At 57.9% G+C, this 69568-nt stretch overlaps 2 protein-coding genes across 2 annotated transcripts; one reads left to right on the top strand and one right to left on the bottom strand.

Moving 5' to 3' along the window:
• Window positions 1–10324: 10324 nt before the first annotated feature.
• On the bottom strand, window positions 10325–60889 carry LOC125341818 (cytoplasmic FMR1-interacting protein 2-like). Its single transcript, XM_048333900.1, is given in 32 exon segments — window positions 10325–10462; window positions 11434–11581; window positions 11817–12053; window positions 14805–14900; window positions 15552–15624; window positions 20659–20789; window positions 21116–21206; window positions 22384–22527; window positions 31414–31501; window positions 31767–31966; window positions 32860–32979; window positions 33541–33649; window positions 35089–35165; window positions 37480–37576; window positions 38113–38269; window positions 38910–39063; window positions 40065–40139; window positions 41989–42136; window positions 42766–42932; window positions 45066–45191; window positions 45759–45878; window positions 47833–47950; window positions 49433–49524; window positions 51131–51235; window positions 52105–52233; window positions 52980–53045; window positions 53047–53077; window positions 54358–54539; window positions 54892–54993; window positions 56356–56433; window positions 59736–59825; window positions 60750–60889. Coding segments are annotated over 32 exon segments (3675 nt in total). The 5' UTR covers window positions 60867–60889; the 3' UTR covers window positions 10325–10455.
• Window positions 29128–30019, top strand: Fndc9 (fibronectin type III domain containing 9). Its single transcript, XM_048333856.1, has one exon. The coding sequence runs from the start codon at window positions 29405–29407 to the stop codon at window positions 30017–30019; it is 615 nt and encodes a 204-aa protein (XP_048189813.1). The 5' UTR covers window positions 29128–29404.
• Window positions 60890–69568: the final 8679 nt, after the last annotated feature.

Genomic DNA, 69568 nt, shown 5'->3' with positions numbered 1-69568 from the left:
CTCCCGGGAGCCGGGCCTCCTGTCTCGGGGTGCAGGGGAGCGTTGGTGAGGTTTTCCTTTAAAAGCCACTTCTGGCTTTCCTTTTGGCTGGTGAATTGCAGAGAGGAGTCTCCCAGAATTCCTCGCCGGGGCTGACTCGAGGTGATCCCCTCCATCTTCGCCCACACCACGCCTGGCTAGTGTGTGACCGAATCAGCGCCCGGGCACCGAGTTCAAGGTCTAGACCGTGCCCAGGCCCCGAGTGCAAGCCCCGGAGCCGGTGTGCCCCGCCCCCCTCCTTTCACACACTAGTCTCGCAGAACTCAAGAGCTCGCAGGAGACCCAGGTCAGGGGCTGTGTAAAAAGCCAGGAGCCGGCCCCCCGGGGCTCACGCCTGTAATCCTGCATACTTAGAAGGCTGAGATCTGAGGGTTGGGGGTTCAAAGCCAGCTCAGGCAGAAAAGACCCATCCGTCTCTGGTCGCCAATGAGCCCCCAGGAAACCGGAAGTGGCGCTGTGGCTCAAGTGGTAGAGTACTGGCCTTTAGCAGAAGAGCTCAGGGACAGCGCCCTGGCCCCGAGTTCAAGCCCCATAGCTGACCCTCCCCCACCCCCCACCCCCCCCAAAGAAGTCAGGGTTCTAGTCTCCATTCTTTCTTATTCTAAGATACTGGAACCTGAGGACAGTCCTCCCATCCGGTCTCAGTTTCCACATACGTGCAATGACACTGGAGGACTACAAAAAAAAAAAAAAATTGTGTGGAAAGACAATCTACACATTCCTTGGCAAAACGTCTTTTGCCCGGTGCCGGAAGTTTATGCCTGTGATCCTGGCTACTCAAGGAGGCTGAGATCTGAGGATGGCAATTTGAAGCCAGCTGGGGAAGAGCAGTCTGTGAGACTCAGGTTCCAATCAGCCAGCGAAAAGCTGGAACCGGAGGCATGGCCCAAGTGGGAGAGCACCGGCCTCTTTCATCGTTTAGGGAGGGATTCAAGGAACCTCGCTCCTGGGTGTCCATCCTATCTCCCTGCCACAGGGGAAGATCTCTGCTTGGAAGGGTCCTGGGTTGAGGGGCCTGTATGGTCTCCTAGGCATAGACGGTCTACAGTGGCCATGGCTCTTAGGAGACGCTCCCTTAGAGCTGGGTTAGGGTTCAGGAGGCTGGCCAGAGGCCTCCCCACCTGTAGAGAACGAGGGGAGAATACGGTTAGAAGCTCTCCGTTTTCCCAGATCCATTTGTCCAGCGTGGCTCTGAACCCCTGCATGGGTGGGGTGGTCCTCACGTCAGTTCCCACAGGTTCCTGACCGCGTTTAGGCCGTGAGCCTCCGAACGCGAGTTTTCTCCTTCACTTTATTCCTAGGGAAAAGCCGCGTGGTATGATTGCTTGGCCCGCGACTACATCTAAAGCAAGTAGAACGGTAATGATCAGAAGAGAAAAGAACAGAAGGGGAGCGGGAGGACCCCGGGCCGGGCTGCACCCGAGATTGGATGGGGCCGGGGTGGGGGGGTGGGGGGCGGAGGTTCGGTTCCCGGATGCTGTCTCCCCATCCTTCCATCCCAACCTGCTTCCTTCCAGCCTGGCGCGCTGCTCACCAACTCTCTGCCAACAGGGTCACACCGGAAATTCTGGTTTGCAAGCCTGACGTGGGTGAGAGACCCGAGCGTGGGGGAAGGTTTGCCAACCCCTCGTCAGGAGAGCCCCCCCCGCCCCCCCCAAGCCCAGCCCGCTGGGATCTGCACACCGCCCATCGAGGCACTGGGCCAAGAGGGAGCCTCGCCCCGTCCATTTCTTTTTTTTTTAAGTGGCACTAAAGATCAACGGGCGATAATTACTTGCATTTCTTTTCCCTCCCCCAAATAAAAACAAGTCCACGATTTGGCAACTGCCCCGGCGGCATCTGAGCCTCTGCGTCCGCTGACTCTCAGTCCCCGAAGCTTTATGGGAAGAGCAGCACGTGTAACACTATTAGGAAGCATACAATGACACAAACACAACGCAGAGAGGGGCGATGTGTGAAAGAAACTCAGTGGGCCTCGACTTATTCTTATTGGTTTATTTTTGTGCAGGTACCAAGGCTGGAACTCAAGGCCCCACCGCTATCCCTTAGCTTTTCTTACTCAAGGCTAGCACTTTACCACTCGAGCCACAACTCTACTTCTAGCTTTTTGCCTGAGCTGGCTTTGAACCGGGATTCTGAGCTCTGAGCCGCCTGAATAGCTAAGATGACAGGGGTGAGCGCCCAGCACCTGTCCTTGAACTAGATTTTGAATAGAGGACGTTGGTTAGGGACAGACTGACTGCAGTTTCTCTCGGATAAAGTAGAACCCCAGCTTTGGGTAGGGACAGGTGTTGGAGACTTGAAGACTTGCGGGGTGGGGCATTTGGTAGACCGCAGGTGTGTGCCCAGAGCAAGGGGGAGCCCCGCCAGGGTGTCTCAGAGCGTCCCCCTTCCCGGTGGTTCGGCAGCTCCCGAAGGCGAAGGCCCTGGGATTGAAGTCTGACTAATGAAGGTGGAGTCGAAGGGCTGCTGATTCCCTGCTGTGATTGCATCACTCAGCCTGTTTTTTTGCCAGGGCACCATTTGGTTTGCCTGGTTCTACCGGAAGCCTGGACTTGGAGACAGGACGGGGAAGCTTCTGGAAGCCAGTCGAAATCCCCCACCCCACCCCACCCCCCAACAAAAGATCTCAGGAGTAGAGATCAGAGTAAATCAAAGCCTAGAGAGAAGGAGAGAGGCGGCTCCACACACAGAGAAAGGTGGGGTCACCTTTGTCACTTTCCAAACCATTGGCTAGCTCGTCTTCAGCCTCCTTCCCTCCCCTCGCCTCTCCCCTTCCTCCCTTTCCCACTCCCCCCCCTCCTTCCTTCCCATTACCTCACCCCCCAAAGCCATCAACATCAACAGGGTATGGGCACAAAGTACCAGGTGCCTATCAATAATGACTAAATGGACAGAGGTGATCAAATGCAGCGGCGGTGCTCACCGGACACTGGAAAGTGAACCCCACAACTCGTGGGCGGGGAGGGGAGGGGGAAACTGGGAGAGAGCGAAGGAAGCGGGGACACTGTCCAGAAAGACTGACTGACTACTCGGCCTGACTTGCAAAACACTATGCGCGCTGTACATCACCTTTATAAGGACAATCAAAATACTTCCTAAAAAAATAATGGCGAGGTTCTATATATAGTACCCGGGTAAGCACCAGCCCAGAAACCACGCGGACACAGAGTCAGGTAGAAGAGGGCATTTTAATGTCAGCCGAGTTGGCCACCCCCGGGGTAGAGGAGCGGCCGCTCTCAGGCAGGGGCTAGTGATAGAGTATCAGGGAGGCTGAAGGCTGAAGGGGCTGGGAACAGCAAGTCTGCGCTAGTCACAGCGGGGCACTGGAGACATCCGATCGCCAGGGCAGGACATTCTCCAGGGTGACTCATAGCTGGGGAAAACATCCTATATCTGCTGCAAAGATGGGACGATACTTTCCATAGCTACCTGGACATTAGAAATAGCCAAGGGACCGGGGCAGAACATCCTGACTGTACAGCAACGTGTGGTTGAGCCACTGGGGCTGAGGGTACATGGAGTTTGGGTGCCTGCTTCAATTTCTTTCATGAATATCTTATGGGTTTTATTTATGTTTTATTTTTGCCAGTCCTGGGGCTTGAACTCAGAGCCTGATCATTGTCTCTGGCTTCTTTTTGCTCAAGGCTAGCACTCTACCACTTGAGCCACAGCGCCACTTCGGGCTTTTTCTGTACATGTGGTGCTGAGGAATCGAACCCAGGGCTTCAAGTTCTCTACCACTAGGCTACATTCCCAGCCCCACGGGTTTTATTTTTGTAATCTTTTACTACCTCAGTTTAGTCCTAGGTATTGTAAACATGCTTTGTAAATGGGATTGTTTTCTTGGTCATTTTCGTTACTTCACTTCTGGCTAGGTCATTTCTTGTGTACGGCAATGGTACAGATTGTTCTATATGTTGAATTTTATTAATTTCCCTCAGTTTTGCTCAATCCACTCATGAGATGTGTTGGGTTTTTTTGGGGGTGGGTGGGTTGTGATGTCTATGTTCTGTCATCTGTGAATAGGGGTAATGTTATTTCCATTGAGATTGGCTCTTCTCATGCATGTCCATGTATGTGTGTGTGTGCGCATGTATATTTCCACGTGTGCACGTGCACACGTGTGTATGTTTGTGATTGCTCCTGAGGGACACCTTCTACCGTGCACTAAGGCTTAGGGGAAAAGCTTTGTTTCTGCCCATTGGTTGCCGTATTCGCTGTGGATTTCTCCTCATCAGCCTTTATTATGCTGAAGAACTTTTAACAGTTTAGTGATTTATGTCAGGGAAGTTTGTTGGCATATGTTTATTCTGCCTGGGTTGATATAATCGGGCCAGTTTTGCTCATCAGCAAATGTGACATATCACATGGGTTGATGTGTGTGTGTGTGTGTGTGTGTGTGTGTGTGTGTGTGTGTGTCAAACTAGCCTTGCATGCCAGCAGTCAATCCCACTCAAAGCGTGTAATCTGTTTTAGATGATGTTGAATTCAGTTTGCTAATATTTTAAATTTTTTCACATCAATGCCTCAGCACCAGCCTGTGATTTTTTTCCCCTTTTAGTTGTGGGGCTTGAACTCAGGGCCTGGATGCTGTCCCTGGGCTCTTTTTGCTCAAGGCTAGCACACTACCACTTTGAGCCACAGAACCACTTCTGGTTTTCTGGTTGTTAATTAGAGGTAACAGTCTCATGGGTACTTTCCTGCCCGGGCTGGCTTTGAACCATGATCCTCAGATCTCAGCCTCCTGAGTAGCTAGGATGACAGGTGTGAGCCACTGGTGCCTGCTTAATTTTGTTTTCCTGTGGTGTCTGGCTTGGATATGAAGGTGATGCTGGCCTTTGTAAAATGTGTTACGAACGATTTCCTCCAGGTCTACTTTGGTTGGGAATTTTGTGTCATGTATTGGTATAATTCTTTCAAAGATCGATGTAATTAAACTGTTAGCCGTATTCTTTTTGGGCTTTTCTTTGGAAGTCTTTGATTTTGCTAGTTCATTGGAGATAAGAGCCTCATGGACTTTCCTGCCCGGGTTGGCTTTGAACCGTGGTTCTCCGATTTCAGCTTTCCCGCATCGGGAGAAGCCAGGATTATAAGTATGGGCCACTTTCGGATTTAACTTGGATACATTGTGGTTTCTAGGAATTTCCTGTAGGTCATCAAATTTGTATACGCTTTTTAAAAATAGTTCTTTCTAGTCCTTCCTGAGGCAACTTTTTGTTCCCTCTCTACTTTCACTCCTCATGTGTTAATTTGGATATTCTCTTTTCTTAGTCAAGCTCAGGGCTTGTTTTATTTAAAAAAAAAACAAACAAACAACTTCATATGGTTTTTCTATTTTTTTCCATTTGATTTATTTCTGTTCTGGTTTATTTTCTTCAGCTAGCTTTGGATTCAATCATTTGTTTTTTAATTCATTTGAGAGACAGTATTATGCTGGTTTTTTTTCAAAAATTTTTATGCTGGTTTTGTTGTTGTTGTTGCTATTGTTGCTGCTGTTGTTTTTGTTGTTGTTGTTGTTGTTTGCTGATCCTTCATCTTGAACTCTGGGCCAGGGCACTGTCTCTGACCTTCCTTACGTAGAGCCATGGCACCACTTCCGGTTTTCTGGTGAATTGGAGATAAAGTGTCTCACCGGCTGTCCTGCCCGGGCTGGCTTCTAGTCAGCATCTTCAGATCTCAGCCTTCTGTGTGGCTAGGATTACAGACGCGAGCCAGGGGCGCCCAGCTTTATTTTTTAAAAACAGATATTTGTTGCGATGTTTTAATCTTAGAACTGCATTTTGCTCTCACCTATATAGGTTTTGGCTCATTGTGTCCCTTGTCATTTGCCTCAAGATATTTTACGTTTCTCCCTTTTGTTTTCTCTTTTGACATATTGGTTGTTAAGGAGCATATGTTCCTGTATTCTGAAGTTTCCGAATTTCCTGTCTGTTGTTGACTTGTTGTCTCAAACCCTCGTGGTAGAAATACTTGGTATAGTTTAAATATTCTTCAAAAATAGAGAAGACTTGCTTTTGGTCTACCATCTGGTCTGTCTTGGATATTATGTCAAATGCATTAGAAAAATACATTTTTTTGCTGCTGCCAGATGGAAAGTTCTGTATATAGCAGGGGAGCTCTATTTTATGTAGAGAGCATTTGAATCCCATTTTCCATCTAATCTAATCTCCTACAGAGAATGCATATTGAATCCCCTGTTATGCTTACTTGATATCTTCATGTCCAGTAATGTTTTGCTTTGTACATGTAGAAATATCAAGCTAGGAGCTGGTGGCTCACGCCTGCCATCCTAGCTACTCAGGGAGCCTGAGAGCTGAGGATCACGGCTGGAAGCCATCCTGGGCAGTATAGTCCATGAGACTCTTATCTCCAATAAACCAGCAGAACGCCGGAAGTGGAACTGTGGTTCAAATGCTAGAGCACTTGAGTAAAAGAGCTCAGGGACAGCCCCAGGCCCTGAGTCAAGCCCCATGACTGACCCCGACCCCCCCCCAAAAAAAAATCCAATGGTACTTTGCATCCTCAACAGGTATCCTTGTTGCATAGATAAAATACAGCGTGTGCTTGTGGCTCATGCCTGTCATCCTAGCTACTCAGGAGGCTGAGATCTGAAGGATCACAGTTCAAAGCCAGCCCAGGCAGGAAAGTCTGTGAGACTCTTTATCTCCAATGAACCACCAAAAAAGCCAGAAATAGGGCTGGCGGCTCAAGTGGTAGAGTACTAGCCTTGAGCACGAAAGCTGCGAGACAGTGCCAAGGCCCCTGAGTTCAAGCCCTAGAAAACAAAACACACACACACACACACACACTATATCATCCTTTTCCTGTGAGTCCTTTATTAATAAACAACCATCTTTTTATGTCCTGTCTCTTGTGTATTTCTGTCATTTGGTGACTTTGCTATAGTGGTTAAGTTTTGGAACTGCCTGTAGATGTATGGATGTATTTCTGGACCTCTCCCTTCTGTGTTCACTGTCTGTCATCTGTCTATCTTCATGATGATAGCATATTTTGATCACTAGGGCTTTGTAAACTATGTCTTTAAAGCAACTATTGTGATGTCCCCAGCTTTGCTGGTTTTGATCAACATTTCTTTGACTGCTTTGCTTTGGCAATTTCTTTGGTTTCCAGGTGATTCTTTTTTTTTTTCAGGTTTGCTTTTTGCTTTATGTGGAAAATGACACTGGAAATTGTGGGATGGCCTTAACCCTGCAGGTAGATTCTGGCACATAAACTGGTTTTTCGCTTCTTTTTCCCCTCGTTTTCTTTTTTTTTTTTTTGACAGTCCTGGGCCATGAACTCAGGGCCTGAGCACTGTCCCTGGCTTCCTTTTTGCTCAAGGCTAGCACTCTGCCACTTGAGCCACAGCACCACTTCTGGCCATTTTCTGTATATGTGGTGCTGAGGAATCGAACCCAGGGCCTCATGTATACGAGGCAAGCACTCTTGCCACTAGGCCATATTCCCAGCCCCCCCCCCTCGTTTTCTTTACTAAAATTATTATAAAAATATTATACTGGTAACTGGGCTGTGAACTCAGGTGTGAGCCCCTGGTGCCTGGCTTCTAGGGCCTGGTGCTGTCTCTGAGCTCTTTTGCTCAGGGCTGGCGCTCTGCCATTTGAGCCACAGCTCCACCACTGGGGTGCTGTTTTTTGGTTCGTTTTGGGTGGTTAATAGGAGATAAGTCTCAAAGACTTTCCTGCTTTGGCTGGTTTCGAACCATGATCCTTAGATCTCAGCTTCCTGAGTAGCTAGGATGACAGGTGTGAGCCACCGGTTCCGGGGCTGCAGGTCTACTTCGCCCGCAACTCTCCTTAGTCATTATAGCTTCTGGAGATCCCTAAGGACTGACACAGAACCACGGCACTGGCTTCACCAGTTTGGAATCCATTTTTAATGGAGGTGAAATGTTTATTAACTCAACACGGGTAGCCCCAAAATACAAATCAAAATATCATCTTCAGCTGCATAGCAAATACGATTGAAGACTTGAACATCATTTTTTTTTTTTGGATCACAAGTGTCAATATAAGTCACCATAAATAAATGTAAATTCATTGTACAAAAATTACCTCGACAACTCTTAATACAAATATGGTACACATTTGCAGTTTCTGAAACAGATTTTTAAAATTATTTTTTTAAATATTTTTTTAATTCCCTTGGTTCTTAGACATATTAAAAAAAATCAAAAGGGGGACTGAAAGAACACTGGGGATAAAAGAACATGAACGTGTCCAGTGTTCAGAACTAAAAGTCACTGGAGAGCTGAGGAGATGAAACCTCAGGGGTAGAAAAGGGAAGATCACTATCCTGAAATCAGAGCCCCTGAGGATTCTGGGAGGACCCACTTCCGGGCTTCGGAATCGATGCAGGGTGGGAAAGGGTGGGTTGCTGAAACCCCACACATCAGTACAGGACTACTGTCCACATTTCCACAAGGCAATGACCGAAGAGTTGGGGGGTGAACCGTAGAACTGAAAAACTAGGTTGTGTATTTGGGGGGGGGAGAGAGAGAGAGAGAGAGAGAGAGAGCGAGAGCGAGCCAGCTATTGTTCCTGGACAAGACTGGAGATTTGGAAGGTTCTGGAAGGTTCTGTGTGGGGCTTGGAGGTGTGTTTTCCTGTGGTATCTACCCCCCCCTCAGGTTCTAGCTAAGGTCATCAGGAGTGGCGGCCTGGGGAACCGGTGGTGTCAGGTGAGGGCTACCTTCCTGGGACAGATAACTTGCTCTTTTTCTCTGTGTCAGCCCTGGGGCTTGAACTCGGGGCCTAGGCGCGGTCCTTCGGTCGCTCTCCTGCCTGGGCTGGCTGTGCCCGGTGCTCCTCCCATCTCAGGCTCCCCAGCAGCTAGGGTGACCGGCGTGGGCCACACGGTAGCGGGCTCCGGGCCCTAGCGTGCGGGGCGCTGCCGTTCTTGGGGGCCCAGGGGCGGGGGGGGGGGAGGATCCACCGACGGCAGCAGTCTTCCCAATGTCCGCTCCGGCAGCGCACGGAAATGCAGATTTCCGGGCCCCCCCTCGTGGGGGTTTCAAAGGGGTTTGAAGCAGGGCCTGGAATGGGTTACCCCAACCTGTGCCTCCCGGGAGTTCTGAGCTGGGCACCCGGGGGTCATCCTTGGGCCCTGCTGTCTCGAGGACACGAACATCTCAGCCTGGTTCTAGAAAACTTCCTGCGCTAAGGCCCTTCTGATTCAGTGAGGACAGAAGCCTCGGCTTGCCAGGGATCATTTCCAGTCACCTTCTGGGGACCAGGACGAACCTGCTGCCCCCCCAAAACCTGAGCACTTTCCCATGATCCTGCGGGAGAATGGCCTTTCCATCCGGGAAGCGCAACAGAGTGCACCCCAGCAGAGCACCTGTACCCCAGCAGAGCACCTGTACCCTAACAACATCGAACCAAGGAGAACTAGGAGGCTGAGCGCAAAGGACAGAAACCTCCCCAAAAGGTTCCAGCAGCTGAGACACGGAAAGTTGGGGATCACTGACAGGAGCACGGCTCTGCCCGCCCAGCCCCCCCACACCGTTCTTCCCTTACAGTTTTCAGCCTCCATGAGATCTTGGTGCCCACAAATCGGCGCCCGCCCTCCCGCCCACGGGCGAGGGCTGCGTGATCCCCGCCGCCTTCCCCGGACTAAAGGAGCCCCCCCCCCCACGAAGCTGGTGAGAGGCCTCCTGTCTGTCTGTCTGTCTGTCTGTCTGGGATGGTCGTGAATGCATTCCTGACCGCTCCAGGCCCTCGCTGAGCGGTGGGGAGGTAGGAGGAGGTCTGGGGGCGCCCCTGAATGACCGGAGCCCCAACCATCTACAGTTAGGGGCCTTCTAGCAACTTCATCCTGGTTAGCAAGCCAGCGCCTGGCAGTGGAGTCCCCAATACCCAGAGTGTGGGGGGGGACACGGGGAGCCACAGGCCTGGCCCGGCGGGCGGCGGGGGGGGGACACAGCCTCGCGGGTCAGAGGCCCGGATCTCTGGCGGCAGCCGTGGGGGGAGCCGGAGGCTGAGCCCCCGCGCTCGGGAGGATGGACACGAGGGCGAGGGGACAATGGAGGACAACAGAAAACCAAAGCACACGCTGCCCTGTTTGGCTCGTCTGTGATTTTCATTTCCACGGTGGAACCTGCGTGGCGAGGCGGGGAAGAGCATGCGCACGCCGGCCCGCGGGGGGGGGGGGGGACCTGTTCCCCGATCCTCGCCCCGGCCGGCCGCGGCCTCCTCTCCCCCCCCCCCGCCCCCCCCCCCCCCGGGCGCCGGCCTAGCAGGTGGTGGCGAGCGACTGGTGGATGGGCGGCTGGAAGCAGCGCACGTGCTCCACCGTCGAGCTGTCCGTCTCCACCGACTTCATGTACTTGTTCAGGATGGCGAACACCTCGTTGTTCAGGATCTTGGTACTTCCGGATCCGGTCGGCCATCTTCTTCAAGGGCTAAGGAAGGACGGGGGGTGCACAGGTGAGCGGGAGGGCAGGAGGGGTACAGGAATAAAGACCGGCATCGAAACGGGGTGCCTCTGCCATGAAGACAGCCCCTCAGGGCAGGCGGGGGGTTCAGCCTGCAAGCCTAGCTACCTGAGTATCTCAGATCTGGAGGACGATGGTTCAAAGCCAGCCCAGGCAGGAAAACCTGTGAGATTCTTAACTCCATTAACCAGCAAACAGCCAGAGAAACAGAGTGCCAGCAAACAGAGTGCCAGGCTTGAGTGGCAAAGCTAAGCACTGTGCCCGGGCACTGAGTTCAAGCTCCAGCACTCTCTCTCTCTCTCTCTCACACACACACACACACACACACACACACACACACACACACGGAGGCAGCGCTGTGGACGGATGAAATGGAGCCGCAGGCCCTCGCCGTGTGTAATCAAGCGGGTTGGGGTAGAAGGATCTGTTCCGCAGCGTGGACAGCTGGATGTCTCCCTGCAGAACAAGGCTGGGATCTCGCTCTACGCTGTGCGCAAAAAAGCGCCCAGACGGAGGAAGGCCTGACCCCAGGAGCTTCTGAGGACGCACAGGCGTCACGGGGGGGAAGGAGAGGCATTCCGGGGCGGTGGGGGTGCGGGGTATGGGGATGGCGGACCTGTCCATTCCACCTTCACCTCTGTTTCTCTTTCCGTGCCTGTAACTGGAGCTCGAACCCAGGGCCCGGGCACTGCCTCTCCGCTGTTGTGCTAGTGGCTGGCGCTCTAACCCTTGAGCCACAGCTCCACTTCTGTGTGGAGTTTTGCTGGTTCATTGGACATAAGAGTCTCAAGGACTTCTCCTGCCCAGGCTGGCCTCGAACCGCGATCCCAGTCTCTTGAGTAGCCGGATTACAGAGCGGCCCGGCCCCTGGGTCTGGACCACCCTCCCGAGCCCTCCCCTCCCCCCCGGCCCCCCCCCGGCCGCCCTGCCCCCCTCACCACGTTCTTGATGATCTCGTCCTTGCCGTCCTGCCGCTGCACCTTGAGCAGGTGGTAGCAGAAGTCGAACAGGTCGAAGCGGCGCTGCTGGCCCAACAGCACGATGATGGAGCAGCCCGCCCAGTTGAGGCCGTCCCCGAAGCACTGCCTGCCGGGAGGGAGGAGGGAGGGGCGGGTGGGAGGGAGCAGGGGCGGGCGGGGACCCCCCCCACCCCCCATCATCTCCAGAGGCAGCCCGTCCGGGCTGCGTGGTGGAGTGGGAGGGGGCGGGCGCTGGCCCCCCCCAAGTCAGCAGGCAACCGGAGACCCACGGGGGCAGCCCCCTGCCCCCCTCAAAGCTCTGAACCCGTCCGGGGTGCCCGGGGGGCGGGCGGGGCACTCACTCGGCCGTGAACTCGTTGGTGCCCACGGGGATGCAGTAGACGAACTGCATGGCGCTCCAGAGGCGGTGGAACTCCACGCACTCGTCCACGTGCATGACGCCGTTGGTGGGGGGCGGCCCGCGCCACACGGGTCCTGCAGGTAGCTGCGGATGCGCGTCAGGATGACCTCGACATGGACAGCCCGCAGCACAGCCGCTCCTTGGTCAGCAGGTCCCCCTCCCGGGCGATGGCGATTTGCTGGGGGGGACGGAGGGCCGGGTGAGCCTCGCCACCCGGCCGCGGGGGGGGGGGGGGGGGGCCGCCTTCCCACGCCGCGCCACGCCGCGCCCCGGGGCTGCGGGGGCCACCGGCCACACTTCTGCTCTGAGCACAGAACCCACGGGGGGCGGGGGGGCGCGGCCGAGTCTGTGACCACAGCGGCCCTACTGTGTGCGGGCCTGCCCTACTATGTGCGGGCCTGTCCTACTGTGTGCGGACCCGCCCTACTGTGCTGTGTGCGGGCCTGCCCTACTGTGTGCGGACCCGCCCTACTGTGCTGTGTGCGGGCCTGCCTACTGTGTGCGGACCTGTCCTACTATGTGCAGACCCGCTCTACTGTGTGCGGACCCATCCTACTGTGTGCAGGCCTGCCCTACTGTGCTACTGTGTGCGGGGCCTGCCCTACTGTGCGCGGGCCTCCCTACTGTGTGCAAGCTTGCCCTACTGTGTGCGGGCCCGCCCTACTACGTGCGAGCCGCGCCGCTCCTCGTGCATGCACACTAACGGGGGACCCCAGGTCCCGCGTTCAGCCTCTGACGGGCACCGACTGGACTCGGGCTCACGAGCAGGTGGGGAAACTGAGTCTGGCAATCCCGGGGCGGGAACCCGGCGGTGCCGGCAGCCGGCACCTCGATGAGCCACCCAGGCGCGACGGCGCAGCCCGACGCGGTCGCTCCGGGAGACGGCCGGCACGGAGGACGACGCGCGCTGCACGCCCCACGCCGCGCGTGCCACGGCATAACGCGGAACGCGCGCGTGTTACGTGCTATACGCGGCACGCGCGCGGCCCACGCCGCCATCCCGGCCGCGAGGAAGGGCGGAGCTCCGAGGACAGCGGTTCAAAGCCAGCCCGGGCAGCGAGGCCTGTAGGACTCTCACCTCCCAGGAGCCCCCGGGACACCCCTCTCCGGGCCAGGCTCAGCCTGTGAGGACCGGCCCCGTCTGTGGGCTCGGGAGGGGGAGGGGGAGGGGGAGGGGAGGGGAGGGGGGAGGGATCTGTGCTCCCAGGCTGGGGCCCTGCATTCCTGCCCGTGACCCCCCCAAGGGGCGGGCGTGGGGAGCTGTCTCCCTTAAAGGGCATTTGTGAGCATTTCCTTTGAAGGTGAAACACAAGAAGGGCCAAGTCAGCAAGCCTCCCTCCCACCCCCCTTACATCCAGCGGCCTGGGGGGGAGGGGAGGCCCCCCCATCTCCCCAGGGCCCAACTCCCTCCCTGCCCCGCCCCCAGGAAGGGAACCTCGCTTCAAGCAGCGAGAAGGGGACAGCGCCCCCCCCCCCATAGCTTTAAAGTGTTCCTTCCCTGGTTTCCGGTGCTCATTTCTAACGCCAAGCCCCAGGCCGGGCGCGGTGGGCTCACCTGTAATCCCCACCCTGGGGCCCAGCCCCACCCCTCCTAGCTGGGGGGAAATAACAAAAGCAAGCCCGAGGGTGGTGGAGAAGGCGGCTCAGCCCCTCCCCAGCAAGTGGGGGGGGAGACTGAGTTCAGGGGTCAGTACCACGGCCCTCCCAGCAAGTGGGGGGACTGAGTTCAGGGGTCAGTACCACGGCCTTCCCCAGCAAGTGGGGGGACTGAGTTCAGGGGTCAGTACCACGGCCTTCCCCAGCAAGTGGGGGGACTGAGTTCAGGGGTCAGTACCACGGCCTTCCCCAGCAAGTGGGGGGGGAGACTGAGTTCAGGGGTCAGTACCACGGCCCTCCCCAGCAAGTGGGGGGACTGAGTTCAGGGGTCAGTACCACGGCCTTCCCCAGCAAGTGGGGGGACTGAGTTCAGGGGTCAGTACCACGGCCTTCCCCAGCAAGTGGGGGGACTGAGTTCAGGGGTCAGTACCACGGCCTTCCCCAGCAAGTGGGGGGACTGAGTTCAGGGGTCAGTACCACGGCCTTCCCCAGCAAGTGGGGGGGGAGACTGAGTTCAGGGGTCAGTACCACGGCCTTCCCCAGCAAGTGGGGGGACTGAGTTCAGGGGTCAGTACCACGGGCCTTCCCCAGCAAGTGGGGGGACTGAGTTCAGGGGTCAGTACCACGGCCTTCCCCAGCAAGTGGGGGGACTGAGTTCAGGGGTCAGTACCACGGCCTTCCCCAGCAAGTGGGGGGGGAGACTGAGTTCAGGGGTCAGTACCACGGCCTTCCCCAGCAAGTGGGGGGACTGAGTTCAGGGGTCAGTACCACGGCCTTCCCCAGCAAGTGGGGGGACTGAGTTCAGGGGTCAGTACCACGGCCTTCCCCAGCAAGTGGTGGGGGGAGACTGAGTTCAGGGGTCAGTACCACGGCCTTCCCCCAGCAAGTGGGGGGGGAGACTGAGTTCAGGGGTCAGTACACAGCCTTCCCCAGCAAGTGGGGGGACTGAGTTCAGGGGTCAGTACCACGGCCCTGGCCCAGAACCAAATGGCGTCACCGCATGGTGAAGGCGGCGCAGCTTATGTTTCAGGGGCAGCCGTGCTAACCGCTGGGCAACTGAGCTCTGAGCACTGCCCAGGAGGCCGACCGAGCTCTGAGCACTGCCGGGGCAGCTCGTGTGGAGCCACAGTGGGGGGGGCGGTGGGCCTGGGCGTGGGGTCCTGGCGCCTGTCATGGGTGCTGGGGTGCGGGGTCCTGGCGCCTGTCATGGGTGCTGGGCGCGGGGGTCATGGCTCCCGTCATGGCCTCCAGCCTCCTCGCCAGCCCGCTTTATCGGGGACACCCTCATCCCCGCCCAGGGCCTCAGTTTCCCAGAGCTCCCCTTGGTCCGTACCTGGGGGGTCCCCAGCCGCTCTATGAGGGGGACCAGGTGCAGGGGGGGCGTACTTGGCTTCCAGACGCTTCATGCGGACCTCCAGGCGCTCTCCCTCTGCCGAGAGAATGGGGGGGGGAGGGGGAGAAACGGAGGTGACACCGGGCGGGGGCTGCGGAAGCTTCTCCTCACTTCTAGAAATCGCAATGAGGAGGCCCGCCCGCCCGCCCGCCCGCCCTGCAAGCTCTGTACTGGAGCACGGGTCGGGGCAAAGGCCGGGCGCAGGGGGGCTGCCCCGGACTCCATCGCCTCTCCAGGTACCCCAAAACTTCTCCCTTCCCACCTGCAGCTCTCAGTTCCCTGGGACGGACCGACCTTCCTTCCCTCCCTCCCTCCTTCCTCCCTTCCCTTCCTCTCTCCTCCCTCCCCTCCTTCCTTCCCTCCCTCCTTCCTTCCTTCCCTCCTTCCTTCCTTCCCTCCCTCCTTCCTTTTCCCTTCCTTCCTCCTCCCTCCCTCCCTCCCTCCCTCCCCTCCCTCCCTCTCTCCCTCCCTCCCTCCCTCCCTGGCTTGAACTCAGGGCACTTGACCCACAGTTCCATTTTGTCCTTCTTTGTTTGTAACTGAAGCAGCTCACAGGCTTTCCTGCCCCGTCTTGCTTTGAACCGGGGTCCTCAGATCTCAGCCTCCCGAGCAGCTGGGATCACAGACGTGAGCCACAGGCGCGGGGCTCGGGAAGCTTTCCGTTCCGCCATGGCACCGGCTTCTTACCTTTGATGTAGACTCTGGGTAAGATGTTCTGGAAGGGGGCGGCGTGGAGCAAATCGCACACTTCTTCCTGAGACTGTTGGGGGTGTGGGGGGATGGGTAGAGGAGAGAAAACCATTAGGATGCTGTATCCCTAAAATCGTGAGTGGCTAGACCCCTATTCACACGCACACACTCTGGGGGGTCTTTAACACCAGGACTGAAAATCACAACCGTAGGTCAGGGGCGGTGCTCAGGCCTGTCATCCAGCTACTCAGGAGGCTGAGATCTGAGGATCAGGGTTCGAAGCCAGCCCGGGCAGGAGAGTCTGTGACCCTTTTAGTGCCAGTGAACCACCACCAAAAAAAAAAAGCCAGCCATGGAGCTATGGCTCCCATGGGTAGAACGCCAGTCTTGTGCGTGTGTTTTCACTACTTGAGCGAATCTCTGTTACTCTGCAGGCATTTCTTGGGTGCATTAATGCATCTACTTGTCCATCAACTATGGCCTGGTATTCCATCCCTCCGTCATTCACCTGAGAAATAGTTACGAGCCACCAGGCAGTCTCGAGGATGTTGAACAAGTCAGACCAGATCTCAGCCTGCATACAATTCACATTACAATGGCTACAGACATGTGAAAAGAGCAAAGGGTTCCAGATAGAGATCACACACTGCAGGGCAAGCGTCTTGGGCAGTTAAGGAAGGAGTGAATTTGGTGGCGTGCTTAGGGGAAAAATGCTTGACACCAAATAGAGAATGGAATGAAGCAAGGAGGCCGGCTAGGTGGATAAGAGGTAAGGACATTCCAGTGCAAAGGTCCTGGGGCAGGGAATAAGCAGAGTCTGTGTATGTGTGCACAGTCCTGGAGCTTGAACTCTGAGCCTGGGACCTGTCCCTCAAAGCTTGCAATCTCCCCTTGAGCTGCAGAGCCACCCCCAGTTCTTGAGAGGTTTATGAGAGATCAGAGTCTCCTAGACTTTCCTGATGAGGCTGGCCTCGAACTGCGATCCTCCCACCTCGGCCTCCTGAGTAGCTAGGCTGAGGAGCTGTGGCTGTCCAGGTGGGGACCCCATCCTTTCTTTCCCATTTCTCTCCCCAGGAACATGTGCACACGTGCACCTGAGTGTGTACTCGTGCCGGGGCTCCAGCTCGGGGCCTTGGGCGCTGGCTCTCAGCTTTTGTTTCTTTGCTCAAGGCTGGTGCCACAGCTCCACTTCTGGCTTTTCAGTGGGTAAACTAGAGATGAGGTCTCACGCACGTTCCTGCCCAGGCTGGCTTGGAACTGCGATCCTCAGCTCTCAGCCCCCCCCCGAGCGGCCAGGGTGACCGGCGTGAGCCGCCACCCCCCGGCGTGGGGACCGTGTGAGGGGATCATCTGAACACAGTGGGAGGCACTGAGTCGCTCCGTCTTCAGCACCGACGTGGGTGAGTCCTGCAGGCAGGATGTCCTCTGTGTGACCTTGGCGGTGGATCCCCCCCCCAATCTGACCCAAGTCTTTAGCACCATGTGATTGCGTGGGATCCGCGCTAAGACCCCCGTGTTTGTTCCTACGATGTTTCTTTTACAGAGCCGTGAGCTTTCTACGGGGGAGGGCGGGGCCCCCACCCCACCCCCACCCAGTCCTTGAGCTGAAGAGCCCGGGGAGGGCACCCAGGCCCGGAGTTCAAGCCCCAGGACTGACACACACAACAACCCCCCAAACATGCAGTAGGGCCGTGGAAGGCAGACGGGGTGGAAGAGCATTATACTGTTGATTCTACTCCCGCGCACCGACAAAGAGCGCCCCAAAACACGGCTTTAGGAAAGGATCTCCTGAGGGCAATCTCAGAAGTTCTTAAGTAACGTTTCGCTCTCGACTCTGAGATGACAAACAGCACTCGTGAATGACGTGAGGGGGAAGAGCGAGGGGCGGCAGACTGGAGACGGTGACCCCCCCTCCCACAGAGCCCCCCTCCGGCTGTCTGCTGCAAAGGGGGGGGGGGGGAGAATGGATGGGTCGGGCCAGGACGGGGCTCCCAACATTCCCTTATATAGACGCACGCGGAGCCATGCGTGCTGCACAAACCCCGGAGACCCCGATCTCCAATGAACCAGCCCCAAGGCGGGGGAGGGGGAGGGCAAGCCAAGCCAGAGCGTGAGGCCCCGAGTTCAAGCTCCGGGGACTGGCACATGCACACGAACCAAACCAAACGGTCGCTTTGAAGGTGGGAAAGGAGGGGGACTCCCGATTCTGACCTGCTCTCCTAAGCGTGGCGAATACGACTTTGACGATCACCCACGTCACGGACTAGTTTTATGAGAAATTTTAATATTCGTGCCGGAATATAACCCCCCCCCCCGGGGGACTGTCCTTCAGAAAGCGAGCTATGGTCCCCGTGGCTGTCGATGTTGTTTGTTGGCAGCGGTAGGGTTTGAACTCAGGGCCTGGGCGCCATGCCTGAGCTCTTTTGCTCAAGGCTAGCAGAGGCCTCTGCCCCTTACAGCCACAGCGCCCCTTGTGGTCTTCCGGTGGCTCGTTGAGAGGTTAAGGGTCTCGTGGACTTTCCTGCCCCAGGTGGCTTTGAACCGTGGTCCTCAGAGCTCAGCCTCCCGAGCAGGATGACAGGCGTGAGCCACCGGCGCCCGGACACGGATTTTTAATAAAGGGAGAAGGTTAAAAAAAAAACCCCACGCGCAAAAAACGGGGGGTCTGGAGTCATCGTTAGCTAGGGGAGGCGGGCGCTGCTGCCACCTTGTGGTCAGCGCGGGAACTGCTGCTGCGGCGGTGTCCAAGCCCGGGTCTGGAAAGCCACACCCGAGGGGAAGGGCAGTTTGGGGAGCCTCCTTTCTCCAGTGACCGCCTCCACTCGGTCCAGCCTTGTGCCCACCGGCCAGTGCGTTTCTCACAAGCAACCAGCCCCCGGGGCCCCCGCACTCAGGAGTTCAAGGCCAGCCGGGGACTCTATGGGAAGAGCCTGAATCACTAGCTGCTAGAGAGAGGACCACGTTTCAGTAACAAAAAAAAAGCAAGTGGAGTCGGGTTTGGGGGTAACGAGTAGTAGACTATTCATGTCTTCAGGAGCGTAGAAGAGATTTTTCTAAGCAAGTTCCAAGAACACCAAGGAAGGCAAAGAAACTCACCTCCGAGAACGACTGCCCGTCAGAAGACAAACCGCGACATTTGCCATCTATGTATTCATGACATGTAAAACGATACCAAGACTCCAGGAAAGACAACCCAACTGAGAACAACAAGAACTGAGTGGTACTCGCAAGTTTCTCCGCGGCTGGTACCACGTGCAAAGGGTCTCAGCACTTTAGAAAAGAATCAAGACGGGGCTGGGAATATGGCCTAGTGGCAAGAGCGCTTGCCTCCTACACATGAAGCTCTCGGTTCGATTCCCCAGCACCACATATACGGAAAACAGCCAGAAGTGGTGCTGTGGCTCAAGTGGCAGAGTGCTAGCCTTGAGCAAAAAGAAGCCAGGGACAGTGCTCAGGCCCTGAGTCCAAGGCCCAGGACTGGCAAAAAAGAAAAAAAAAAAGAAAAGAAAAGAATCAAGACATACCCCAGAAAAACAGAACGTGTATATATTGTTTTGCGTAAATATAAAGAGGTACATACAGGCATTGCACCGATGTTTGCTCTTCTAAGACTATATGCTCTTTTGGTCTCAGTGTGTGTCTAGAATCCTGCATAATTTATCATATCCCTGTGTGTAGATCTAGTTTCCACTTATCATGGAGGATGTGCGCTGTTTGCCTCTCTGAGCTTTGGCTTACCTCATTTAACGTTTGTTCTAGTTCTTTGTTTTTATATTTAAAAAAAAAACACAGACAAAATCAATCGTTCATGAGGAGGTGAAGAGATGCAAACCCCACTAGATTGCTGGGTGTAAGTATAAATCAGTACTACCAGTTTCAAAGTGAGACTGTGTTTATTTAATAGAAAACACAGAACCTGTTTTCACCGGAGACCTTTTTGTTCTGGTCCTGGGGCTTGAACTCAGGACCTGGGTAACCTTCCCTGAGCTCTTGTGCTGAAGCTTAGCGCTCTACCGCTTGAGCCACAGCTCCACTTCCAGCTGTTTGGTGGTTCCCTGGAGATAAGAGTCCTATGGACTTTCCTGCCCGGGCTGGCTTTGAACCCTGACCCTCAGATCTCAGCCTCCTGAGTAGCTGGGATGACCGGCGTGAGCCGCACCTGAATGAGCTTGGGCGCGAACCTGTGCAGCTGGACTATTCAGAAGCGCGGGCCTAAACCTTAAGAAACCACACGGGGTCGTGCCTAGAGACGCGAGGCGTATTAAGAAGCTCTCTCTCTCCCTCCCTCCCAAACCAGCCGACACTCCTCTCTGCGCACCCCATGGAGACCCGGCTCCGGAGGAGTGGGGGGATGCCCCCCCCCCCGACCTTGAACAGGTTTTCCTGCTCAGCTGTAAGATGCAGAAGGCCGCGTTGCCACGGCAACCAGGCTCACAGCCGGTCCTCAACCTGGCAGCACCCACAGGGGCCACGGGGGGGGGGGGGGGAAGGGGGGGGAGGAAGGGCTCAGGGGAGCAGCCGGCCCAGGGCCCCACCCACGACGGCAACGCCCCGACTGGGGTGTCCTGACGCCCTGGGGCCCGCCGCCTCTGCCCTGGGCCCCATCCTCTCCTCCCACCGCTGTCCGGTTCCTCTGTCTCCTCCCAAGGCCAGGGGCGGGCCTGCTGCTGCCCCTCACCCTCCGCCTGGGCGCCCGGCTCCTCCCAGGCAGTGTCCCCCCCCATCTGCTGTCACCCCCTTCCTTCTGTCCTCCTCTCCGCCGCCTCCCCCCTTCTCTCCCTCCTCCCACCTCCTCCACCTCGGCTTCCTGTCCTCCTCTTCCTCTTCTCGTCCTTCCCAATTCCTCCTGCTCCTCCACTCCCTCCTCCTGTCCTCCCCCTCTTCTTCCCCTGCTCCTCCCGTCTCCTCCTCCTCCTCCTCCTCTCCTGCTCCTCCCCCTCCCCTCCTCCTCCCTCCCCGTCTCCTCATTCTCGTCCTGCTCCTCGGCCCCCGACGGCGCGTCATTTCCACGACTTCAGCCGACGCGGGCGGGGCCGAGGCTGCGCTGCAGCCGGCCTCAGCTCTGGGGACCCTGGCGGGCGTGGGGGGCCGGCGGGGGACTCACCAGCGCCTGCTCTATGAGGAGGCAGAAGAGGATGGCGTTGCCCACCTCGCGGAGGCTCTGGAACACGTCGGTCTTGAGCTCGGCGTACTCGATGATGTCCTTCAGCTGGTGGTGGAAGAACTCCAGGATGCCTGGGGGGGGGGCGGGGGTGGGGGCGGTCAGCGGGGCGGGGGGGGGACACCCCCCCCAGACTCGGGACCCTCAGGAATCCACACCAGACAAAGCTGGTGGGAATCACTGTCACGCGCACGCGTGTCCCCCCAAACCAAACGCACCGCCCCCCGCCCCACGTCCCCGGCCGGCCGGCGGCTTCCTGGCCACGGGAGCCGGCGCGGGCGCTGACCCACGCGGGACCATGTCACGGACCAGGCCCAGATGTGAGGACAGGAGCCCCTCCCCCGGCTCCGCCCCCCCAGCCCCCCCTCCCGGGCCCCCCCTTTCTTTCCCCGCCACCCACCTGGGGAGCCGTACTCGTGGCGAGGCAGGCGGCAGATCTTGGGCATCACCTCGATGAGCGTTTTCACGTACTGGAGGATGGTGCCCTGGAGCTGGAGACAAGAGGCGGCGGGGTGGGGCCGGGAAGGTCGCCTCCTATACATGAAGCCCTGGGTTCGAGTCCCCCGCACCACATGTATAGAAAAAGCCAGCAGGGGCGCCTATTTCAGGGGCGAGGCCTTTCCTGGGGATGGGGTATTTGTGATGGCCAGGCTTAGGAGCTAAAATGAAACGTGGACAGGGAACTGTGGAGACCGACAGGCTACCTCATTTAAGCATGTGGGAATTCATGCCATTTTCCTCCAAGCTATGTCCAAGGCAGACATCCTTAATCAATTACCACATTTCCCTGTTTCACCTTGCATTTAGCGTCACATACAGAGCTGAAGCTGAGGAATTAAGAGTTCGCTGGTGAACGCTGTTTCATTCCTGACCTGGTTTTACACGGCCGTTTCTTTTGTCATGTCAGATTTCCAGGAGGATGTGGTGGTTTATATGGTTTGGTTTTGCTTAGCAGAGTTGCGGGCAATTAAATGAAAGTTAGATGCTCACACTGCAAAGATGGCACAGAACTCGGTCCCTCAATGCCAGAGCAGAACTGGGAACAGTGTTCACCAGCAACCTCAAGGAGACTGAGTGGGGCCATTGATCAGAGATGTCTGCCATGTTCAATGGAATAGAAAAACAGCAGCGCGGGCATTATGTGTCTGCACGTTTATACTAATGTAGTACTTCTGGGGGAGTTGGAAATTATTAGCTGAGATCTGTGTGTGTGTGTGTGTGTGTGTGTGTGTGTGTGTGTGCCAGCCAGTCTTACGGCTTGAACTCGCGGCCTGGGCATTGCCTCCAGGCTTTTGTGCATAAGGCTAGCATGCTACCCCTCAAGCCACGCCTCCACTCGCTGGTTAGTTGAAGAGAAGAGTCTCACGGACTTTCTTGGCCAGGCTGGCTTTGAACTGCAGTCCTCAGATCGCAGACTGTTGAGTCGCTAGGTCTGCGGGTGTTCGCCACGGGCACCCAGCCTGGCTGAAATCTACCGTGACCCCAATCGGGGTTGCTGGGATTAGTCACCAAACACAGAGCAGGAGGAGCCCAGGCCTGGCCACGCACTGCCGGCGGGTAAACAGAAACACGGCAGAAGGGCACGGAGGAGCCGGGGCTGCGGGTGATTTCTGAAGGCAGAACCGCGGGAGAGCAAGCAAGCCGGGTGTGGCTGACGGCCTCCCCTACCAGGCTCTTGACGATCTTCAGCAGCTCCTCCATGACCACGGCGATGCCCTGGTAGCCCAGGAGCCTGCAGATGGTCTTGAAGTGGGGGGGTCCCACGAAGTTCCGGTAGGAGCTGTAGATGTGGCTGTAGGCAATGTTGAGGGGCTGCGAAACAGGGGTGGGGGTAGAGTAAGGGGCTGAGGCCTATTGCCGCTGGGGGGGGGGGGGACAGGGACACACCGGCACTCAGATCCCCTTGTGGGGAGACACCATGTCCGCCAGACACTGGCCACGGGAAGACACCTGGAATTCCTCCCGCCCGTGACCGCGCATGCGCAAACCAGGCCGTCCCTGTGCTAAGCCACGGTGGGCACAGAATGGCCGCTTTTCCTCCACTACAGTTGCCGTTGTGGCAACTCCCAGCTGGGGCCGATTAAACCTCCTCTACTCCCGGCTTCCGTGTGTGGCCCGAGGGGGTCTTGGGAATGAACACAGCGGAGCTGGGAGACACGAGAGGATTTCTGGGGGCCTGAGAAAACCCAGCCAGGCCCTCCCCGGGCCCTCGTGCTGCCACCCGGTGAAACCATGGCACGGAGGCTGAGCTAAGTTCACGGGTTCCGAACTTCCAGGGCAGCGTTCCAAAGCAACGGCGTCCTGGAAGCCAGAAGGGAACCTCACGAGGCGTGCTGTACCGTGACGGTGGCCCGCGTCCAGGCCCTGGCCAGTGTCTGGCTCCCCCCCCCCGTCATCCTGGGGACCCCAGGGGACCCCCTCACTGAATGAGGGGGACTCTCTTTAATATGCGCTTCTGTCTGAGACTAGGGGACCCCCATATCAAGTCCTTGACTGTCTCATTTGGCTATGAGACTCTGACTCATTAACTCAACTAGTGATGTGTTTTGGTAATGTTGTGACATTTCCAATTAATATGCACAACATATATATATATATATACACACATACATATATATATACACAAAATTCCTGACATCCGTAGCCCCATTTTGCAGACCCAGGGTGGTGAGGGCCTTGCTCAGGGTCCCGTAATTTCTAGGCAACGAAGTCCATGTTCTTACCTCTACCAATGTTGGTACACTCTGGATGGTTCATTCTGGTGTGTGTATGCACTAGTACTTGAACTCAGGGCTTTCACACTCCTGCTTGACTTTTTCACTCAAGGCTGGCACTCTACCACCTGAGCCACACTTCCAGTTCCGGCTTTTTGCTAGTTCCCTGGAGACCAGTGTCCCCGGGATTTGTCTCAGATCTTAGCCTGCTAGGATCTATAATCTATAATCCTAGCTAGGATTATAAAGGCATGAGCTACGGGTACCTGGGAACACAGGAGATCTCTCTCTCTCTCTCTCTCTCTCTCTCTCACCCCCCCCCCCCGCACTCTGCCATGCAAAGATCTCTAGAATGGCCTTATGTAAACCACCCCTCCTTATTTATTCTGTGACCTCGACCTCAGACGGAGCCTCCAGACGTGAGTCCTCGGGCTGTGGCGTTAGACACGCAGCCCGAGACTCGAGACGGCAGCCCTGACTCGCAGAGCAGTCCGTGTTCCCTGCTCGTTACAAACATCCAACCCAGGCCCTCCTCTGCACACGTCCCAGCCTGACTTGCTGATCGTTATCCCCCAAGACTCCAAAGCAGAGGCAAGCGGAGAATCTCGTCCTGCTCAAAGCTGTATGGGGCGGGGGGGGGGGGGAACCTGGCCCACGCATGAAGGTGGGTGGACCCCACTTTCCCATTCACACAAGAGATGCCGGGTCTCCCCCCAACCCCAGGAACGCAAATTCTCCTTCTCCTATGTCTCTTGCAAGGCACTGTAAGCTAGCACTGCACTCACGCTGGGAATCCTGGGAGACAAAGACAATCTAGCTAGTATACAGATAAATATATAGTACGTGTGTATATATATATATGTAGTATGTATATATACAGTGAGTGTGTATATAAATATATATATATATTCCTGATTGTCTGACTTCCTACTTTGAGTCTAGACACCTATTTTTGAGATCAACTGGCTACCCACCCTCCATTGAAAAGCTGAGTTCAACTCCCAGGTCCTTAATGTTCTAGTTGGGAGTTTTGGGGCAAATGACTTCAACCCACAGGCCTTGACTTCCTCTAGGAAGAGAAGACCAAGCTCCTGGGGGTGCTTGCAAGTTTCACTGATGGAGAATGATGTGCTGGGGACGCTGCTCTTACTTGTCCAATGAACAGCCATGACCACTGCTCTCTTTGAAGAGCCCAGTATGCAGAGGCTAAGAAAGCGCAGCCTCCTGGCTCCAGCCCTTCCCCGGCAGGTCTGGTGATGCTCGGGATTTCCCGGGGTGGGGTGGGGGGGGGGTACATGACATGGTGGAGGTGATGTCACGCAACACAAGGGGAGATCACAGCACACAGAGCTTAAAAAACAAAACGAGGAGCCGGGCCCGGGCGGCTCCCGCCTGTGATCCTAGCCACTCAGGAGGCTGAGATCTGAGGATCAAGGTTCAAAGCCAGCCCTGGGCAGCAACGTCGGTGAGGCTCTAAGAAGCTGGAGGTAGCACGGTGGCTCAAGTGGCAGAGCGTTATTATTAGCCTTGAGCGTAAAAGCTCGGGGACGGCACCCAGGCCCTGAGTTCAAGCATCAGGACCCGGGGCCCAGACCCTCGTGGGTGGGGGCGGGGGCGGTGCGCTATCCGCGGTGCTCCTGCTGGATCCTCCTCCCTCTCACCCTCCTCCGCCCCCTGCAGCTCCGGTACCCACGTCCCCCTCCAGTGCTCAGGGCAGAGGGGAAGGGCTTGGCGATCGTATGGCTTGGCATTTCATGCAGGGAGAACCTGCATGGAATGGGAGGAATGGACACGCCCCCCCCCCCGCCCGCCGGCCCCCGAGGTGGCACACGCATGCGGGAGGAACCACACACGCACGCCCACGCCGCCACGCGCATGCACACGCACCCCCAGAGGCACGCTCTGACCTGCTGGCTCAGCAGGAGGCTGGGCCCTACCGAGAATAGGTGGGAATAGGGGAGCCGGGGGGGCATTTTCTGAGGTGTGGCAAAGAAAAACACGGGAAGGCGAGGTGACTCGAGCCATCTGCGCGCTGGCCTGGCGGTTAGCACCCCGGGGGAGCACAGCGTCCCTGGGAGGAAGCCCCAGCAGCACGCCGCCGGGCCCCGAGAGCCAAGCACAGCTATCCACAGCACACGAGCCCCCCGAGGACACGGCGCCCCCCCCCCCCGATCAACCAGGGGGTGTCACACTTTCCCCAAAGGCAACAAATAGTATTTGAGAGAGAGAGAGAGAGAGACAGACAGACAGACAGACAGAGCCGGCTTGGTCGTAGTCTGTGGGCACTCTGGGACTATCTGGGGAGGGCCGTGTAGAAAGTTTACGGTAGCAATAGACGCTGTTTGCCGTGTTTTACCTCATTTACTTTTGGAACCCAGAGCGTGGGCGCCGTCCCTCGGCTTTGCTCTTCAAGGCCGGCACCTCGCCTGCTTGAGCCATCGCTCCACCTCTGGCTTCTTGGTGGTTAACTGACGGTGCGAAGAGTCTCACTGCGGCCCAGGTTGGCTTTGGGCCTCGATCCTCCAACCTCAGCTTCCTGCGTGGCATCCATCACGGGCACCCAGTTTTTCTGTTAACCATTTTTAAGCGCTCTCTCTGTCTCTGTCTCTGTCTCAGCTTTGAGTCAAAAGGTCTCCCCCCTCGTTAGATGGAGATGGAAATACGGACGGTCACTCCTGGTGCTCTACCACTCGAGCCATGCCCCCAGTCAGGCATTTTGCTGGTTAGTTAGCAGATAAAAGAGTCTCACGGACTCTCCTGCCCAGGCTGGCTTCGAACCACGATCCTCAGATCTCGGCCTCCTGAGTAGCCAGGAGACTCGATCTCCTGTGACAGATGCGTGCTGGCTGGGGGGGGGAGCACTGGCCAGCAGGGAGAGCCCCGTGGGGCAGGAGGCCCGGCCTCGTGCGTCCGTGGCCTAAAGCAGGCCAAAGCGCTCGGTCCCGTGAGACGGGAGCCTTCGCAAGCGCCGCGCCGTTGGAGCATCTCGATGCGTCCGACCCGAAAGCTCACGGCCACCCAGACGCCACCCGGAGGCGGTGGAACTACGGGGGGGGGGGGGGCTTGGATGAGTCCCTAGGAACGGCGGGTTCGCGTCTTCTCGAGGCCAGTTTCTCACCTTTCACTCGTGTAGCGGGAGGCACGCATGCGCCCCAGCGTAGGACGGGCAGCCCCAGAAAGATCGAGCCGTTGGCTTCCCCCACCCCCCCTTTTTTCTTTATAGAATGCCGGGCCTGGGGCTTGAACCAGGGGCCCCCTGCCGTCACTTGGAGCCGCAGCTCCACTTCCCGGCTTTTTGCTGGTCCGTTGGCGAGAAGAGAGTCTCGTGGGCTCTTTCAGTCTGGGCTGTGGCTTCGAACCTCGGTCCTCAGCGCTCAGCCTCCTGATGAAGCTAGGATCACAGGTGTGAGCCCCGGGATGATGTCACCTCAAAATCTGCAACCCATTACATCCAGGCAGACTCGGTTTCTAAAGAAGGGGGCGGCGAGGGTCTGGGGGGGGGGCTGGAAACCCACCAGCCCGTCAGAGAGGAAGCGGGAGGTCCTTCCACACTGGTTTGTCCTTCTCTTTTTGGTCAAAGGAAGGAGAATCTCTGTCACTGGGCAAAAAAAACAACCAACAAACCAGCTTCTCTAGCCCGGTCCCCGAGCGCCTCGTGCAGGTTGCCATGGTGAAGGGTGCTGATGTGGAGAAGCGAATAATGGGAGCGGTGGGGGCGACGGGGGGACTCGCTCAGTGGTGGGGGGGAGGGGGGAAGGAGGGAGAGAGAGAGGGAGAGTTCCAGGAGGACCCAGAGCAGAGCAGGAAGCCCGTGAGCACTGCCCCCCTCTGCCTTGGGAGGCCGAGCTGCGCGCGGACACCGACGGTCAGGTGAGTGCCATCTTGCCAAGGGGAACGGCTTTTCCTCTCCACGCGGGGCCGGGCGGGGGGGGGGGGGTTGGCAGTGGGAGATCGGGGTGCTGCTAGCCTCCCCTGCGGTGGGAACCGGGGCCGTATGGACACCCCCCCCCCCCACCCCATGGCTGATGGGAGGGAAGCGGAAGGAAAGACGTGCCCGTGACGGGGCGAGTCTCCGGGACTCCCTCCCGAGGGGGCGGGGGAATGAAGCCGGGCTCGGGGCCTTGCCAAGCTCCCAGCTCCTTCCACACGATCTGTCTAGAAGGATCCGCGCACCCCTGCCTCAGGGTGTCAGCGCAGCCTTCCCCGAGCGCCCCCCCCCCCCACCGGGCAGCGCGAGAGGAGGAAAAGCCAGCCGACCAACGAGGATGGACACAGCACTCGAGGCCGTGTCCTTCCCGCGGCTTAACCACCCCAGGAACCCGACACACACGTGGGGAGGCTACAGGGGAGGCGGGACGGACGGACAGACAGACAGAGATGGGTGGTGATCAAAACGAGCCTGGCTTATTATCCAGTCTGGATTAAAACGTGATTGACTTAAAAAAAAAAAAAATCCTGGGCTGGGAATATGGCCTAGTGGCAAGAGTGCCTGCCTCGTATACATGAGGCCCTGGGTTCGATTCCCCAGCAACACATATATAGAAAAAGCCAGAAGCGGCGCTGTGTCTCAAGTGGCAGAGTGCTAGCCTTGAGCAAAAAGAAGCCAGGGACAGTGCTCAGGCCCTGAGTCTAAGGCCCAGGACTGGCCAAAAAACCAAAACAAAACAAAAATCCTGTTGTGGTGACATGGAATGAAGAGGAGGGGGGACGGTAATACCACGGCAGAAGGAATGGAGGGATGTTTACTAAAGCATACGTAGGTTGACAGTCGCTAGACTTCCGATCCAGGGAAATCCAACGGAGGAGATTCTGTCTCTCTCTTCCTCCTCCTCCCTCCCTCCCTCTTCCCATTTCTCCCCTGTCTCTCTCCCTCCTCCCTCCCTCCTCTCTCTCTCTCCCTCCTTTCTCTCTCTCGCTCTCTCATACAACTAAATGAAACCTAGAGCGCTTGCAGATGGCTCTCAGGAAGGCGGGCACTCTGGAGGCTCTGGTTTGCTTACAAGCACAGCCCCCCTGGGTGGTAGCCAGCTTGCCCGCAGAGCAGGTGCGCGGCTCCCCACGGGCCACGGGTCGCTGGTCTATACCACGGGCATCTCGACCCGGCAGATGACCCCCCAGAAACCCACAATGGCATGGGTGCCCACTGCCGTGACGTGGACACGGCGGACACCCTACGCACCACGGGTGGTTCCGGTCACGCGTGGCGGGGGAGCGTCCGCCCGCAGTGCCGGGGCCGCCTCGGGAGCCCGTGACCTTGACCCGTGTCACGCAATTTCCCGGCACCGGTGGCTTGGGGAAAAAACCCAAAAGGACGCGGCCTGAGTGAGTCAAAGCAGCTACCGGCAGAGGACAGAGCGGAGCTCTACCAGTCACGGGCAGTGGAGCGAGGGATCTAAAAAAAGCACCGGACAGAACGTTCTAGATAACGGCTCGCGGCACCTGGACCGCAGTCAGAAGGCCAGGCAGGGGAGATTTAGGTAAAAGAATTGCCTGGGAGGAGATCCCGGACCTGGGGGGACCCGGGCGGGGTCGCGGGGGGCGTCCCCGTGTCTTCTCTAGTACGATTCTTTTATTTGTGTTTTTCCTTTGTCTTTCCTTTTCAAGAGGATTCCAGCGGGGGTGGAACGTGGCTCGAGTTGCACGGCCTGAGGCCCGCAGGCTTGGGCACGAGACAGCCCTGGTTTGGATTTGATTTCTTGGTGCCGGTCCTGGGGCTTGAACTCAGGGCCCGGGCGCTGGCTGTCCTCTGAGCTTTATCACTCACGGCGAGGGCTCCACCCCTTGCGCCACAGCTCCATTTCCAGCTTTTTTTTTTTTTTTCCCCCCTCCTGGTTAACCGGAGAGGAGACGTTCCTGCCCCAGGCTGGCTTTGAACCGCCATCCTCCAGATCTCGGCCCCCGGGAGGGGCGAGGAGGCCAGGCAGGAGCGGGCAGGGGCTGCCACTCCTCACTGTGCTTGCGGTTCCAGGCTCGGGATGCGCATCGCGGTGGGGCACGTGTCGCCCACGGGCGCCGTGGTGTCCTGGGCGCCGTCGGAGCCCTGTCTGGAGGACCACTACCGCGTCGTGTACAGGCCCAACTGGAACAGCCTCTTCTCCGGCTACCTCCGCTCCGGCTTCCACCGCGAGGAGAGGGTGCCGCGGGCGCTCAGCTCCGTGGCGCTGGAGCGCCTGGCCCCGTCCACCCTCTACTTCCTCTGCGTCGGCTGCCGGAGGGCCGCCCTGCCGGACCGCCGCGACTGCACCGTGTTCCACACGCTGGACGAGAGCCCGCCGGCGGCCCGCGGCGCCCTGGCGGACCCCCAGCTCTCCCTGTGGGTGCTGCTGGCCATCCTGCTGGCCTGCTTCGCCGCCGTGCTGGCCTTCATCTGCCTGCAGTTCTGGTGCATCCGCTGCCACGAGCCCCGCTGGTCCTACCGGGCCGGCCACGCGGAGGAGGCCAACGGGCTGGTGCCGTGGCCGGGCCGCGGGGGGGAGGGGGAGCTGCCGGGGCTGCCCCTCGTGGAGCTGCCCCGCCAGGGCTCCGGAGCCGGCGCTGAGGCCCGGGGGGGCGGGGGGCGCCCCGCCATGCTTCCTCCAGGCAGGGAGTGACAGGTCGGTGGTGGGGGGGGGAGGGAGGGGGGACACGCAGACGGCCACCCCCCGGGCGGGCGAAGCCGCTCCCCTCCCCGTAGGGCTCCTGCCAGCCATCAGTGCGTAGACCGCCCCTCCCCCGGCCCCCCCCCTCCGACGCCAGCGCCACCAGGAGGGGGTGACCGGCAGGTGACACCGGTCACCGAGCTGGGAAACACAGACACCCCCCCCCCCCCCGCCACAGCCACGGCGTGTCGGGGGGTGATCATGGCTTCCATTCCACGCGAGGAACTCGAGGCACGCTTGTAACACGGACCCCAAAGCTGGTCAGCCTAGACAGGAAGGCAGCACAACCTCAACACCACGGATACTCCAAGGAAGGTGGGCTGACTCCGAGCGGGACTTCCCGTCACTTTTTTTTGCAGACAGAAACACAAGCCTAGCCCTGCAGCGATCCCGGGCCTTCCAGCAAGCCCACGCCGTCACCCCGAGAAAACCCCACCAGGGGCCCCTCATCGCTGCCCAACGCTTCCTCTTTACATCGACTCGTTTCTTAAAACTCCTTAACAAAACAAGACGAAGAAGGAGATGGTCTCGTCCTACCCCATCGAGCCGAAGCCCAGCTCTCGTGGTTGAGCGAGAGGAAAGCGAGCCAGAGCCTGGAGGCCCAGACACCCAGTGACCCATCTTGACGGTTCAAAGAGCATTGGAAAGGGAAACAGAGCCGCTTGCACTCGGTGGGTGCATGCTGCGTTCAAGCTGCACCTGCCAACGGCCTCCATCATCCTCAGCAGACAGGTACCCCCGTCCTCCTCAGACCCCACAGGGACCCCACCGGGCCCCGCGGCACGGGCGCGTCTGGGTTACTGCCGCACCCCCGGGCTGCTTCTGAATGATCGAGTTGGTTTGTGTTGGGGGTCCGTCACTGCCGACTTGTTGAAAACGGGGTCGCAGGTGGCCATTGGGATCTGACCCGGCACTCAGCCTCGTCATGCGCCACTTCCTTCACGGTCCCCCCCCCCCACCCCGAGCCCAGCGCCCCACCTACCCAGCCCTTTACTGGAGACTGTGTGGAGCAGAGAATCCCGGAATCACCGGGCAGAAATGAAATGATTCAACCAAGACACAGGAGAAACCGGGGAACCAAGGGGAGACAACCAGGCACACAGACCCCCTTTCCCCGTCCCCCCTCCCCGCCCAACTGACCCCCACAGCACCCACCCGGCCCCCCCCGGCCCCCTCCTCCCGCTCTGCTTGCCCTCCCCTGCTAAGTTATGAACAAAATAAAGGCCATACGCTTGGCGGTTGGTTCTCTCTGCCTGGACCTTGCTCCCCGCCTCCCAACGCACCCCGACGGCTCTGCGATGCCCCCCCTCTCCCCCCGTGGTCCCCCACCGGGCACAGCAACCCACCTTGGATCCGTAGAGGTAATAAGGCTGGACATTGGCAGGTTTATCTCTCTGGGGTTCTTGGGTGAAGGGAATAGCGGTTCGGACAAAACTAGAACGGGAAAAGAGGTGGACGCGGGGTTCCAATACGCTCTTGTGCATCTCGAGTCTTCTCTGGATTTTAGTTTGGATTTTATTTTTTTCCCAGCCAGGCAGACACATCAGACATGCATCCGGCGCCGGCGGCTCGCGCCTACAATCGTAGCTACTCCGAGGACCTCCTCTTCCTCCTCCTCAGGCCGGGGGGCTCCACGAGGGGGACCCCCCCCTGGCCGGCCCTGCCCCCCCCCACCGCACACAGGGACCCCGCGCCGTACCGGTTGGTGGAGCCATTGTAGCAGTAGTTGGGGAGGAAGTCGAAGTTGAGCTCCCAGAAGACGTGCAGGGTGATGCGGCCGTACGGGGCCGAGACGTTGTGGTTGGCCTCGCGGAACATGGCGTCGAAGCTGTCCAGCGTCATGTGCTTGCAGAGCAGCCGGTGCGTCAGGCGGTTGATCTCCAGCAGCCACTCGAGCTCCTGCCCCGGGGGAGGAGCCACGGAGACTTACCCACACGCTGTGGCCTGAGGGGCCGTGGCACCGTTTCCACGCTCCGGGGAGGCCAGGCTGGGGTGCCGGGAGGGGCGGACCCCTGGCGCGTTCTTCGCATTCTTCCAGATGTCAGGTGGCCCCCGCGGGTCAACCCAGCCGCTGCCCACTCGGCCGTGACTATGGGGGTGACGGATGAGACCCCCCCAAGTCTCTGCAGCCTCTCCCAGCGGGGGGCCAGGGGCTTCCCCTCCCTCTTAGGTTTTGAAGGTCGGGAGGGGGGAGAGGCAAGTAGCATTGCTCAAGTAGCTCTCAGCCCAACCAGATAGGGGCCGGGTGAACCCCAAGAAGAGACCCCCACCCCGGGGAGGGGGTCCTCCCACCCCGGCTTCTAGGGAGCTGCTGCCTCGGCTGGCAAAGCAGGCCGGGCTGCCAGTGCCCACTGGGGGCTCTGTGTCACCTGGGAACATTCCCAGGCTGCCCTCCACAGGGTGGGAAGAGGCTGCGAAGGCCAACCCAGACACGACAGACAGACAGACAGACAGACAGACACACGGGCAGGAAACACACAGCTTCAAATAAATAAAGAAGAAACCCCAAGTCCCACTCCTGCCAGATCGTGACTGCCAACGCTGGCAAAAACGAGCACACGGTGCTTCTCCAAAGAGAGGGGTGGAGCCCGGTCACCCCAGCCGGTCACTCAGGAGGCTGAGATCTGAGGACCGCGGTTCAAAGCCAGCCCAGACAGGAACCATCTCCAGCGAGAAGCGGCGCTGTGGCTCAAGCATCCTTGAGAGAAAAAGCTCGGGGACGGCGCCCCGGCCCCCCGAGGTTGAGCCTCGTGACTAACCCAACAACAAGTGAGAGCGGGGAGGGCCCTTACCACGATGGAGGTCACGTCCTCGCTCTCGAAGCGGCTGATGGCCTGGTCCAAAGACTTGTACATGGCGGCGGAGATGCGCTGCGTGATGAGTCTGTTCAAGTCGATGGAGCGACCCAAGAGCTGAGGGCGGAGCGAGGGGGTGGGGCAGAGGAGAGGAGGGGAGGGGAGGGGAGGGGAGGGAGGGGAGAGGAGGGGAGGGGAGGGAAGAGGAGTTATTTAAGATTCCCAGACACCGTCATCAATGCAGGGCCGGCGGGAGCACAGCGTGCTGTCCCTGAGCTTCTTTTTGCTCAAGGCTAGCGCTCTACCACTCGAGCCACGGCGCCACTTTCGGCTTTTTCTGTGTATGCGGCGCTGAGGAATCGAACCCAGGGCTTCATGAATGCCAGGCAAGCGCTCTACCGCTAGGCCACCTTCCCAGCCTCTGACCATTCTCTCCCTCTCTTGGAGTTTTCTATGGCGATGGGCAGAAAGTGGGGCTCTGCAGCTTAGGTTTGGGGGTTCCTGACCTCCCGGGGCAAGCCGGGGATGGCAGGGGAACCCTATCACGTAGCCAAGCCTGTAAGGTTTGCGCTGGGATTTACCTGGGCCTGGGACTCCCCCCCCCCCACAGGGCAATTCCCTGGCACACCCCCCCGACGTCACAGCTCTGCACCATCTTCTCTAGAGCCCCCCCCATACCTGCACGTGTCTCTGCTTCAGCAGTGTCTCGTAGCGGTTGGAGGGCGGGTACGGGATGATGACGCCGTAATTCTTACACTCGGCCCGGAAGCGTTTGTCCAAGAGGACGCTGGAAAGGACCAGGGTGAAACAGACCCACTGAACACCCTGGTAGATAGCACCCCTCTTGCCTGGCCCCACACGGGGCTCTATCCACTGCCTTCTCTCTCCGCAGACCCTTAGATCCCGCCAGGAGCTCAGAACAGAAAAAAACAAACAAAAAAAAGCAAGTCCAGGTTACAGATGGGCCACTTGCCTCTTTTATTTATTCATATATCGTAACATGATGGAGTCTATGCTTAGTGTCACCCGGGGAACATTCTAGAAGCAAAGGGGCGGGCGCCGGTGGCTTACACCTGTCATCCTAGCGACTCACGGGGCCGAGATGGGAGCATGGTGGCTTGAAGCCACCCTGGGGGACACAGCTCCAGGAGACTTGCATTTACAGCTCCTCAGCAAAAAGCCGGGGGTGGAGGTGTGGCTCAAGTGGTCGAGCGCCAGTCCCGAGCGAAAGAGCTGAGCCAGAGCGTGAGGCTCCGAGGGTGTACACACACACAACGTTCACACACACACACACACACGTGCACACACGCACGGCACGGCATTTCCCATTCGCATCGTCTCTGTGCGCACGCACGGCTGGTGGCATTCACTCGCACTTCGGTGCTGACGGAAAAAAATGTGAATTTGTCCTCAGGGTTCTTAAATCCCGGGAATTCACCGGGCGGCGGTGGCTCACGCCTGTCATCCTAGCTACTCAGGAGGCTGCGATCGGAGGATCGTGGTTTGAAGCCAGCCTGGGCAGAAAAGTCCTCGTGAGACTCTTAATCTCCAACGAACCACCGTGCTGTGGCTCAAAGTGGAAGAGCAACGGCCTTGAGCTAAAGAGCTCAGGGACAGCGCCCAGGCCCTGAGTTCAAGCCCCACAAGCAATGACAAAGAAAAAAAAAAGGTCAGCAAATTACCTTGCAGTTACCTTGAAACCCTTCCTTCCTCCCTCCCCCTCGCCCTCCCTCCTTTCCTTCCTCCCTTTCTCCCTTCCTTTCCTTCCTCCCAGGCGAAATAGCTAAATGCATCATCAGTGCTGATCTCTTCCCCTCCCATCTCCTCGCAGTGCCCTCTTGTGGCTGCGGGCGGGACAACAACCGACAGGAACCCCCCCCAAACCAGGCAGGCAGGCAGGCTCTACAATTTTTATTTCTGCCAGTGACTTTGCACAGGAAGCGCTTTTTGCCTGCAGTTTCCTGGAACATACTGCTTTCTTTCCACACTGCCTTTCCAGCTCCGCTCCCCGTAATCACCTATTTACCGTTTCCCATAAGCCTTTCTTCATGAGACACGACAGAAACTTCCTTGCCTCTGCGTATCTTTGCTCTTGTCCGCTTCTCTCTGCCCCATGAAGTGAGCACCATTTCTGCCCCCTTTTTCCTCGCCAAGGGGGGAGCAGGGAGCCATGCCTTCTAGACACGGTGTTGGGAAAGATGGCTGCCTTCAGCCTGGCTCTCCTACCTGCCCGCCATGGCCTTGTAGTAGGCAAAGATCTGGTCCGCCAGCTTGTAGACAAACTGATCAAAACACAGGTTCACCTGCGGAGGGAAGCAGGGGAATGTCGACACAGCAGCGCCCGGCCTGCTGTCACACCCACTCGAGGGCCTGGGATTGGGCAGCTGGGGCCAGCTTACCCCAAGAGTGTTCTGGGCTGCATGACAGCTTTGATGGAGAAAAGGGGAAAAAAGAAAGAGAGAAAGGAGAGGGGAGGAGAAGAGAGGGAGGGAGGAAGGGAGGAAAGAAGGAAGGAGGAGGGAAGGAAGGGAAGGAGAGGAAAGAAGGAGGGAAGGGGGGGAAGGAAGGGAGGGAGGAAGGAAAGGAAAGAGGGAGGGAGTCTGTGTCCAGGCAAGTCCCTTTACCCCTTGTAATCACGGTGCTCAGTTAACAGATAGAGCAAAGTTCACGCCTGTCACCCTAGCTACTCAGGAGGCTGAGATCTGAGGATTGTGGTTCAAAGCCAGCCCAGGCAGGACTAAGTCTGTGAGACTCTTACGTCCAACAAACCACTCAAAAGCCAGAAGGAAAGTAAGTTAGGATTCAAGTGGCAGCACACCAGCCTTGAGTGAAAAGGCAAATAATGAGAGCGTGATGGAGTCCCTGAGTTCAAGCCCCAGGACTGGTGTGCATACACCAAGTCACGCAGAGCTCAATAAGGAACCAGCCCCCCCCCGCCCCCAGGGTTCTGCTCTTCAGCTGACCCCTGACTCGCAGCCTGTGCGGGAAGGGATGGGAAGCTTCCTGGGCTGTGTACTCACTCACTGGGCTCGTCCCCTCCAGCTACCCGCCTCCATCACTGCCCATAGACCATCTTGGTTTTTGTTTTTCCAACCCTGTTCTTTGATATTTGCTTTTTTTTTTACTTTGTTTTGCAAATCTGATTATAATGACATAGTTAGAAATATAAAGGCTCCTCTGGCCGCCCTCCCCATCAGAAAAAAAACCACCTTGGGTTAAATAAACCGCTCTGGCGTGTTAACACCGGAGGTTTGCGTGGCGATCGCTGCGGGGGACCAAAGCCAGAGAAAGACAGTGGTAAGCTTTCCACAGACGGGGCCGCGGCTGCAGGGGGGTGCAAGGGTGCCAGCACACTTCCGGGGGGGGCCGGGGGGTGGGTGAGAGGGGGAGGGTTCACCCCTGATTCTTTCCCTGTCAGGCCCTCAGCCCCAGAGTGATCGCCTTATGCAAACAGCACGAGGCCCTGGTGTGTGTGTGTGTGTCTGTCTGCCTGTCTGTCTTTCTGGTGATGATGATGATGATAATGATAACAGTGATGATGATGATGATGACAGCGATGACAAAGGGGCGTGGCTCCCAAAATAGAAAGACAGCCAACGATATGGGAAAGGATATTTACCAGCACAGCAACAGACAAAGGCCTGATATCGGTCATCTACAGAGAACTCAAAAAACTAAGCCCCTCCAAGCCCAATAAACCTATTAGGAAATGGGCAAAAGAGCTAAAGAGAGACTTCACAAGAGAAGATATAAAAATGGCAAAGAAACATATGAGGAAATGCTCAACATCCCTGCTAGTAAAGGAAATGCAAATAAAAACAACCCTGAGATACCACCTCACCCCAGTTAGAATGGCCTATACTCTGAACTCAGGAAACAACAAATGCTGGAGGGGCTGTGGGGAAAGAGGAACCCTTCTCCATTGTTGGTGGGAGTGCAAATTAGTACAACCACTTTGGAGAACAGTATGGAGGTTTCTCAAAAAGCTCAATATAGACCTACCCTATGACCCAGCCATACCACTCCTAGGCATCTATCCTAAACAGCAAAATCCAAGATATCAAAAAGGCATTTGTACTACCATGTTTATCGCGGCACAATTCACAATAGCTAAAATATGGAAACAACCCAGATGCCCCTCCACAGACGAATGGATCCAAAAAATATGGTACCTATACACAATGGAATACTACATAGCGATTAGGAATGGTGAAATATTGTTATTTGCAGGGAAATGGTCGGAACTCGAACAAATAATGTTGAGTGAGACAAGCCTAGAACACAGAAAAACAAAGGGGCATGATCTCCCTGATATATGACTGTTAACAAAGGGAGACGGAGAGACAGTAGAGACCAAGTCTGTGAATACTGTATATGTTCTTGATACATTGTATATTGCATGTATGTCAACCTGACCTAGACAAGGGATAGAAAAACAGGTTGTAAGATATCATAAGAATGTACACACTGCCCTACTATGTAACTGCACCCTCACCCTCTTTGCACATCACCTTGTAAAAAAATTTATGTCCAATTAATAAAAAAAAAATAAATAAATAAAAATAAAAAAATAAATAAAAATGATTAAAAAAAAAAGGGGCGTGGCTCGTCACTCACCTCGGCCTCGATCTCGTCGTACAGGAACTGCTTCTTGAACTTGGTCAGCGCGTAGTAGGCGCTGTCGTTGTACAGGTCCAGCGGGTAGAGGACGTACCTGGGGGGGAGAGGGGGGCGGCGGTGACCCCACGGGACCCCCTGCCCACCCCCCCGGCCCCCCTGGGCCTCGCCTCCGGGTCGGGAGGAATGACTCCAGAGACCCAAGGCGCCCAGCCAAACCACAGCCTACAAAAATGGGCCTGGGGCGGAAGGCTCGGGTCGGGGTCCTGCCTTCCTCCCCCGGGGGCTGACTATGTCCCCCACGTGGCTGCCGGAGTGGCTGCCCGCAGAGCTGCAGACGGACACCCGACCCCAGTCCTGGATCCTCGCCGGGCAAGGCGGAGGCAAAGGAGCCCGGTCTTCCTCTGCAGCCCAGGCCCCGCCCCCGTGGACCAGGCCACGCCCCTGCGTGCCAGGCCCAGCACCTGCATCTTAGGCCCCGCCCCTCAAGGGCCAGGCCCCGCCTCCTGCATTTCAGACCTGCCCTTGCAGCCCAGGCCCCGCCCCCTGAGGCCCAGGCCCCGCCTCCTGCATCCCAGGCCCCGCCCCTGCAGCCCAGGCCCCCGCCCCCGCAGCCCAGGCCCCGCCTCTCACTCCATCATGGAAGGCTCCTTGGTCTCCAGGATGTGGTCTGTCAGAATCCAAGGCATGGACATCTCGATGGGGAACTGGATGCGCCGGCCCATGGTGAGCTCCAGGAAGAACTCTCGGAACCAGAGCTGGGAGAGGTCACAGCACTGCTGCAGCGCTTCTGCGAACACAGGGAGGGGTGGGGTGTGGGGTCACCTCGGGGAGGGCGCTGGAGCCATGGCTCCCGCCCGCCATGGGGTGCTGGGTCCGCAGGCTCTTCTCAGATCCCGGTCACTGGTGCTTGAAGGCACAGGGCAAGCCTAGCACCCTCAGGGGGCACCCTGCACTTCCGAGGTGGCAACAGGGCCTGGGGGGGAGGGGGGCGAGGAGGGGGGGGCTTGTAGGATCATTCCCCCCCCTCCCTTGTGTATAAAATGCATCTAGAGCCAGGCGTGGTAGGCCACGGCTGTAATCTCAGCTCCTCACGGAGGCCGAGATGGGGCCAGATCAGGATTCAAGGCCGAGGCCCAGGTGAGCAAGACCTCATCTCAACCAGGAAGCCGGGGGTGCTGGCTTCCACCCAAGCACGAGGCATAGAGGACGGCGGTGGGAGCCGGCCTGGGGAAAAACGGCGAGGCGCCTGGGTAGTTAGTCAGCCCACTCTGCCCTGCTTGACCTCTAGCTTGGTCCCCGGTCCCATCCCTCCTCCCTGAGGACTTCTGGATCCGTTCGCCATAAATGACTCCCGGACAGATCCAGCCCCACGGTCCAGATTCCACCTAGGACCTCGGGGGTGTGCGGGCGTGTTTTCTGGGACTCACCGCTGATGTTGAGCAGGTGGGTGAAGAAGAAGGACTGCTTGTGGAAATCCTCGATGGCCAGCACAATGGGGCCGTCCAGGCTGCTCCGCAGGGTCTTCTTGGAGCCGCTCTTGTCCGCAATGAGCGACTCGAGCATGGTGCGCACCATGTACAGCTTGAAAGAGAGAGAGAGAGGACAAGGTCAACGTCAAGGTCGAGGCCCAAGGCTGGGCCTTCACCCTGGGGAAAGGTTTTATTTTTTCAAGGTTATTTGTATGATCTGACGTCCTGTCTTTCCTTCCTTCCTAAGAACTGTCTAGGTGGAGAAGTGATCTGGAAGTGTGTGTGTGTGTGTGTGTGTGTGTGTGTGTCCACGGGCGCCGTCCGGGGCCTGGCGCCATGGGGGATGGGCGCCACACCGCAGCCCTTGTGAAAACCTCCAGGAGGGCCACTGGCCAGCTGGGAAGGAAGTTCTTCTTGATGCCCACACAGCTCGAGGCAACACTGCCCGGCTTGGCCCCCGTGGTGGAATCAGGGGAGACCCCCCCGTGGTCTGTTACTGCGGTCACCCCTTCCTTCCCCGGGGTGACCCCATGGGGTGGAACCCTGTGCTGGGAATCAGAAGACCTGGGTTCAAGGCCAGGTGGTCTTCCCGACTTGCAGTGTGACCTTAGAGGAGTACAGGCCTCTCTCGGGGCTCCAGCTGTGTCAGCTAACGAGCGAGGAGGTGGACCAGACGCCATCTCAGATTTGCCCCGATGGGTAAGATCACAGCAAGAGTGGCACCCCCTCCTTCAGCCTCCCTCCCCCCCACAACCGACCAACCACCGCCGGTTGCCAATCCTGCTTCCTGAATGGGCACGTGAGTGAGAGCGCCCCCTGGTGGCCCGGAGCCGCAGGGCACAGCCTGCCTCCCCGGTGTTCAATTGACACCAGTACTTAGCACCAGTACTTACACAGGACACTACTAGACAGACAGGGAACTCCCGCTTTCATACAGCGCGCCCGGCGTGCTCGGGGCACGGGCGCGGCGGGAGACTGTTCTCTCTGCTATGATCTACACCTTTCCACACGCCATTGAATCTGAGGGCCGGAGGGGGGGCGGGAGGGGGCTCCATTCTGCTGCCCCCCCCCCCAGTGGGGACCCGACCCAACCCCGCCAGCAGGCCGTAATACCAGGGATCGGCAGCCTCTTCGGCCCTGTGTGCCACCAGTGGGGTGAAACAAAGCCCTCGGGGACCACTGGCAGGCCTAAGACACAACGGGAGAGGAGGAAGGGGGGGTGGGAGGGAGGGCAGGAGAGACAGGGACGAGGGAGAGAGAGAAAGAGAAGAGAGAGAGAGAGAAAAGCAAGAGGCATTGTATACAACGGGAAGACGTCGCCATGCCGGGGTGGCCCGAGACTCTCCAGCCGCCCAGCGCTCCTGCACCGCACCGTCCTGCCTGCCATCTCTCCACGACGCCCGGGGGGGGGACACGCCGCCCGGGTGGGGGGGCTCCTCACCGCCGGGAGAGCCCGCCCACTGGGCCTGAGGAGCGAACCCCTGTGCTAATGACGGAAACGCTGGCTCTAACCTGCTGCGAGCACTGACCGACGGGGACCAGGGCGGGGTCGGCCTCTCCCCCGCCACCTGTGCGCCAGGGAAGAAGGCAGGGGGCCCCCGGGGAGTGGGGGTGGGGGGGGAGAGGGCGGAGCCCCGGGCGGGAGTCAGGAGACCTGGGTTCTTGTCCCACTCCGTCCGGACTCACCTGTGACTCGGACAAGTCACCTGCCCTATCTGGGCCTCGGTTTTCCCATCTGGGAAATGGGGTGACTGTACTCACTCTCTCTCTCTCTCTCTCTCGGGGCTCTCCCGGTGTGGCAGAGCTCATGGAGCACATCTGTGCCTTCCTAACCTGTGGGGGGGCTCCCAAATGGACCTTACCCACTGGCAGCGTCCTTACAGATCTCCCCCCCCTTTTCTCTCCCTTGCCATCCTCTCCTCCTTCCTCCCACCCTCCTCCTCCTCCTCCTCCTCCTCCTCTCCCTCCCAAGATGCTCTGATTCTAGGATCCCCACAGGACTTGGGGTTCAGGCTATACTGGTTCACACTGGCTGGAGGCTGGACGCCAAGGAAAGCTACGCCAAACCTGCCCACCGCACCCGCCCTGCCTGACACGAGCACACACACACACACACACGGGGGGGGGGGGGGAGGGAGCACCAGACAGGCTCACAGAGAGAGGCTTAGAGGTGTCATCAAGTGGGGGCCCCCCCGCACACGACCCAGGGCCTGCACAGCCGGAAGTCCCTGCTTCCCCAAGCCCCAAGAGAGCGCAGGGACCCTGGAACCCCAGACGAGGAAGGAATTCAGCTTTCCTCCTTGGAGGATGAGAGACTTCAGTGGACGTGTGTGTGTGTGTGTGTGTGCGCGCACGTGTGTGTGTGTGTGACAGTCCTGGGGCTTGAACTCAGGGCCTGGGCGCTGCCCCGCCGCTGTTTTCATCCAGGGTTAGCGCCCTACCAACCCGAGCCACAGCTCTGCTTCCGGCTTTGTGGTGGTTGCATTGGAGATAAGGAGTCTCATGAGGCTTTCCTGCGGAGGGGGTGGCTTTGAACCCTGATCTGCCGCAGATCTCGGCCTCCTGAGTATGCAGGGCTACACCTGGCTGATCATGTGACTTTCTCGGTGGGGTGAAGGGCTGCGTGTCCCTGTGGCTGAGGGGAAGTTGGGGGGTGGGGGGGAAGGCAGCAGCGAGCTGGTAACCAACGAAGACAGAGCCCAGAGAGGCCCGGGCGTCGGCCCGAGACCACACAGCGCCTCCGGGGCCACACAGAGAGAGGGGCACGTGGAGATTCCCCGGGGCGGGGGGGGGGGGGGGGGTGGGGGGCGGGGATGGGGTGGGCCTGTCAGATGTAACACTGGAAGCGGTGTAAACCCCATGGGTCAGACCGGACAACTGAGGCCTGGAGAGGTTGTGCAACATGGCCAAGGTCACACAGGAGGTCGGGGACTAGAACCCAGGTCTCCTGAGTCTCAGAGCAGCGGCGTCCTTTCCTCTATCGAATCCAGCATTGGTGGAAGGGAACTGGTGGGGCGGGCCGGCCGGAGCCGCTCACCTGGGTGCTGGAGGGCCCGACGGCTCGGCGGGGCACCTTGATGTCGAAGCCCCCTTTGGGGTCCTTCTCTCCTCGCAGGCAGGGGTCGTTGGGGGGTTCGCGCCCGCCCTCCCAGTCGCAGATGGTCTTGCGGATGGCCTGCAGGACGCTGGGGGGCGGGGGGAGGGGGGCTCAGCACCCGAAGGAGGCTGGGCGGGTGGGGCAACTTCCTGTCCCCTCTCTCCAGAGATGGTGCCCCCCCCCCCAGGGGCCCCTGGGCGTCGGGGGCGGAAGGCGCTGCGGGGAGCCCGGTAAAATGTGTGGCACTGGTGTTTCAGTGGCGCCCATGACCCCTCCATCGAGCCCCGGGGTGACGGGGGGCTGTGGGGAGGGAGGGTGGGGGCAGGGGTGCCATCATATCCATTTTTTTTTATTAGTGGGGGGGCTCGAACTCAGGACCTGGGCTCTGTCCCTCAAGGCTAATAATGCTGTTACTTGAGCCACAGCTCCACTGATGGCTTTTTTGGGGGGGTAGTTAATTGGGGATCAGAGTCTCGTGGGGTCCCCTATGCAGGCCGCCTTGGAACCGCGATCTTCGGATCCCCGCCTGAGCCACCAGCGCCCGGCTTCATCGTACCCATTTTACAGACGAGGGAAACCGAGGCCTGGTGGCGGGGGGCACCTGACTCACGCGCACGCAAGCCGGCGCTGGGAGCGGGGCTGTGTGGGGGCGCAGGCCGGCCGGGACGCTGGCTGAGTCTGGCGTGCCCCCTCGGTGGAGGGGTCCCCGAGACCCACCTGATGAGGACGTTCTTCTTCTTGCGCACGGCTTGCCTGAGCGGCTCCCGCAGGGTCACCTGCGCGAAGTCCTGCAGGGCGGCGTAGATGGTGTTCCGGATCGCCTGGTTGAACACGCTCTCCATGCGGCCCATGAGCACCTGCAGGCCTTTGATCATGGCGATCACCTGCACGGGCACAGAGCGGGGTGAGGCCCGCCGGGTCCCTGGCACCCTGGCCAGCAGCCGCCCACCACCACGCCCCAGGAGGGGACAAAAGGAGAATTGGCGTTCTGCTCCCTTCTCTCCACCTCCATCTCCACCACCATCACCACCACCATCACCATCACCACCATCTCCATCAATACCACCACCACCACCATCACCATCATCACCACCACCACCATCACCACCACCATCACCATCACCACCACCATCAACACCACTACCACTATCACCACTACCATCACCCCCATCACCATCAACACCATCACCACCACCACCACCATCACCACCACCATCACCATCACCATCATCACCTCCACCACCACCACCATCACCACCACCATCACCATCACCACCACCATCACCACCACCACTACCACCATCACCATCATCACCACCACCACCACCACCATCACCACCACCACCACCATCACCACCACCATCATCACCATCATCACCATCATCACCACCACCACCACCATCACCATCAACACCACCATCACCATCACCACCACCATCATCACCACCACCACCGTCATCATCACCACCACCATCACCATCAACACCATCACCACCATCACCACCACCATCACCACCACCACCATCACCACCATCACCATCACCACCACCACCATCACCACCACCACCATCACCACCACCATCACCATCACCACCACTATCACCACCATCATCATCACCACCATCAACACCATTATCACCACCACCACCATCACCATCACCATCACCACCATCACAATCAATACCATCACCACCACCACCACCACTATCACTATCACCACCACACCACCACCATCACCACCATCACCAACAACACCATCATCACCACCACCATCACCATCACTACCACCATCACCATCACTACCACCATCACCATTACCACCACCATCACCACCATCACCAACATCACCACCATCATCACACCACTATCACCACCACCATCATCATCACCACCACCCCCAACACCACCATCAACACCATCATCACCACCATCACCATCATCATCACCATCACCACCACTACCACATTCACCACCATCACCATCAACACCATCATCACCACCACCACCCTCACCATCATCATCACCACCATCACAATCAATACTATCACCACCACCACCACCATCAACACCACCACAACCATCATCACCACCACCACCACTACCACTATCACCACCACCATCACCACCAACACCACAACCAACAACAACACTGCATCACTTCAAAAGCGCTACTTGAGAGGACTCCAACACACCCAAGAGCCCACAAGTGTTCCATACGCCCCGTCTTAGCATCTTACCACTATCTTATTATTATGCACTGGGTGGACCCCATAAATATGTGCAACTGCTTGTGTCAAGGAATAGGAAGATTGGGTGCCAGGCAGCGGTGGCTCATGCCTGTAATCCCAGAGACTCAGAAAGCGGCAGTCTGGAGGATCACAGTTCAATGTCCAGCCGGGCAGGGAAGTCCACGAAACTCTCACCGAGCCACGAATCTCCCAGCGAACCAGCACAAAGCCAGAGGAGAAGGGGTGGCAAATGTGTCTTTGCCTGAGGAGTTCAGATCTGCTTCAGCTACTCGGTGTTTCTTTTTGCTGCTGGTTTTCTTTCAGCCCATTTTTCCAGTACAGTAAATAACATCTATTGGGTTTTTGAGGACCAGATGAATCTCTAATTGTTTCTGAATAACAACTCTGTGTGTGTGTGTGTGTGTGTGTGTGTGTGTGTGTGTGTGTGTGTCCTGAGGTTTGAACTCAGATCCTGGGCACTGTTCCTGAGCTTTTTGTTTTGTTTTTTGCTCTACTACTTGAGCCACAGCTCCACTTCTGGCTTTACTGGTGTTTCATTGGTGGTAGGAGTCTCAGGGACTTTCCTGGGCAGGACTGGTTTTGAACTGTGATCCTCAGATCTCAGCCTCCTCAGTAGCTTAGAGGACAGGCGGGAGCCACCGGCGCCCGGCTTGAGTGACAGCTTTTGACAGAGATGACGCTTGATGGACAGGGGCCAATGCCGTCGCGGTGGGCGGAGCACCGAGGCCGTGGCCTGTGGCCAGGGTTCTGGGCCGGGTCGGCGCCTACCTCCACGAAGGCGAACTTCTCCTCACTGGTGTAGTTGTAGCGCGTGGCTCTCTCGTATTCCTCCGCCGTGCCCGGGCAGTCCTTGTTGCAGAACTTGTCTGTGGGGTGAACCAGCTTCCAAGAGTACTAGAGGAGAGGGGGGAACCACCAAGGGAGCCTGTCGGTGCCAGGCGCGAGACAAACCCCGTACCGTGGAATATTACCAGCCCCCCCCAAAGGAAAAGGTCCTGAACCTTGACTGAGGGAACTACAAGAAGCCAGGTAGCCAGGCACCGGTGGCTCACACCTGTCATCCTGGTGACTCAGGAGGCTGAGACCTGAGGATGGTGGTTCAAAGCCAGCCCGGGCAAGAAAGTCCGTGAGCCTCTTATCTCCGGTGAACCACCAGAAAACCAGAAGTGGTGCGGTGGCTCCAAGTGGTAGAGCGCCATGAGCAAAAGAGTGCAGGGACAGCGCCTAGTCCCTGAGTTCAAGCCCCACGACTGACAGAAAGAGAAAAGGAAGAAGCCAGGTACGAAAGACCACACACCACACAATCTTATTTGTAAGGAACACTGGACGTCGAGAGCAGAAGCACCAATGAGCCAGCAAAAGCCTGGGCTGGAGGCGTGGCCCCCGGGGGTAGAGCACCAGCCATGGGCAAAAGGGAAAAGGACCCCAACCTCTACCCCCATGACCCGGGCCTCCACCTACCACCTCCATGACGTGGGCACTCCACTTGGATAGGAGCTGCAGGCCCCGCAGCGCCAGGTCGAAGAGCTCCCGGTACTCCTCGTCCGACTTCTGGCTGTCCAGCCCCGAGCCGGTCACCACCTGGGAAGCAGGGCGGAGACCCTCAGCCTTCGCCAACCGCACGCGCGACCCCTGACCTCGGCAGGGCCCGGGCACCGTGTCCGGGCTTTATTCTTTATGTGGTGCTCAAGGCTCGTGCTCTACCCCTGGACCCACAGCTTCACTTCTGGCTTTTTTTTTTTTTTTTTGGTGGTGCACCACAGATGAGAGGCTGGCAGACTTTCCTGCCTGGGCTGGCTTCGAACTGAGATCCTCCGGTCTCAGCCTCCTGGGTTGCTAGGATTGCGGGCGCGAGCCACCGGTGCACCGGCGGCAAATGTGGCGATGCAGCGAATCCCGTGTCTTGGTTCTCCTTCCTAGCGAATGCCCATCGCAAGCCACGACGGTGGATGTCACACAAACCTCTTTTGGCTTGTGGAATATGCCGCAATGAAACACGGCCACGTACGTGGCCCCCACGTGGCACGCGGTCGTCCCTCGCGATGCTCGCTGGGATCTGTCGGTCTCTACAGACCGGGTGAGACTCTCAGCCCATGGGCTGGCACACCGGGCCGTGTTTGTGCTGCTGAGTGGTGAGTTCACCACACACAACGGCACCCACGCGCAGGGACGGGGTTACACTGCATGTTAGCTGAACTTCTCCCACGCGGTAGTCACAGCAGCTCTGCGCGTGCAGTAAGTCAAATACGTGTGTGATTTGTTACACATCCTATACAACGCGCATTGCAGCACAGAATTCTATATAAGCAACATGTGGCATACATTTAGATATGCATGGTGACACATTATTGCTCGTGCTGCTTATTAAACACACTACGATGTGTATTATATACGGAGGCAAGGCTAGTATCCACGGGGGTGAGCACAGCCACCTGGGGCTCGTGGGAGCTCAGCCCGCTTCCTCCCTGCCGAATGCTCGGGGGCTCGCCCGTGTCCAGTTGGGAACCGTTGCAGGATCAGAACTCCCGCCGGGACGGGAGGACCGGGCTTCTGAAGGTGCTCCCTACATCCGCTAGCCCTCACTAGGAAGCAGCCGGCCCCGGCTTGCGAGGTCAAAGCGATCAGGGCCGTATGGCGGATGGACACACTTGCTAAGAAAGCTGAAGGCTTGGGTCTGGGGGCTTCACTCGAGTGAGGGGGGGGGACCTGGGGCTTGATCCCTGGAAAGGAAGGGAGGAAGAGAGGAGGAAAGAAGAGAGGAGGGAGGGAGGGAGGGGGAGGGAGAAGAGGATAAAGGAAAGGGAAGGAGGCGGGCAGGGAAGCACGCAGGCAGGCTAGCAGTAGGTGTGGGCCCCTGGTTTGACCTCCACCCTGCCCGCATCTGTCGGGCCGACCCCATTTCAAGGTCTGTACCTTGCTTGCTCTATGATCAGACAGAAATGCCCGCCGCTGGCCACAGGGTGGCAGCAGTGAGCGCGGGGGCGGGGGGGGGGGGGCCTCCGCAGTCAGGGGGCTGAGGAGGGGCCTGTTTATCCATCAACAGATCAATAGAAGAGCCAGAAGCCCAGCAGGCCTGAGCGCCCAAACTCCAGGCGGCTGGGCAGGGCCAGCTTCTCCCTTTGCAGAGCTACCTTCTCTCTTAGGTTTGCGGACTGATCTTGTTTCCATAGATAAGATGGATGGATGGATGGATGGATGGATGAGAATCTGAGGATCCTGGTTCAAAGCCAGCCCAGACCAATAAAAAAGGGGGAGGGGGCTATGAGACTCTTATCTCCCATTAATCAGTGAAACGTCCCAGGCACTGAGTTCAAGCCCCAGGATACACACACACACACACACACACACACACGCATGCACGCGCACACACGCACGCACGCACGCGTGCAGACCGTGCGCATTCAAAGCGGTTTCCCTGGACACGCGGGTGGGGACAGGACGGTGTCCCCCGGCTCACCGTGTGCCAGTGACCAGGCCCCGGCCCGGCCCGGCCCCCCCCCCCGCGCCCCCCCCCCACCCCCCACGCCCCGCTCACCTCGCTGTTGCTGTAGCGGGCCAGCTCGGAGATGAAGCGGATGTGGTCGTCCCGGATCTGCACCATCTGCTCGCAGATGTTGTACTGGGGGCTGATGCTGCTTTGGGTGCAGGTCCACCTGGGGGGGAGACCGCAGCGTCGGGGGGGGGAACCCCTCTCCGAGGGGGGAGGTGGGCGGCCACCCCAGCGAGCGCTTGCCCAAAAGACTTCCAAGGAGGGCTCGGCTCGCACCTGTAACCTGGCTGCTCGGGGGCCGAGAGTGAGGATGGCAGCTGAAGGCCAGCCCGGGCACCAGCGTCTGCGAGACACACACACACACACGCACACACACACACACACACACACACACACGCACACACACAGCCCGTGCCCTCTCCCTCCTCCCCTTCTCTTCCCGCCACTAACGAAGAGGCCGTGCCTCAGTTTCCCTCCCCGCTCCTCCTGCCTGGCCCTCGTGGGGCCGCCTGGCGTCCGCCCCGCCCCCGCTCCGTCAGATGGACGCCCAGCTACAACGCGCCCGTTCCACACAGAGCCGAGGGGCGCGCGTGTGCGTGCGTGCGTGCGCGTGTGCCCGCGTCGTACTTCCTAGAGGTGGGAAGAGCTGGCGCTGGAGCAAGGAGCCCAGGTGGGCGCCTCCTGCCCGCCCCCTCCCCCGTCCTCCCCCTTCCCCGCGGGAAGATGCCACTAGGAAAGCCAGGCTGAGCAGCAGAAGGACGGGGTGGGGGTGGGGGACAAGGGGCCCCTCGCTCCCCTTCCTCCGCCCAGTGCTGGGGTCCGGGCCCCGACAGGGAGCGGGGGAGGGGCAGAGCGGCCAGGGACTTCCTTGCACTTGCACGCTCCTTCTGTAGGGATGGGCGCACTCGAACCCGCGTCTCCGGGCCTGGCTGCTGGTGGCCCGGTAGCCAGGCAGGGAGAGGGCGGGAGGGGGTCCCGGCTCCTCCACAGGCCGCCAGCGCCCCCCCCCCATCCTGGGGTCCCAGCGACAGGGCTCCGGGCTAGGGGGGGGGCCGAGACCCCCTGCGAGTGTCTTTAGTTCCTCTGCTTGTGCTGGTTCTGGGGCTTGAACTCGGGGCCTGGGCACCGTCCCCCGCGCTCCTGTGCTCGGAGCTGGTGTTGCACCAGCGGAGCCACGGCGCCGCTTGTGGGTTTTCCTGAGACGGACTGGAGATAACGAGTCTCACGCGCGTTCCTGCCTGGGCTGGCTTTGAACCGCCCTCCTCAGATCGCAGCGTCCCGAGCGGCTGGGACGACGGGCGTGAGCCGCGGCCGCTCGTGTCGGGGGGCCCCGGTGCCCCGTGACGCCCCCACCCACGTGCTACCCCCTACTTACTGTGTGGCCACGCAACCTGAGCCGGGGGAGGGCGCCTCTCTCTCCGATGCCCCCCTCCAGGGCCGAGGGGCGCGGCCAGTGCTCCGAGCCCTTTAGAGCCGGGTGGACGGCCGCGGGCAAAGGAGTCGGAGCGCCTGGGGCTGGTGGCCGCCGAGCCGGTGGCGGTGCCGGGGCTCTGGGGAGGAGGGGGGGGCTGAAGCGGCCCCCCGGCCCCCGGCCCAGGGCTGGGCACTGTCGAGGACGCCGAGAGACATTACGGCACGCACTCACTTGGATTTGTTCTCCTCGTAGTGAGCACTGGTCTTAATGTATCTGGCCAGCTCGATCTGCATGTCCCCGAACAGAGGCACCACCTGCAGCTGCTGCAAGGGAAGCGAAGGCGGCGGTAAGATGGCTGCCGGCCCGCGCCCGCAGGCCGGGGGGGGGGGACCCCCACAGGACCCCCGGCCAAGTCCTTCCCCCGGCTCCAGCCCGCCTCGCTCTTCTAAGCAGCCCGAGCCTGAACCCCGAAGCCCCTCGCTGGGCAGCGGGAGGCCCGCACCCGACATCCTAGCGACCCAGGAGGCTGAGATCGGAGGATCCCGGTTCAAGGCCAGCTGGGGCAGGAAAGCCTGGGAGACGCTCATCGCTACCACGCGTCCCAGAAAGAGCCGGAAGTGGAGCTGTGGCTCAAGTGGCAGATGGCTAGCCATGAGCAAAAGGAGCTCAGGGACAAGGCCCCCAGGCCCGGAGTTCAAGCCCCAAGACTGACAAAGGAAAGACAGGGCGGAGCAAGCCGAGGTGAGGAGGGAGGCTCCGGTGTTCACCCCCGGCCTCTCCAGCACTAGAACCTGACCCCCCCCCCCCCCAACACCCGCTATCCACACCCGCTCAGGAGCCCTGGGACTTTGCGGTGACGCTGCGAACCCCCTCGCATCAGCCGCGGATCCTTACACACGCTTTCTGGCCAGAAGCAGGATTAGATCCCTGGGCTCACACCGCGGAATCCTGCTAAATCTGGGGAGTACTGGGGAAACTGAGCTCCAGGGAGATCTAGAGCTTTGCCCAAAGCCCCCGGAAGCCTGGCCCTGTCTGTGGGGAGTCCCCCCCCCCCCCCCAGTGCAGGCTGGAGAAATGGCAATGTTCTGTCTTGAAGGACAGCCCGGCCACGCCACGCCACGCCCCACGGCTGCTCGCCCGGTGACTCAGAGCTGTAGCGAGGCCCAGGCTCGGCCTCCTGGCCTCCAGGGCCTTTGCACCCCAGGTCTCCATGCCAAACCAAGCCCACACCGTGTACAACCCTCCAAGGTTTGCTTGAGCCGCCTTCTTCTTCTTCTTCTTCTTCTTCTCTAACGATCTGGGGTGAGGAGGCCAGATCTGGGGGCGCCGAAGCTGATGGTGTGTGTGTGGGTGCCCGTGAGGGGCTTTTGCCACCTGGGATTTGAGTTCTAATCCAGTCCTTGGCCCTCCTCCCAAGAGCTCTGGTTTCTACCGGGCACTAGCGCACCGTTCCCTGGAGGCGGGCAAGGACTTCCGGCCAGGGAGAGCGGGAGCGGCGGGAACGGCGGTTAGACGCCCAGCAGAATCCAGCTGCGTGCCGACGCCTTCGTGGGCCGGTGATACCCCCTCTGCCTAGGGCAGCTCCGATACACCCCTCCTCTCCCCTCCCCTTCCTATCCTTCCCCTCCACCCCCTCTCCTTCTCCCTTTCCTCTTCCTCTCTTCCCCTCCCCTCTCTTCCTCTCCTTTTTCCTCTCCTCTCCTGCCCTCCCCCTTCCTTCCCCTCTCCTCTTCCTTCCTCTCCCCTCCCCCTTCTCTCATCTCAGCTCTCCCCTCCTCTCTTTTCCTCTTCTTTCCCCTCCCCTCCTCTCCTCTCCCCTCCCCTTCCTGTCTTGAGAGTGCCTGTCCACCTGACAAAGCCCACAATTTCCCCAAAGGGGTCCTGGGTGTGACCGGGCCGGCCTGTCCATGGCCCCGGCTAGTGGCTGACCTTGAAGAACTTGTCGATTTTGCTAAGGTTGATTCTCTTCTTGGCATCCAGCTTGTAAATGTTGCTGACGTTCCCATCCATCAGATAGAGGCCGAAGCCCATCACCTAGGGCAGGACGGGGCAGAGAGCAGATGCCGTCATCGCCATGGGGCTGTGAACCCCCTCCCTCCCCCCCGACACATTCTATGCATCCTCAAATAAGGACAGGAAATGCCGGGCTCCTTCCAACTGGAAGTTTAGCACATCACTATGGTGCCCATTTCCAGAGCCCTAATCACTGGGCCAATGACTTTAGAACAAGCGTCGTCTCTTGTGAGTCAAGTTCAAAGCAAGAGCCCCATTCTACAGACGGGAAGCCGAGACACAGAGAGGCTCCAGAGCCTGGCCAAGTCACACAGCTGAGCCTCAGCGACGGTCACTCGACAGACCCAGCGCAGGGTCTGTGCGCCAAATGTGCCCATCTAGGTCCTTGAGAGGAAGCCCCAAGATGCCTGAGAAGTGTGTGTATGTGTGTGTGTGTGTGTGTGTGTGTGTGTGTGTGACAATTCTTAACACTTCAGTCCCTTTGGTTATCCACTGATAGAGAACTCGTTTAAAATGTTTTTTTTTTTAAACGCAGAGCTCAAGTGTGGAGGGTCCGGCCCACTATGGGGACGTCGTGGGAATGTCACGTCCCCACGTGCCTCTGTTTCTCAGGGGACACTTGAGGGGCGCGGACAGGAAGCTGTAAGGATCACTTCCTGTTTGGCCCGGGAGCATCTTGCTCTGCAGGACCAGCATGGGGACCTTTTTATTTAGGGCTTGGCGCCCCCTGCTGGCATAGGAACTCACTACCAGGAGCCGTAGAGGTGAAGGAGACCAGAAGGAAGGGGAGGAGGGAGGAGGAGGAGGGAGGGGAGGAAGGAGGAGGAGGGAGGGGTGAGGAGGGGGGGAGGGGTGAGGAGGACGTGGCAGGGAACCCCCCCCCGGCCCACCTTGAGCAGCATGTGCTTCTCGCTGGGCGTCAGGTACATCTTGTTCTCGTAGTAATCCACGCAGATGTTCACGATGTCGGCCAGCAGCTCCTCGTAGCCCGGGATCACCTCCAGCTGCTGGTGGAGACACTGGACCACAGCGCCACCCACCCGCCCGTCAGGCCCCTGGTCGGTCCCCCCTGGGCCTTTGCACACCCAGCCCTGGTTGCGATGGAGGACGCAGGGCGGCACTCGCCCCGCTGGAAGGATGCACACGTGCTCCCCATCTCCTCTAGGTCTCCTCAGGCCGGGCCGTGTGGGGAGCAGAGGCGGCTGGGGTCTCCACCCTGCCACAGCCCCACAGGGCAGACACAGCTCCTGGGGGGGGGCAGGGTCTGAGGTGGCCCCCGCCGCCCTTCCCCAGCCCTTTGGGTCAGGGGTCCGGGCCCTCAGAGCCCCAGAACTTGCAGGACGCCCCTCCGCCCGTTGGCTTGGGGGTGCGCAGGTAGACCTGAAGGTGCCTGCCTGAGGTGAGGTGACACAGGGCGGATTGAGCTGGGCGGGGCAAAACAGGACAGGGGTGGCCGCGCGGGCGGGGCCCGGGAAAGGGGTGCCGGAGCACACCCCGGTTTCCTGAACCAGCGGGGCTGGTGGTCAGCCTCACGCAGCCTGCCAGATACGAGGCCGATTCTCAGACCCGGAGAGCCAGATGGGGGGGCCGAGGCCCCGAGGTTGCCTGTGGCGTCACGGTGGGCCACGAGGTTGTCCTGCTTGGACTCACGCTCTACAGGGCCAGGGCAGGGGGCCTGGGGCCTGGGGCCTGGGGTCGGGAGGGCGGGAGGGCGGGAGGGAGGGAGGGAGGGCGGAGGAGCTGGCCGGGCCCCGTGTGCCCTCACCTGGGTGATGCGGTTGTGGTTGGCCAGGAACATGGAGAGGTTCTGCGATTCCTGGATGGACTGGGGGGTCGGCCATCTTCCTCAGGAACTGGGCTGCCCTGAAATGCAGGGGGGTGGGAGGGGGAGAGGGCAGGGAACTCAGAGCCCAACACCCAACACTGGGCGTCGGTCTGAACCCGGCCTAGGTGACCCCTGCGCCCCGGCGGCGGTGCGTGAGGAAGGTCAGGGCGGCTCGGGGCAAGGGGAGCACGCCCGATGCCTGGAGCCCTTCCCCAGGAGACGGCCTGACACCAGGATCAACTGTGGGAGGAAAGTTCTGGAATCGCAGAATGTCCCGGCAGGAGCCACAGCTCCTCTCCTACAGAAAGAGGTGCCTGACCTCCAGCAGGGGGAGGGAGGGGGCTGACCTCCTGCAGGGGGAGGGAGGGACCTGACCTCCAGCAGGGGTAGGGAGGGGGCTGACCTCCAGCAGGGGTAGGGAGGGGGCTGACCTCCAGCAGGGGGAGGGAGGGGGCTGACCTCCTGCAGGGGGAGGGAGGGGGCTGACCTCCAGCAGGGGTAGGGAGGGGGCTGACCTCCTGCAGGGGGAGGGAGGGGGCTGACCTCCTGCAGGGGGAGGGAGGGGAGGGGCTGACCTCCTGCAGGGGGAGGGAGGGGGCTGACCTCCAGCAGGGGTAGGGAGGGGGCTGACCTCCTGCAGGGGGAGGGAGGGGAGGGGGCTGACCTCCAGCAGGGGGATGGAGGGGGAGGGGGCTGACCTCCTGCAGGGGGAGGGAGGGGGCTGACCTCCTGCAGGGGGAGGGAGGGGAGGGGGGCTGACCTCCTGCAGGGGGGAGGGAGGGGGCTGACCTCCAGCAGGGGGAGGGAGGGGAGGGGGCTGACCTCCAGCAGGGGTAGGGAGGGGGGCTGACCTCCTGCAGGGGGAGGGAGGGGAGGGGCTGACCTCCTGCAGGGGTAGGGAGGGGGCTGACCTCCAGCAGGGGGAGGGAGGGGAGGGGGCTGACCTCCTGCAGGGGGAGGGAGGGGGCTGACCTCCAGCAGGGGGAGGGAGGGGAGGGGGCTGACCTCCAGCAGGGGGAGGGAGGGGGAGGGGGCTGACCTCCAGCAGGGGTAGGGAGGGGGCTGACCTCCAGCAGGGGTAGGGAGGGGGCTGACCTCCAGCAGGGGGAGGGAGGGGGCTGACCTCCAGCAGGGGTAGGGGAGGGGGCTGACCTCCTGCAGGGGGAGGGAGGGGAGGGGGCTGACCTCCTGCAGGGGGAGGGAGGGGGGGCTGACCTCCAGCAGGGGGAGGGAGGGGGCTGACCTCCAGCAGGGGGAGGGAGGGACCTGACCTCCAGCAGGGGGAGGGAGGGAGGGGGGGAGGGGCGGGCGTGCTGACCTCTTGTAGGCCGAGTGGTCGTTCTTGACGCTGCACTTCATGTTCTTGAGCTCGTCCAGCACGGCGAACATGTTGATGAACTTGCCCAGCGTGAGCAGGTAGGCCTCGGAGACGAAGTCCTTCCTGCGCTCCGCGTGGCACAGCCGCTTCACCTCGCTGCAGAACCGCTCGATGGCCTTGCGCTGCGGGGGGGGGGGGGGAGGAGGGCGGGGAGGGGGGTTCGCGTGGAACCCCAGGGCAGGGCCGGGCCCCCCCCCCCCCGTACTGGGCGCCCCCAGTGTGGGCCGGCGTCTCCAGCACCAAGGACAGGGCTGGGCTCCCGCGCCTGCGCGTGTATGGAGCGTCTACTGCGTGCGGGGCGGGGGCGGCTCGGGGGAGGGGCTGGCTCCCCAGTGGAGCTCAGAGCCCTGCACCGCCCTGGCATGGAGGCACCCCCGGGGTCTAATCCGGTGTGCAGGGGGCTCGCCCCCAAAACGGCTTGGCTGCACCCAAGTCGGGCCCCGGGGTGTGCACGCGCGGCGGGGGGCCGCGTACCTGGAAGTACATGAACTTCATGAGCTTGGTGACCTCGGGCTCCAGCACCTCCACCGTCTTCTCGTAGATCTCCACGCGGTTGGGCTGCTCGTTGCATTTCACCTGCGGGCCCGCAGAGGGCGCGCGTGAGCCCGGCTTCCCTCCCTCCCTCCCTCCCTCCCTCTCTGCCTCTGAGATCGAGTCTCTCTATGCCTCCTAGGATGCCCTAGACCCTTGTGCCTCAACTTCTTAAGGGCTGGGATTACAGGCATGCGCTCCAGGGCTCCGGCAAGTAAGTGCTAGGGATTTATGGCTGGATGATGGGTGGCGTGGACAGTCATGTGACCCCACGTGAACTGTCGGGAGGAATGAGGCCAATGGCAACCATCCAACCATCAACTAAGAGGCAAAAGAACATTCAAAGTCCTAGCACTGGGCTGGGAAGGTGGCCTCATGGTTGAGTGCTCGCCTAGCATGTGTGAAGCCCTGGGTTCCATTCCTCAGCACCACATACGCAGAATAAGCCGGAAGTGGCGCTGTGGCTCAAGTGGTAGAGTTGCTAGCCTTGAGCAAAAAAGAAGCTGAGGGACAGTGCTCAGGCCCTGAGTTCAAGCCCCGGGACCGGCACACATACACACACGCACAAAAAAAAAAGTTCTAGAAGAGTAAGTATGGTAAGTGCAATGTGCTCGGGACGGAACTCCTGTCGCTGGGATCGCACCCAGCCTGGCTGCGTTTGTGTGGAGCAAGGCCAAATCCTCTGCGCGTGTGTGCATAGAAAACAGAGGCCTAGAGAACCCACAGGACACGACACAAACCCAATCCCTCGGGACAAGGATTACACCGTTCCTGCTGATCTCTCTACACCTGTAGTTTGCTGTTTTTGTAAAAACAGGAGCCACTCATTATAGCAAGATATCCATGAGGGCAGTAAATGTGTTATGCTTCAACATGAAAAAAGTCCCAAGTAAAGAATCTGGGGAGGAGGGGGAGGAGGGGGAGGAGGGGGGGGAGGAGGAGGAGAAGGAGGAGGAGGAGGAGGAGGAGGAGGAGGAGGAGGAGGAGGAGGAGGAGGAGGAGGAGGAGGAGGAGGAGGAGGAGGAGGAAGGTAGGGAGCAAGTGACAGAATAATATAGAAGAAAGACATGAGGGCTTCCAGGCAGGGAAGAGGCAAGGATCAGCCTATGGCAGGCGGGGGTGGAGGGTGGGGGGGGGAGGACATGGGGGAGGGGAGGGCAGAGAGCTTGCTCTTCACTTCACGCCCCTTTGAGGTGGTTTGGATCCCGGGTGGTCAGCGCATCTAGATGGACAAAGCTCAACTCCCCGGGCCCGGGTCAGGATGTGCATTAGATGCGCCCTGGATGGTCTGCCGCCATTGTCCTTGGCTCAGAGACGCCGGTGTGGTGTGGGGGCGCTCTCACCCACTGGAGGAGCAGCTGTGGTTTTGGGGGTGTGCTAGGGGGTGGCGGGGCGGGGCAGTCTCACCTGGGGGATGGCCCTCGAGCAGCTGCGCCAGGTGTACAGCATGACCGCATACTCGTGTCCTTCCTCCAGCATTTCATTCTGCAACAGCGGAACAGCCTCAGCCCAACGCTCCCACCGGCAACGCCCCCGCCTTGCCAGTCAGAGAGAGCCTGCATCTCAGCCGGACCCCCGGGTCACCTCCTACAAGATGGCTCCGGGCGCCACAGCGGGAAGGAAGAGGCGGAGCTCTGCGTCCCAGAGCAACGCCAGTCCCAGACACACAGAGTTAGGCAGAAATGAGCAAGCAGCGACATCTCACATGGAGTACCAAGCTCATCGAGAGCAATCCAAATGTCTATTCTTGTGTACTGACAACAAAAAAAGGCTGTGGGCTATGCATCAAGCTGTGAAGAGTCAGCTCTCCGTGGGGCAGGAAATCTATCAGTGAGGAAGTAACATGTATACACGCACAGACATATACATGCATCTATAGACACATGTATATCACATGTGCACATATGTGTATCATCTATAGACACGTATGCCCTATGAGTATTATAGATTATACTCTATAGTATATAGTATTACACGCTAATATACAGTGTGAAGTATAACACAGCACACTAAGGTAACAACCACGGTGCGCACAGTTTTCGTTCTGTGTACAGCAATGGTAACAGCAGCTAAGCTTTATTCCCATATCCTTGATTTCGGAGGATGAAGACCCTGGAGCCTTAGGCCCCCGTACAGAAGAGATCCTTGCGTGTTCACGGTGCCGAGGACGGAGCCCAGGGTCTCGCACCCGGGCGGGGAGGGCTCAACCACCCAGCTGCGCCCTGGGCCGCGAAGAAGGCTGGCTGTTTGCTTCATCTTTGGGGGTCCCGGGGTTTGAACTCAAGGCCTTGCCCTTGCTAGACAGGCGCTCTACCACGGGGGCCGCAGCCCCGGCTACACGCACACCTTTTATGAATCTCTATTTTACGAGCAAATGGAGTCACCAGAGAATGATGAACACCAATCTTCCCCTGCGCGCCCCCCCCCCCAAGGAATAAGCAGAGCAGATGGTAAAACAAAGCACAGCATGAACACAAACCTGGGAAACGCAGCGCCCAGCCCACCCCTGACTCTGCAGGGCATGAGGAAAGAGCGCTGAACTCAAGGTGCAGATTCCTGGGGTCCAACCCCAGATTCACCCCTCACTGGGCTTTTAGCCTACAGGAAGTCACTCCGTCATCAAATACGACGATGAGGAGGAGGATGAGAAGAACTGGACACACACACACACACACACACACACACACACGTAACATACACATACACATGAACCATACAGTGTCCATTGGACCCAGCAAGTCTATTCTTGATGTCTCCTCTGAGAGGAACTTATGTAGCTCACGCCTGTCATCCCGGCTACTCAGGAGGCTGAGATCTGAGAATCAAGGTTCAAAGCCAGCCTGGGCAGGAAAGTCTGTGAGTCTCTCACTCCAACGAACCCCCGGAAAGCGATGAGGGGCGCTGTGGCTCAAGTGGTCAAGGGCCAGCCTCAAGAGCACAGTAGCTCAGGGACAGTGCCCAGGCCCTGAGTTCAAGCCCTAGGACTGAATTCCAAGTAGAACTTCCAAAATGGCGGGTAGGAAATGGCCCCTGTTCAGCCATCTAGCCAGCCTGCAGCATTTTGTCGCGGCAGCTGTAAATGACTGGTACACCCTCGGTGCCCTGACCCCTATCTAGTTTCCCATTAAAGATCACCATTTGCCTATGGATACCTCACAGTCCATACTCAGGGAGTTCCCCCAAATTCTGTGACTTGCATCTCAGGTCCCCCCCCACCCCTCCCCCGCCCCCAACCCACTCCTGATGGGTCTGATTCAAGTCCAGGAGAAAGAGCTCAGGACTGGGAATGGATCCTGGGGTTTCAGGGCCAATCCCAGGATCTGGTTCATCATCTGGTTCAGCATCACGAACAACTTGCTCATTACCTTCGCCAGCCTTCATTTTCTCATCCCCCAAAATGGGCATAATAATCCCCTTGCAAGCCCCAGGACTATAATGAGATTCCGGCGATATCGTGCAGGGGATTGGCCTACATAATTTCAAAGTGCCCCAGGCACCGAAGCTATCATTACCCTCCCACGAGGCCCCGAAAGCCACCTCTGTCCTCTCGCGTTTCCCAACCCCCTGTGAAGGCACAGAGCTTGGAGTTCAACCATGCCGTTCGCGCTTGGTCTAGTTTTATTTGTCTGCAAAGAGGAGGCAAGCGCACGGGCCTTCCCACCCGTCAGTCTTGTGCTTAAATTGGTCAGCGGTGCTGCCCTGAGTTTCTTTCTTTTCTTTTTCTTTTTCCCTGTGCTGGCCCTGGGACTTGAACTCAGGGACTGGGAACTAACTGTCCCCGGGCTACTTTTTGCTCAAGGTGCTAGCATCTACCACTTTGAGCCACAGCTCCACTTCCAGCTTTTTTTGGTACTGGGGATCGAACCCGGGATGCCACACTTGCTACGCAAGCATCTTGCCACTGAGCTACACCCCAGCTCCCGGCTTTTTTTTTTTTTTTTTGATGATTTATTAGAGATAAGGGCCTCAAAGATGTTCCTGCCTGGGGCTGGCTTCAAACCGCGACCCTCAGATCTCAGCCTCCTGAGTAGCTGGGAGGACAGGCGTGAGCCACCAGTGCCCAGCATGTTTCTTTAACCTTTGAGGACTCCAGGTTTCCTCATCGGTACGGTGCGTATTACACGTAAAGGGTTTGTGCGTGGATTCAAGGAGATAAGGAACTTAGATATGATTTGCCCAGTACTTAGCAAACGGGCTGCGGGCCTGTTCTCCGCCCCGATGCACCGGCGGCCGGGCCTGGCGCTTAAGCCAACCTTGACCGCGTCTGCGAGGAGAGGGGCGGTGCTGAGTGCGTGCACAGCACCGCGAAGACACGGCGAGCTGGGAGGCACAGGCCGGCCAATGCATGGGCGATCGAGAACACCTCAAATGTGTGACTGCTGGAGAATACATCCACGGAAACCCCACTGGGAAGGGGACGGCCTCCCCCTCTTTTGGGGTCAAAGCCTAATAACAAAAACAACCACTGCCCGGGCACCGGTGGGCTCATGTTTGTCATCCTAGCTACTCAGAAGGCTGGGCTCACGTCGGTCATCCTAGCTACTCAGAAGGCTGAGATCTGAGGATCGAGGTTCAAAACCCAGCCCGGGGCAGGAAAGTCCGTGAGACTCTCATCTCCACGGAACCACCGGAAAGCCAGAGGTGGTGCTGTGGCTCAACGTGGCAGAGCGCACCCCCCTCCCCCCCCCCCAAGCCTGACTGATGCAAGACACCAGGGCAGCTGAGCACCTGCCCCTCCCTTCCCTCGGGCCCGGGACGCGCTGCCCACGGGGCTCACAGAGACTTACCATGCTAGAGTGGACGGTCGCCTGCTCGATGTACCTTGCGATGCCGGTGACAAAGGCATTCCTGTCCTCGAAGTTGGTGTCAAAGTTGGCCTGTGAGGGGGACAGGAGGAGCGATCAGTTGTTGGAACGGAAGTTCAAGTGCCCAGGAAGTGAATCACTGCCAACAAATGCCACAGCTCTGGGTGGAAGTCTACTGTCCAATGACCCCTCATCATTCCCCTGTCCCCCCAAAAAATATGACCCTCTTAATCAGAGCGGGGCAGGGCAGGCTGTGGGCAGGGCCTGTGTCCATTTCCCCGGGGGTTCACCCAGCCGAGTCCCACAAGGAAACGCTTGCCAGTGCACACCCGGACGCCCAGCTACCCCGGAGGCCTAGGGGAGGGGGATTTTGGTCTGAGGCCAGGCAGGAAGCAAGGCCTTAGGTGAGAGATAACCAAAGCAAAAGAGGGCGGTAGGTGTGGCTCGGGTGACAAAGTGTCTGCCTAGCAAGTGTAAGGCCCTGAGTTCAAAGCTCAGGACTGCCCTACCCTCCAAAAAAGTCTGAGTGAGTGTGTGTATGTGTATGAGAGACAGGGCGAGAGAGCAAAGAGAGAGGTATAGTTACAATGAACTTTTCTTTGTTATACTTTCCTGCATTGCTTGTAATCAACCCTATTTATACAGTTTAAACATTTAATCCAGGTTTCCAGATATGAATACGTCAAGTTTATAAGCTAAGCCTTCAAGCAGGTGCCTAATAAAGCTAACTATGGAACCGGAGTGTTTACGTCCTGTCCATCTACCTATCCAAGTGCTAGCGGAAGGATCTTGAGGGCTTAAAAAAAAAAAGCCTCAAGTTAATGTGTCTATTAGCACTGCACACCCCGGGCAGCGGGCCACCAGAAAAACCAGAAGTGGAGCCGTGGCTCCGAGCAATAGAGCCGAAGAGCTGGGGGGACGGACAGCACCCAGGCCCCGAGTTCAACCCCCGCGACCGAGCTCCGGGCTCCCAGCATGCTCCGCTCTCCACCTTACCTGGTACATGATGGAGGAGGGCGGGGGCTCGATGCATGGCTGCTGGTCGGGGAGGGGCAGCTCCTCCAGCAGGTCCACGTTGGACAGAGCATCTTCCAGGGTCACGTGGGTGGTCATGGCTGCAGCTGCCGTGTCCCGCACTGAGGGGAGGGGCGAGGAAGAACACGGGAGCACACGGGAGCACACGGGGGGCAAAGGGAAGGCAGGGGCCCCGGAGGCCGCCCCGCCTGTCCCTCTCCGATCGGAGGAGCTGGCCGCAGCGTCCCCAGCTCAGGTTTCCTGTGACACCCACCGTCCCCTGGGAGCCAAGGGCAGAAGAACACGAGAAGGCCGGTGGCAGCGCTCGGCCTTCTGGTCTTCAGGATTCCTCGGATCCACTCCCTGAGGGACTACACGCGTCGCTACCCACGCCTGCAAACGGGCCTGTGCTTGCTTGCAAACACCATCAACCGGAGGCCAGAGCCCAGGGGGTGGTGTGTGTGTGTGTGTGTGTGTGTGTGTGTGTGTGTGTGTGTACCAGTCACCAGTACTGGGGCTGGAACTCAAGGCCTGGGCACTGTCCCTAAGGTGTTGTGCTTTGTGCCTTGAGCCACAGCACCATCCCAGCTTGTTGGTAGGAGTTAAACTAGACATCCGAGTCTCATAGACTTTCCAGCCCAGGCTGCATTTGAACTGTGATCCTTGAGTCTCAGCCTCACAGATTACAGATGTGAGCTGCTGGTGCACCTGGCAAGAGCCTAGGCTTTACGGCTAATGAATCTGGGATTCGAAGCATTCGGTTCCTGGCATTTGGCCCTATTTGGAACGGCCGCTAGGTCCTGCTTCGTTGGAGTAAGCGTGAGGACCTGCCCAAAGCAACCAGCCCTCGATGGGTGTTCCCACGGCCTGGACTTTGGCAGAGGGCAGGGTTATGCACTCCTCCACGCAGGGAAGCTGAAAAGAATCTGAACACGGCAGTGAACTGGCTCCAGCCAGCTGCTCTTCCAAGAACCCGGCACCCAGCAACCCAAACGGTGCTCCTAAACGTGCTTGTTCAAACGCACGTGAAACACCTACTAAAAAACTCGTGATGCGTGATTGAGGGGATAAAAGGGATTCCTGGGAGTTGCATCCAAAACATGAGATCCTCAGCCAGATGTGGTCGCACAAGCCTGTAACACCCAGCGCCCAGGGAGCTAAAGCAAGAGGGTGATGGCGAGTTCAAGGCCAGCCTAGGAGACATTGCAAGTTCCAGGAAGGCTGGGATACATCCTAAGAAAATGAGAACGAAACAAAAGGCAGAACCGAACAGAAAACCAAGTTTGAAATCAATGACGCAAACTGTGCCCTCCCCGCAAAACATAATTTAACCAAAGTCTAGCCTTCTGGAAATCTCCAAAGCATGCAAAGGCTGTTCGTTGCTGCTGGAATTGAAACTGAAATGAGAGCCTATTTAAGAATTAAAAGACCGAGGGCCTAAATAAATGTCTGAAATGCATTTAGCGGAAGACGCAAAAAAAAAAAAAAAAAAAAAAAGCGGAACTCAAGGAGCCCAAAGTTCCATTCAAAACCCCAGAGAGCAAACAAACAAACAAACAAATAAAACCCAAAGAAACAAAGACGCCAGGGACCGATCATTCCCAAAGCAGAAATATGTGCACCAAGCAAAATAGATGCAAACACAAACAAGCTTTGGAGTTTTGCAGAAAGAGGAATAATCATAACCAACCTTTCAACACACAGGGGTCATAAGGACACAGAGAGAGCCCTGCCTGCTCAGGGCTAGCCCCCACTCCGGCTCCCCCCCCCCACATCATTGTGGCTTGACACCCAGGGGAGGGAGAGGACCATCAACCATCCTCCTCCAACTCCAGGGCTGGGGAGACAGAGGCCCAAGGTGCCCAAGGTCATGCCATCCCCTCCAGCCCAGGTGGGGCGGGGGGGGGGGGAGGGGCAGATGGAGGCCCTGCAGGACCTAGGATTCTAGCAGCCCTGGCAGCTCAGCTACACCTGCTGCGGGGTCACCATGGAAACAGAGCCGCCCGGTCCCAATGAGATCTCTCCACGCCCCAAGGTAACTCCTCGCCCTGCGCTCCGCGGCGACCAGCCCCGTCCCTGGGGTGATTTGAGGTCCTCTCCACCCCTCTCTGTAGACTTCGCCACGGCTAGCTCCTCACCGGGTGCTCTTGTCTGATGACTTCATATAGGACACAATCATGGGCCACCTCCAAAGGCCCCTGGTGGTGTATTTCTTTAGTCCTTACTGGGGGGTCAGGCCCCGCCCACCACAGGGCTGTGCCCCCCCTCATTACATCAGCTCCCCCCCCCAGGAGGGAGCCGGGCTCCCAGCAGGGGCTACAGTGGGCATCTGCAAACTTTCCATCTGTGGCTCTTGGCTCCTTGTGTGCCCAAGAATCATAGGCAATGAAGCTTCTCAGTAATTAAAAAAAAAAAAATACCTGGTCTCCATTCATAAAACCGGGAAGAGTACTTTTTCTTTTCTAACGCTTGAACAAACTCCCATAAGGCAAAGGCACGTTTGCCTTTTGAGCAGCAGCCCTTGAAACGCAGTGACCCAAATGCCATCCACGGATCATGAATACGGACTGCAGCAAGACACACACACACACACACACACACGATAGTGATATCGAGGCTGTTTTTAAAGAGTCTTTATCTTCTGGAAATGCCGGCTATTAATATGGATAATCAGACACTGGGGTTTGCTGCCGACTAAGAAGCGATGTCCAAAGGGAGAGTACTAGCGCAACATCAGACGTAAGTTGTGTGCTGTCTACGCAGGGGTTTGTCGTATGTTTCTCTGCCCTTTGGTGTGTCTGGAACGTCTCATGCAAGCCCCATCTCCAGTGTAAAAGCTCCCAGGCCTCATCCCAGTTCTCTCTTCGGTCCTCGCTGACTCCTGCTCCGGCCTGATGTAATCTTTTCCCGGCTCCCTTTGAGACGGATCAGAGGGATTCGATTCTGCCTAAGAGTATCTGGCTGAGGATTAAACGCCACTAAATGTCACCGAGCATGTCGCTTTTGTGCTGAACGTTCATTAAGCCTTTCTTGTAAGCACTCTTTCTCTGTCTGGTTGTTTGCTTGATTTTTTTTTTCTTTTTCTTTCTGTGAGTGAGAAAAACTGCCAGGAGCAGCCCATTCAAATCCCTTGGCCTTGGGCGGGAAGTGCCAGCCAGGCAAGTCCCTTCCCTGGCACCGTCAGGACTGCCCTCACCACCGCCTGGGCACTTGGCGAGGACTCTGAGAACATTCCAGCAGACCCTGTCTTCAGGAGGCCTTGCTCCAGTCACAACTGCTACGGACAACCTACGCGGGTCTTGGAAGACAACCCCCCACACCAAGTCTTTCTCGGTGAACGCTAGGTGATCCTGTTCACTGGACGGCCATTCTCGCTCAGCCAGGATGCGGGGAGCACTTTCCCCAGGGCTCAAGCAGAAAGTCTGTGGTTGGTGTAATGAGAGGCCTCTGATTGGCCTTTAGGTAAGGAAGGCCTGTGATTGGTGCGAGTCACAATGCTGCATTTGCATACCACAACACGCCATGCTTCTTTTCTCCCCCAACCATGCTAGTCAACGTGTTTTCTCAAGTCAGCTGGAAACTGACCTCTTATGCTGCCACCTACTAGTACAACATTAAGCCCAATAAAAGGCTTCTTAAGAGTCTTTCTTTTCCTCTCTTCTCCCTTCCCTTTCTGGATGACTTGTGATTTTTGTCCTAGACAGAACAGGCTGGCTAGGTGACAAGAAGTCAGCAGCTGCAGTAGCAGCAAGTACATGACTGATGGGATCTAGATACGAGAAGCCATGAGGAATGGGAGACAACGAGGGATTGAAGAAATACGGAAAATGAGAAAACCAATCTTCTACTCTCTGGAGAAGTTCTAGAAAGATGACGAAACCCAAGAATGGAGGGGGTCCTGACATCCAAAACGAGGACGTTATAATCCCAGTTGCGATTAAAAGCAGAGGGAAGCTGGGCGCTGGTGGCTCACGCCTGCCATCCTAGCTACTCAGGGGGCTGAGATCTGCGGATCATGGTTCAAAGCCATGCCTGGCAGGAAAGTCCGCGGGACTCTTACCTCCAATGCAACTCCAGAAAACCAGAAGTGGAACTGTAGTTCAAGGGGGTAGGGCGCTAGCCTTGAGTGAACAAGCTCAGGGACAGCGCCCAGGTCCTGAGTTCAAGCCCCACAACTGATACATTTAAAAAATAAAAATCAAATAAAAGTCTCGGCTCCCGGACATTATCTGCTTCTGCCAAGGCCAGCGGCTGCCACAGCTCCGGAGCACTGGGCTCCGAGTGTGGCATTCTGGGTAGTGAAGGCCCCACGCGATGATTAACACTCTGACCCGAACACCTAAAAAGCGACCAGTCTCTAGTTGCTGGAGCTTGAAGCCATAAACCTTTGGTCCTCAGAAGTCAGGATATTATCCGCCCCAGCCTCTGTGAGTCCCGCCTCCAGGCCCTCAGCCCTCAAAGGCTCAGAACCACTGATTCCCACACCTTCACCTGGTCAACACTGCTGTTTGAACAGAACCAAATAACCCTACCCAACCCATCCACCACTTCCTCTAATCTCAGCTGTTTCCAGGCTTCCCAAGCCTCAAAACCCCCATGCACAAGCACAACACTCAAGGTTTTCCCCTTTAATACACTAAAACCCTAGCACTTCTCTGGAAAAAAAAACCAACCAGCAAAGCCAATCAAAACCAAGCATCTTTGTTTACATAACACTCTCTCTTTTCTCCTTGCAAACACCAACTTCTCCAATGCATCTTGTGTGTGTTTGTGGATCATTCTCTGCCTAAGGGAGTGGGAAATTGGCCATTTTTAGGTCAGGAGATGCAAGTCCCTGCCAAACCCACATCCATCGGAAAGTAAAGACGTCCTGGAAATTTGAGCAAGGGCCTGCGTGAAAACAGGCACTGCTCCTGGGGCCGAGTGACTGGGGCTTGTTAGATAATCTTCCACACGAGACTCATTCTAGAACCTGCGCGTGGCTCTTTTGTCGTTCAGGAGGAGGAATAAAATGTTTAAAAACGAGCAGTGTACTTGTGACCACCACTTGCCAATTCAGGGTAGGTTTAAAGTCAGTGTCAGCGTAACAAACTCAAAAGCGGGCAGTCCGGTTTCGCTCAAGATGCAATGGCAGCTCAGGGGTATTTTGCTTTGAAGATGGGTGGTAGGGCTTCCGAGGCTAAGATGACTGACAGGTATGAAGAAGAGAAGGGAGGGCCCCAAAATGAAATGAGATATGAGTGCAAGGAGAATGGGGCTTTTTGGTGCCAGTTCTGTGGCTTGAATTCTAGGGCCTGGGCCCTGTCCCTGAGCTTTTTGCGCTCAAGGCTAGTGCTCTACCACTTGAGCCACAGCGCCACTTCCAGCTTCTTGTTATGGTTAATTGCAAAGAGTCTCATGGAGTTGGCTTTGAACCCTGATGCTCAGATCTCAGCCGTCTGAGCAGCTAGGATCACAGGCGTGACTTTAGAGATGTAGACTCTTTTAACAGTCACCTGTAAAACCCCTGCTATTCTGTATACGGATGAACATTCTTATGTCCTTTATTCACTTCCAGGGAGGAAAACAAATAAAGTAAGATACTAGATAGATACTAAGAGTACTAGGCCACCAAGCTAGTGCACCAAGATTGAGTTCAGAGTACAAATCTATCATTAGCCACTTACCCTAGCTATATAATAAGCAAGTTATTTGATGCCTCTAAACTTCAGTTTCCTTATCTGTAAAAAGATGATAATTTATAGTGGGGCTTGTCCTTCATGATTATTCTGATGATTATAAAGCTTTAATACTATGGGAATTTCTTAACCCAGGAGCCAGTACCAGGGAGCAATTAGACAATGTTAGTGCCAAAAAGCAAAAGTACAGTCTGACACTGGTGGCTCACAGGGTTTGAAGCCAACCCAGGCCGAAAAGTCTCCTTGAGAATCTTATCTCCAATTAACCAGTGGAAACCTAGAAACAGAGCTGTGGCTCAAGTGGTAGAATGCCACCCTTGAGCAAAAAATACTCAAGGACAGCACCCAGGCTGTGAGTTCAAGCCCCATGATTGACAACAACAACAACAATAAAAAGTAAAACGAAAATAACTTTTGGTCCAGTTGGTTTTTAACCACCATTTGTAATCAGACCGAGAGTCTCTAACACGCAGAAACCAAATATGGGTTTGTAAGAGGTGGGGATAAGAAAACGGAACTACAGAAAATTCCTGGCTGGTTAACATGTGATCTGTGTAGGGTGGAAAGAGACTCACCCGTCTTTGGGGCGAACTGGCCTGTTTGGGGGTTTATCTGCTTCCTTCAAGTTTGGGTTGCATGCGAGTTTCGGTTGCATTTAGCCACGAGTGATTCCTTTGTGGTTTGGTTGGGGCTACGCCGCTTGGTGCAGGAGTTCAATCGGAATCAAGAGCTTCCCCATCCACTAGCAAACCCTTGCTTCCCACAGAGTAGATGGCTGAAGCACTGTGGCCCTGTTCCCACCAAGAAGGAAGGTGCTGTTTGTGTCACCTCCACGGAGACAGCATGGGGTAGAGCCCTTCCTCCGTCACCTGCAGCTCGTCACTTCCACGGGGCAGAGGGGGCTTGTACTGATTACCAGGGGGACACAGTGTGACAGGGAAGTGAAAGCTGTCCTTCAAGGTCACAGCTCAGGGCAGAGGCTGGGGAAACACCGGAGAGCTGCCTCTTTTTTCCACCCACACCTGCTTTTGTGTCTGAAAAAAAAAATGTAAATGTCAAGCATATTTTTTGAGGTAATTGTCACTTCAGAGATTCACACACGTCACGTCCTGCCTTTACAGCGTGCCAGCTAGAGGACACGCACGTGGATGGACACGCACGCACGCACACACACACACACACCCTACACGTTATGCACGTATAGTCACAGAAGCCCATTCAAAAGCGCATCGTGCTTCTCCATCATGGGAATAAGGGGTGTTTGAAGACTATGTGGGCACTAAGCTTTGTCGTGACAAGACGCGTCCCACAGTTCACAGGTCACATTCCCCCCGTGGAGCTGAGGCCTTTCCACACATCAACCTGGCTTCCCCACTGGAACCAGGTGAGGCCACAACCGCTCATCAGAAAGGAACGCCATGCCGCTGGGCGCCGGGGGGCCCGCGCCCGCAATCCTGGGTATTCGGGAGGCTGAGATCTGAGGAGCAAGGCTGAAGCCAGCCTGGGCAGGAAAGTCTGAGACTGGTATTGCCAACGAACCAGGAAAAAGCCAGATGGAGAACTATCGCTTAAGAGGTGGAGTTCTAGCTTTGAGGGAGAAAGCTCAGGGACGGTGCCCAGGCTCTGGGTTCAAGCCCCAATACAGGCACTAAAACCAACAAATGAAAGAATGCTATGGAAGATACAGATACATGGGCTCAGAGCTTCATCCATGTAGGTTGATCCCTTAGCCTGTGGTCAGGCGTTGTAGCTTTAATCCCTATGGAGCCACTTTTAAGGCATTGTCTACTCCAATCTGTACAGTAAAGCCATATCTAGGAAGCCACAGAGGAACTTGAATAGAGCACTTTATAAGATGGAGAGAGAGAGAGAGAGAGAGAGAGAGAGAGAGAGAGGGTAGGAGCAAGAGTCCTTCCCAGCCACAACAGCTTCAACCCTATTGTCGTATACACAAGAAGTGCAGATACTCATACACTGTCACAATGCTCACACACCCGAAGAGACCTAAGGAAATTACTAACTATTGTGGGGTTTTTTTTTTTGTCAATTGTGGGGCTTGAACTCAGGGCCTGGGTGCCGTCCCTGAGCTCTTTTGCTCAAGGCTAGCGCTCTACCACTTTGAGCCACAGCGCCACTTCTGGTTTTCCAATGGTTCATTGGAGATAAGAGTGTCAGTGCCCGGCTTTTATTACCTCTATAAGAACTTTTTCTGATTCTATTCTTTTTTTCCCTATTCTATCCTTATTTCCCTTTGACCCTCAATGAACCCTGTGTACAATATTTTAGGATGTGATTTACCATGCTTTCCTCTCCTGCCCTAAACTATTAGCTCCTTGGGCATAATCATTTGTCTAGTGCACATTCGGTTTCTGTGCTGAGCGTACATTTGTTTGCAACTCCATAAGGATTTGTTCTTTGAAGTAACACAACCCTTCAAAAAGCCAGTTCACAGAAAAAGAAAAGGAACGTGCTTCAATCATGAAGAGCAGCTACAGAACAGTCAGTTCATATCGGGCTTAAGCCGGGTGCGGCTCATGCCTGGAAACCTAGCTATTCAGAGGTCTGAGACCTGAGGATCACGATTCAAAGCCAGCCTGGGCAGAAAAGTCTCGGAGACTCTCTCTCATCTGCAATCAACTACTCAGGAAAACCTGGAGGTGGCGCTGTGCCTCACGTGGTAGAGCCCCAGCCTTGAGCGAAAGGAGCTCAGAGACAGCGCCCAGGCCCTGAGCTCGAGCCCCACGAACCCGCCCCCCCCCCCAATAGACTATAATAATAACAAGGACAGAAAATAAGTGTTGGTGAGCATGGGGGAGAGACTCAAGCCACCACTGCGGATGGGTAGTGAGATGCTGCGTCAACTTTGGAAAACATGGACACTTACTTGTGCGCTTATGTTCTGTGCCAATACCCACACTTGAACTCAAGGCCTCGCACTCTCATTTGACTTTTTTTTTTCCTCACTGCAGGTGTTCTACCACTTGAGCGACCTTTCTAGACTGGCTCTTTGCTTATCCATTGGAGTTGCAGTCTAACAGATTGTACCGCTTGGGCTGGCTTTGAACTCAGTTCCCATGCCTCAGCCTCCTGGGTAGCTGGGGTTACAGGCGTGAGCCCCCAGTG

This window comes from Perognathus longimembris, chromosome 25 (genome assembly GCF_023159225.1).
Source record: "Perognathus longimembris pacificus isolate PPM17 chromosome 25, ASM2315922v1, whole genome shotgun sequence".
Classification (NCBI taxonomy): Eukaryota; Metazoa; Chordata; class Mammalia; order Rodentia; family Heteromyidae; genus Perognathus; species Perognathus longimembris.
Note: the sequence above shows the minus strand (reverse complement) of the source record. Positions and strands in the feature narration are given on the sequence as shown.

Excerpts from the sequence above, each read along its gene's own strand:
- Fndc9 (XM_048333856.1), top strand. The coding sequence starts at position 29,405 with ATGCGCATCGCGGTGGGGCACGTGTCGCCCACGGGCGCCGTGGTGTCC.